We start from the raw sequence: 72,089 nt of genomic DNA on the forward strand, positions 1-72,089 counted from the left end.
AATTTGCATTTCTCTAATTACTAGTGTCAATGAAAGAAATCAAAGAAGACCTTAGAAGATGGAAAGATCTACCTTGCTCTTGGATAGGCAGAATTAATGTTATCAAAATGACCATACTTCCAAAAGCACTATACAGATTTAATGCAATTTCGATCAAAATTCCAATGACATTCCTCATAGAAATAGAAAAAACAATCATGAAATTTATCTGGAAAAATTTTGCCAATCCTATTCAGCATAGTTTGAATCTTTTATCCAGAGTAATTAGGCAAGTAAAAGAAACAAAAGACATCCAAATTGGAATAGAAGAAATAAAATGTTTTCTCCAATGTCACCAACATGTTTAGAAAATTCTATGTACTTCACATCAAAATTTAGAGCAAATAAATAAATTCTGAAAAGTTTAAGGATTTAAAAACACAAAAACTAGTTGCAATTTGACACATTGACAATGAACAATTAGAAAATGAAATCAAAAAAGGTCTTTATTTATATATCATTAAAAGTAATAAGAGGCTAAAAATAAACTTAGCCATGAAGGCTAAAGTCTTGTATACTGAAATGTTACTGAAAGTTATTAAAAATTCTTCAAATAATCTATTTTATACTTTATAAAGCACTAGAGAATAGCATTCCAAAGGTTTTCAATACAAAGAAGTGATCATGTTTTTAGGAGATGGATCTGCTAATTACCCTCATTGATTATTACACACACACAACAACAACGTGTTGTGTGTGTGTGTAATAATATATAATGCATATGTATCAAATTACCACACTTTATCCCATAATTATGTACAATTATTAGATGTCAACAAAGATTTTTCTTTGAAAATAATACATCACTAAATTGATAAACATCTCATATCCATTGATTACAAGACTGCAGTACTACTCAAAGCCATCTACAGATTAAATGCAATTTATTATCACAATTGTTTTTCCAGAAATAGGAATGTGCCTCCCCAAATTCATATTAAATCTCAAGAAATTGAAAATAACAAAAACAATCTTGAAAAAGAATAATGATGTATATCTCACACTTCCCAATTTCAAAATTTACTACAATGCTGGAGTAAATAATTCAATGTGTTACTGGTATATAACAAATGAAATATAATCACTAGTTCATAAATACCCTCTCATATAGAACCAAATAATTTTTAGCAAATAAGCCAAGATAATTTGATAGGAAAAGGACAGTTTATTCAAACTGTTGAGAAATCTGTGTAATTATGTCAAAAAATAAAGTTGAATACTTATATCTATACAAAAAGTATCTCTAAATGAGTCAAAGACCTAAATGTGTGATCTAAAACAATATAGTGATTAGCAGAAAACATGAGAAAAGCTTCATTACATTAGGTTTGGCAATGATTTTTTGGATGTTCCATTAGAACATCCAAATTAAATGAATCAGGCTGTCAGTGACGCTCAAAAAAATCACTTCAGCACCCTAGATTTATAGTGTCAATTTATGATTGGTGAAAGATCCTATTAGTTTTCTTCCTCTTTTTTTTGCCCTTTCTCTTTGATCGTTGCTTTTTTAAAACAAATCACTAAAATGTGGTTTAAAAGCATTTGATTATAGCAGCCCTTGAATTACCTACACTATTGCCTTGTGAGTATAGGAAAGGCAGTGCCAATAGCAAACGGTGTTTTATAAAAAAATAACTAATTTCCACACTAAATTAACATGCTTTTTAGTCTTCAAAGGTAGAGAGATAAAGAACTCTTTGATATAAAAAGATGTATTTATATGAACATTTAAAAAGTGGTGCTGCATTTGAGCTGTTGTGTATCAAAATTATTTATTCAGCCATCAAATTTCATAAACAATGTTTTTTTCCAAAATTTGGACTTTAAATTCCAGCTCTACAAACCAGAATTTCCTGCCTATCTCCTTTCTTTCTCTCTCCTCTTTCTGTAAACATATCCCTAGTTTCCCAGCAGGTTCAAACACAGATGGTAGCCTTATTGTGACAGAAGCAAAAATGCTACATTAATGTTTAACAGGATTAAAAATCCTCTTGGCAGCAGTGGCATATGTTACCAGTTAATTGTTGCACTGGAAGCCTCCCTGCTGTTTTAAAACATGGGCTCATTTTACATGATTTCTGCAAAGCAGTATGAAATGTCAAATTTGTTGTGGTAAGTTTTAAATTTAGTTTGACAAAAATTAGGCATAAAGAAGACAATGCTTCCACACTACCTCTTTGTGGGCTTAAATAAAAGTGGGTTGCTTTATCATTTCTGGTGAGAAGGAGCCTGTGTTTTCTCTGTATCCCAGCAGGCTTATGTGAAAATTATGGAGTTCTTTAGAGATGATTTATCATTTTAGTAATTGCTGTACATGATTTTACATGATTGATACCTTGACTACAGTAGCCTGATGTATAATGGCAGTATTTAAGAATACAAAACTTCACCTTTATTAAGAAATGGTGAGAAAACTGTCTTTAATACCTTTTCAGGAATAACTATTCAAAATATTGACTGAGGACATTCTATCATCCATATGGTCAGGTAATTAACATCACACTGAGTAACAGCATCTTTAAAGATATTGGTTCTTCTAATAACTTTTCATAATGATTAGTGGTTTACAGATGAAATACTGTCAACTTAGTGAGATAGTTCACATGAACAAAGCATAGGGAATGTTTGGAAATCTTTAAAAAATTGCCTTTAATCAATTTCACTTCACTTATCTTTATTGTTATATGTCTCATTTTTCACCAGTTTTCTATAGCAAATTTCCAGTTCCCATGTTCTTTACCTGAGATACCAGCTATCCTTTTACTAATTAATTAGCTTAAGAAAGCAAACAACATTTTATTAATGTATAAGATTTTTGTTCTGACCAAGATAGAGTAAAAGGATAATCTACCTACAAGCACTACATCACCAAACAAAATTACACCATGAAAGTACCATATTATAGACTAGAAAAGTTTTCCGGTCCTCCACAGAAGGAGGAAGAATCTAGCCAAGAAGGGCAGTCATTCAGAAATGAGAATAGAGAGCTGGGAGTCTGCCTGTGTCAAAATTATTAGAGTTTACAAAGCAGAGTACTGAGAGGAGCAAGATACACTGAGAGAGAAATGCAAATATTCTCAGAGATTCTCTTTCAGATATTCAGTTGAATAATAACCGGTGCATATATTTTTCACAATGGAGCCAAAAGTACATAATGAGGAAAAGACAATAACTTCCATGAATAGTGTTGGCAAAACAAGATATCTACATACAGAAGAATGAAACTAGATACTTTTATCTCAAAATTTATAATAATCAATTTAAATTGGATTAAATATTTAAACATAAGACCCAAAACTATGAAACTACTTGAAGATGGGAAAAATGCTTCAGGATATTGACCTGGACAAAGATGTTTTGGACATGACCACAATTACATAGGCAACAAAAGTAAATATTGACCAATGAGATTACATCATAAAAAAGGTTTTGTGAAAGATATCAGGCAAAAGAGATTATATACATATATTATATATTATACATGTATTATATATTATACATATATAATATATATTATATAATATAACATATGATATATAATATGCGCTATACAATATATTGTATGTTATATTATATGTCATATATCATACATATCATATGTCATATATATCATGTATATAAAATTTGGAGAGGGAGGTTGCCATAAAATTACTTCAATGTTCCTACACACTAAAATAAGCTTTGATCTATATTTCATAACCTATGTAAATATAACTGAAAATTAATCATAGATCTAAGTGTAAAATCTAAAATTATAAAACTTGGAAAACTGGTTTTCATCAAAAGCAATAACATTTGTATTTTGAATGATACTCTCATGAGAATGAAAATAAAAATGTAGACTAGGAAGAACTTTTATTTTTTCAAGTCACTTGTACTAAAGGAATTTAAATACATATACCATAAAATTGTTTATACATTCATGTTTGATTGGATAACCATATTGGATGTTTGTATGCCAATTATACTTCAGTAAGACTTCTAGAAAATGAACATGCTAAAAATATATATCAACACTTACACAAGAATAAAGAAACATATATCTATTCAATGATGATACATGGATAATGATGCCTTTGTTTTATAATAGCCCCAAGCTGAAAACAACCCATATATCCGATCCATACTAAATTTTCTATATTTATACAAAGAGATGCTACTAAGCCATAAAAATGAAGAGCTATTGTGGTGGATAAAAGTTGGATGAATTTCAAAATAATTATATTTGTAAAAGAAGACTAAAAAACACATACTGTATTTTTATACGAAATTTTAGAAAATATCATCTAATCTAAATAGTGACCAAAGCCACATTAGTTTAGCATACTACACTGATGTGTACATTTCATTGTTTAAAATAGAATGATTCACAATCTTAGAACCAGTATTGATGTAAATAAACAGATGTATAGAGAAAATGTGGTATATATAAACAATGGTGTTTTACTCAGTCATAAAGAAGAATGAAATTGGTCATTGGCTGGCAATTGGATGGAACTGAATAACATCAAGTTAAATTCCAAATAAAGAATTTGTTCCTACCTGCTATGGTTTCAATGTTAGGTTCCCCTCAAAATCTCATAGGTCAGACAATGCAAGAAAGTTTAGAGGTGGAATGATTGGTTTATGAGAACATTCACCTAATCAGTGCATTAATCCCCTGATAAGGATTATGGGTGGTAATAATTTGGTGGTAACAGTAGGCAGGTAAACTGTGGCTAGAAGAGGTGGGTAGATGCGGGGCATGTCCTTGAGGTTTATATTTTGCCAATGGTGAGGGGAGCTCTCTCTTTGCTTTCTGGTGTCATGTCCTAAGCCACTTTCTTCTGGCATGCCCCTCTTCCATGTTGTACTTCCATGATGTACTGCCTCACTTTGGTCACATTGGCCACTCCTGTTATGTCTTGGGCCCGAAACTGTCTACATGTTGTCCAGGTCTTGAGACTTTCTATGAGACTGAATTTAAAGGTGATGGACCTCTTAATCTGACAAAAATTTCTGGGTGGCATAGTATTCAGGTGGTGCCACAGGTATTACTGGTGACTTTTAGCCAAATTTATTATAATGTTAATTAGGAGCAAAGAGCAAAACAAAGATTTGAAAAATGTGCAGTATGGGCAGAAAACTGTTAAGTATATTGAGGCTAAGGGATATATGGTTAGACATTATGGCCACTAAAGAAATGCTAAATACTTTACCAAGAAACAATAGTAAAGATGTATTGAGGGCATCTCTGGAACTGGCAAGACCTCATCCATCTCAAGAAAAGATAAGTGGGGCATCCTGCCTGCACAAGGGGTCTAGGAAGTTGTTTTATCATGTTAAGCTGCCCAGGCACTCCAGTGGCTGCTATAGCCATTCTCCCTCAAGGCTTGGCTACTGATGGAGAAGGCAGCAGACGTTGGCATCAACCATGTGATGCTGGTTCTGCAGGTATACAAGTTGTTTGAATTAGAGGGTTGTGGAGGCTTCCACTGAGATTTCAAAGGAAGGCCTGGGATGCCAGGCAAATTGCAGCAGCGTTGGAATCACTGGCAGCTGCCCCTGAGAGGGTGTTGCATCGAAAAGTGAAAAAGCTTAAGCTACAGTTGAGATCCTTGACCTTTGAGATTAAGAAATGCCAGTACTGTGGGGCTGGGGATGTGGATCAAGCGGTAGCGCGCTCGTCTGGCATGTGTGCGGCCCGGGCTCGATCCTCAGCACCACATACCAACAAAGATGTTGTGTCCGCTGAGAACTAAAAAATAAATATTAAGAATTCTCTCTCTCTCTCTCTCTCTCCCCTCTCTCACTCTCTCTTTAAAAAAAAAAAAAGAAAGAAAAAGAAATGCCAGTACTGTGGAGTATCTGCCAAGGAAAACTGCAAAAATTGACCATAGACCAACCAGGAAAAAAGTCATTTGTGCTTCAACCAGCAGAGCCATAGTGGTGGAGCTACATAAACCCTTTGGAGAGACTATCACAATGCCAGGTGTTCCAGATAGCTGACGTGGATCTATAGGACTTGTTTGCCTAATTGGATTTATGTTTTGTTTTGGTCCCTTCCCTTCTTTCTATACCCCTATTTCTCTGATTTGGAATATAAATGTTCAATATGTGCCTTTATATATTGGATACATGTAATTTCCTTTTGATATTTATAGGTATTCATGCTAAGAATTTGCCTTGAGACTCCAAGAAGACTTTGGACTTAGATTGTTGGCAATGCTAAAAGTGTTAGGACTATGGAGAATCTTGAAAATGTACTAAATGCATCTTGTTTTGTGAGACAGGCATGAGCTTTGGAAGGTTTTGGTTTCAATTTTAGGTTGTTCCCCAAAATCTCATGGGTGAGACAATGCAAGACAGTTTAGAGGTGAATGATTGGGTTATGAGAGCCTTAACCTAATTAGTGCATTAATTTACTGATAAGAATTAACTGTCATAATTGTAGACATAGAGTGTAGCTAGAGGAACTAGGTCCTTGGGGGCATGGCTTTGGGATATATATTTTGTCCCTAGAGAGTAGAGCTGACTCTCTCACTCTGCTTCCTGGTGTCATGTCTACATCTGCTTTCCTATGCCACACACTTTCAATACAATATTCTGCCTCACCTTGGGTCCAGAACATTGGAGTTAGCTGTCTAAGAATTAATATCTCTGAAAATGTGAGCCTCCAAATAAACTTTTCTTTCTCTAATTGTTCTTGTCAGGTGTTTTAGTCAGAGCAGCAAAAAAAAAATCATCTAAAATATTATCTAAATGAAATACCTATAATGGCTAGAGTTGAGTTCATGAGAATAGAGTGTGTTAAAAGGAATTTTCACAAGATTTATTATGTATATCAATGGAATTTATTAGAGTATTTATAATGAATTACTTTCAGCTAGTGATTATTGAGTGGTTACTATGAAGTAGTTTATAGATTTCATGCCCATTTAATCCTTACAATATCTTGATTTAATCGCTATTACCATTGTATATATTAGGAAATGAATATTAGGCAGCTTAAAATGTCCAATATCACACAGCTATAGATTCATGGCTCTCATATTCAAACTGAGTTTTATTTTGCTTTGTTTTTGATTGTTATTCCCAAGTCAGGCTGTTAATTACCACACTACACTGCTTTTCTATATAATAACCCATTAACATGGAAGAAATTTAGTTGTGTGTATGTGTGTACATACAATATATATCATATAGAATATGTTATATGATATTTATATATAATATTTTATTATTTGTTATTGATGACATTTTCATATTTATTAAATTTTTGCCAATTTTTACTAAAATAGCAAGTCATTTCAGATATTAATTTTGGTTAAATATTTTATATGGTGCTACCAATATTTGTTCTTTTACTGTCATCTAGTGCTATGTTTACTGGTACTTGCCTGCATATGACAGTATCACTTGTAAATATTTTCCTTAAATATTGCTTATTATCAAAAATTAGTTAAAAGGCATGAATTTAAAATATTTTTATTTTAGGAATAAACACAATGATATGTTGCAAAGTCACTAGAATATTGTTAGTACAGGTTATTGTAGAACACACTGAGATATTAAGAAATATCTGTTTATAATTTTGATGTCTTATTCTTTTATTTTTATTGCATTTACTTGATACATGTATGCATTATGAAATGATACAACATTCAAATTAATTAATATATTCATCACTTCATATAGTGATTTTTTTTCTCAGGGAGGTAAGAATACTTGAGACATTTCGTTCATTCTGTATGGAAAACTTACACATTATTTCCATATATTTTTTTAAACGAGTGTATAATACTGATTTAATATAACTGCTATAAAACTTATAAGAAGGGTTTTATCTAATTACTAAATCTAAAACCATTGATAGGGCAGAGCACTTTCAGGAAATGTTTTACAATGCCAACTTGCCATCTGTCATTTATGTGATTTTTGAAAAATCATGTACCATTTAGGAACTCAATTTGCTTAGCTGCAAAGTGGTGAGATTCAATTAATGTTTTAAAGATACTTACATTTATATATTATAAAAATAGTATTATATTTGTCTGAATTTTTAATGAACTATTTTATTACTTTAGTAGCAAGGCAGAAAAAAATCATGTCTATAAAATATTGTGAGTCAAAATGGATAATATTGTTCACACTCTCTAATATTTCAAAGATTATATCCTGTGCAGAATAATACATGTAATATCTCTCTAAAAATTGTTTTCCTATGAGGATAAAAGTTCTGATGTCCTTTATGACTTCATAACCATTGATTTATTCCCAATTCATGACTGCAATTAACCCATGTGAAAGAAGTATTTCATATACTTTACTGAAAAATGAATGAATGAATGTGCTTCAACCCATACTGACCAAGAGTGTTCTGATAACAAATATTGCTCAGGAAAGAGGAAATATCTTACTATAAACAAATTAATCATGACCATAATTTAAAAAATATAGAATATGAATTACTTTGAGTTGATAAAGTAAGGAAGGAAAAGACAAAAATAAACATAAGAGAATGGGTGACAAAATGATATTAGCACCTCTATATTTTACAATCCTTAAATTTTTAGAGTTTTCATCACCATTGTACCTTGTTGCTGTCACTCCTGGGAGTACCCAGATCATTTCATTCTAAAGAATACCAATTTAGCAACTAGCAAATGTTGAGAGCCACAGCCAAAGGGGCCCCAGCAAACTTTCAGACTTCAAAGATTGGCTGCCAGGGGACCACAGTGAAATATTAGTCCTGGAGCCCAAGAAAAACAAGATGATGAAAAGGAATGGACTTTTCCAAATATGCAAAATTATTTCATACAGATGCTTTGCTATGATTTGACAGGTTTACACCGATAAACCAAACAGCAAAGATAAACATTTAACATTATTTATAGCTTCAGTGATAGAGAACACAGGTTTTAAAATAGGCAGCAATAAGTTCTATGATAGCTCCTGAGACAAGTTATCCTGTGCCCTGTATCCACCCCATGCCAATGAAAAAATGGAAACAGAATAAAAAGTGATTTACTGTATGGGAATCAGAAAGTACATGAAAAGTGACAAAACTATACGTTATTAAACTTAAACGACAAAACATATTTTGAGGCTTTATTTAAAAATCTCTCACTGTTCATTATCAAAGTACAAGATTGTTTGCATACCAAGAGACAGACTGTAAACATAGGAAATTTTCATTAAGGAAAGATGGGTTTACTGTAATTTGATCTTTTACAAAAAATTACTGCAAGTTATTGATAACAGAATTTCTCTTTTACTTTCTTAAGTCTAATTCTCTTGAAAATTCAACCAATGTTTCCATTCTGTTGATCTAAAGTTCAATCATGGTCACCTGTTCATTTGTTAATCAGAAATACAAACTGAGTAGCACATATTTCCATTGTCTCCTCAGGCCAAAGGTTTCAGCTTCATTATATTTTACAAGGAAACAGAAGACCTGCAGTGGCCCTGTTAAGTCTTTCACGTTGAAGCTGAGGTTTAATGACGGCAGTGGAGGAAAGCAGTGGTGATGCAAAGCAAGACCAGCCCAATTGCCTTATTTGACATGGAATCTCTTTCTTGCTTGGCTTGCAGCAGCAAAGCGTTTCTGGTCAGGTTGCCTCCACAGAGAGGGGGATTCGGGGGTCTGTTTGTGTGTTTCCACAGGGAGAACAGCAGTCCATTTGGATTCCAGAGAGATTAACCAAGGTCCTGACCCAGTTATTGCCTGGAGTCAGGGGTCTGTTTATGTGTTTCCACAGGGAGAACACAGCCGATTTGGATTCCAGAGAGATTAACTAAAGATATTTCTACAGACCAAAAAGAAGATGATTTGGCTCAAATCCATAACAACTGATATCCAAAACTCCAGTTTGGCTATTCTTACATCTGGCTGAACCAGGATGCTTTTTTCAATATCTATTTTATTATTGCCCTTTGCCATATCATGAAGTTCTATTTTGTTTTTTGAGCTCATACAGACCTAGGTTAATGTTTTGCTGATCAGTTCTATTTTTTTGACTATAGAGTTTTTAAACATTGCAATGGAGATTTCACCTGTAAAAAGTTATAAGGCCTTTACTATTATGTTATGTGTTGTATGTATTATATTATGTGTGCACACTTGTGTTTTGTGTTATATGTTTAAATGTACATATGTCCATATATCATATATGATGAGCGCTCATGAAAAAATGGATCCAAATTTTTTTTCACATGATTTAAATGGTATAATTTAAATTGGGTAAACAGCTGTTGAGGATTGTTTTAATATATGAACAAAAAAGGAGGTTAACAGATCTGTTTGTTTACTTTCACCTTTCCTTTTCATTATATTTAATAATTCTCTTCAAGATAATGTAAATTGTTAAGAAAATTGTTTTCTTTTAGTGCCTTCTGGAATGTTACATAATTTTTTCTTTAGCCATTATTGCCAGAATTCCTATCTTCATCCCTGTGCCGGTGAAGACAAAGATAAAACCAATCTACAGCTTCTGCAATAGCCATCACTGAACTGCTTGTAGAACTTGCCTAGACTATGTATCACTTATATGCATTGTGAACTATCTGTTGATGCAGCAACTTGTGGTAGTGTTGGGGTATTTTTGCTGATGATGTCATTGGTGGTACAATTTTTCCAAAAGGAGCAGTCAATTCACTTGGTGTATCTTCCTCCCTTCTGCTTGTAATGATCGTTCAGCTAAAATTTGGGGGCCAACAGAGGTGAGGCAAAGAACCTCACCCCCCCCCCCCGCTGGTACAAAGACCTATCCACAGGTGTGGCTGTATACTGGACCGGTAGTCAGTGACGGGTAAGATCCAATTGCAATGGTACCAATCTAAGACAGGAGGCTGATGCCTTGAGGTCAGCTCATCCAATAACGGGTAAAGACCATATGTAGTATTGGACAACCTAAGGCAGGCACGGTCCCTAAGCCACATGCTTGTTGTTTAAATAGAGAGGGGGAGATGTTGAGAGCCACAGCCGAAGGGGCCCCAGCAAACTTTCAGACTGCCAGCTGATGATTGGCTCACAGCGGCCTCAGAAACTTCTAGCTGATTGGCTCCTCTGTGGTGATGCTCATTGGGCTATTTCCCTGCCCTTTCAGACTACGGAGCTGCTCATTGGGGAACTTTTTTTGGCTCCGCCCACGCAGGAGGATTGTGGGAGGTGGAGAGGCTTGTGGTTTTGGGAGAGGCTTGTGGGAAGCCAGTGGTGGCAGTTGGGCTCTGAAGGTTTTCCTGAGGAGCTGTTTTGTTTGGCATGTGTGGTTCTAAAAATAAAGTTCGTTTCTTTTAACAAGTGGCTCCTGAATTGTGCCCAGCCAGACTGCGGCAAGCAAATGTTGCAAATTATATATTCATTGTCACATTATTTTAGATTAGGCATAAATTACATTCTCTAACTGGAGCACCATTGCAAATTTAATGCACATAAATAAAAGGTAACAGTGTATATAGCAGCAACTGATGAGAGTGGATTTGAAATTTTGAAAAATACCCACAAATATCAAACCAATAGATACTTATAGACAAACAATTATACAAAAAAGTATCATCTAAATCTCAACTAATATAAGCAATAACAGGTTTCAGTGACGTGGGTTTTTCTCCCTACTTCCTTGCATGTTTGTTCTGAGAAGAAAATAATATTGTGTATGTGCATGTGCAATTGATTGAATTGTAACCTCAGAAAGCTCATGTTCAAGCTTTAACACCATATTGGGAGATAAGGCTTTTTGAAAATAATTAATGATAAATGAATTCATAAAAGTAAATTTCAAATCTGATAGTAGTGGGCAAATAAGAATTTCCACACACATGCATCAAGTAAATGCCATGTGTGGACACATTGAGAAAGCAACCACCAGAACTACAGGAAAAGAGCCCTTACCTTACCCTGATATCCTGGCAGCCTTACTCATAATTCTAGCTTTCATAATGTTGAAAAAATAAATTTTTTATATTTAAACAACAAAATCTATAATACTGCAGACACACATGCATTGTTAAAACTTGGGCAAGCAGATATTGGGAATGTTAGTCATTATTAGTACAATAATTCACAGAAGAGTAGAGCAAAGGAAAAAGTGTGCAAACAGGTTCACACAAATGTCAATTCATTTAATAAAATAGTAGCATTCCACAGTAGTAGAAACAGGATGAACTTTTCACTAGTGGTGCTGGGTCAATTGGATATTGGATATTTAAGAAAATGAAGAGTAACCTTACTTCAAATCATATACAAGAATAATTATAGAGAAAGAGGAATGTAAAAAGAAATTCTCATGAAAATAGAAGATAGATCAGTAGATTAGAAAGAGGAGGCCAAAGGGGAGGGAGGAGGAGAGGGAAAGGGGAAAAACTGGGGTATGAATTTGATGAAATTACGATTATGTCCATGTATGAATATAACACAATGAATCCCGAATTTATTTATATAACTATAATGCACCATTAAAATCAGTGAATGAATGAATTAATTAATACTAATTGAATGGAGGAAGGGGATGATGTCAAGGGAGTAGGATAGGGTAATAAGAAGTACTGGAGATGGAAATGCAGTAAACTATGCTACATGCATTTGTGAACATGATAAAATAAATTCCATTATTATTTATAAATGAAATGCACTAATAAATATTAAAAATGAAAGAGAAAACTTTTATCAGACCAAATTATATTGATTTTTTGACTAGTGTAGCAATCTTATAGGAAATGTTAAATGAATTTCTTTAGAGAAAAGGAAAAGAATTTCGGCAGAACTTGTATGTAGAAAAATAATGGTCTATACCCAAAGGACTTAAAAACAGCATACTACAGGAACACAGCCACATCAATGTTTATAGCAGCACAATTCACAATAGCTAAACTGTAGAACCAATCTAGATGCCCTTCAATAGAAGAATGGATAAAAAAATGTGGCATATATACACAGTGAAATATTACTCAGCCATAAAAAAGAATAAAATCATGGCATTTGCAGGTAAGTGGATGGAGTTAGAGAAGATAATGCTAAGTGAAGTTAGCCAATTCCCCAAAACCAAATGCCAAATGTTTTCTTTGAAATAAGGAGGCTGATTCATAGTGGGATAGGGAGAGGGAGCATGGGAGGAATAGATGAATTCTAAATAGGGCAGAGGGGTTGGAGGGGAAGGGAGGGGGCATAGGGTAATTAATGATGGTGGAATGTGATGATCATTACTATCCAAAGTACATGTATGAATACATGAATTGGCGTGAATATACTATGTATACAACCAGAGGTATGAAAAATTATACTCTATATATGTAATAAGAATTGTAATGCATTATGGTGTCATACATAAATTTAAAAAAATACATAGAAAGGAAAATTATGGAAAGCACTGAAGAAGGAATAAGTAAAGGCAAAATAAAAATGATCTTTTTATTGTTAAAAATAAACTATTTCAGATGAATTATAACTCCAAACATGAAAGGTGTATTAGTGAAACCTTCAGTAGAATTTTTATGAAAAATATCTTTGTGCCATAAAATGAGAAAATTTTTCTTACAGAGATCACAAAAGTTATCACACCAGGAAAATGAACCATTGATATGAAAAAGATAGAAAATAGCAAGTATTGGCAAGTATGCATTGCAACTCTTATGCTCTGCAAATAGAAGTTTAAATTGGCACAAAAACTTTGTCAGAATTGATGTTCAATATTTACAGTCTATATAGTTCAGATGTTCTATGTCGACATACATGCCTATTAGAAAGGCATTTGTATGTGCACCAAAAGACGTGAAAATTTTGTTTATTACAGTATTATTACCTATATTTTTTTATTTCAACCATTTTAATTATTTTGTAGTGACATCTAATTTTGATTTTAATTTGCATCTTTGTAATAACCATTTATAATGAATACTTTTTCTTATTGTCCATTTGGCTACATTTTGAAATGATTCTTAATATCATTTGATTATTTTTTATTTTGGTCTTTTTATTTTTAATTTATATGGATTCTTTGTATATTATGGATAAGCCTTTTGGCTATTGAATAGTTTACAACTGTCACTTCTCCTCTTTAGTATGGCTTTTCAATTTTTTTTTTGTATTTTGTTGAACAGAAATTTTTATGTTAACGTTGTCTAAATTAGTCAATTTTTCTTTTATAGTTACCATTATTTTATCATTTAAAAATATTTTTCTACTTCAAAAATGATGCTCTTCCCCTATGTTATCTTCTAGAATTTACATTTTTAGAAAATTAATTAGACTGCAGTTACTCTATTGGTAAAATTGGGATAATGGTAGCCACCACTAAAACTTTCACCAGTAGTTAGTAAAATAATGCACACAAAGTGTGCATTACCTGGCAATTATTCAGCAGACAAAGCTTGTTATCATTTCTGTTTCATCAGTATTCACTCTCTTTACAGATTGAAAGGGAAATGGGAAGAAGTAAAAAGAAGCAGAAATGATGGTGGGAGTCAAATTTAAAACACTGGTATAATTCTCATAATCAAATTAGTCATGATTCATACTACTTCTGGATCCATGCAGACTCCACTTCTTCCACTTATGAATGGAAATCATTGATGTAACCTGCAGTGACATGTTTTTTGAAATCCAGCAACTCTAACTCTCTCTCTCTCTCTCTCTCTCTCTCTCTCTCTCTCTCTATATATATATATATATATATATATATATATATATACTCATATTTACTTTAAATTTTCCACCATCAAAAAACATCAAATTTTGCAAATCAATAGCAGAGTATCCTGAGTTTGGAAATTTCTTTCTCCTATGTCCATTATATGAAATTCTTTTTAAAAGCTTTGACCTCCCTTTATAATAATAATAAAATTTAAGTTTCTATCCTGCATCTAGTTTCATTCTGCTGAAAGGTTGGAGATGATTGAAGTCAGTTCCTGTTGGGTATGTGTAAACAACAGAAGCCTTTGATTTCTGATATATTTTTCCATTACCTTTACACTTAAGGAGGCTTCTTTCTTCCTTTCATCTTTTAGAATTTCCGTTGCTTTAACTTTTCTACGTATGTACAGTATGCCTGGGATTGCTTCTTTGTGTATTGTTTGAAAGATAGTTCAATATTAATATTTTAAATCACCTTATTATGATATGATTGACACAGAAAGCTGTAAATATTGATTATATACAATTTGATGTTTCTGAAAGAAAGTATACATTCTTAAAAATAACACTAATCACCACAATTAATTTTCCATAACATCTAAAGTATCCCATTGTTCACTTAAAATTTATGATGTCTTTTCCTATTGTGATAAGAGCACACAACATAAGATACACCTACATAGCAAATTTGTAAACAACAATATTATTTTAATATTGTATATTTAATAATATATGTTTTACAGTAGATATCCAAAATTTATCTTGCATGAATGAAACTATGTACCCTTTCACTAACTCCCTCCCCATTTCCCTTCTCCCTTCAGCCCCTGATAACCTCCATTCTATGCCCTTCTTTTATGAATTTGACTTTTATATATCCCACATGTAAGTGTTTGACATTCTGTGTCTGGCTTATTTCATTTAGCAAAATGTTCTCCAGATACTTCCATATTTCCACAAATGGCAGAATTTCCATTTTAAGGTGGGTCATATTCCATTTTAAATATATGCCATATTTCCATTATCCATTCATCTTTCAAGGACATTTAGGTATTTACAGTAGCCTTATTATTTTATGTAATGTTGCAATTACCAAGGAAATACAAATATTTGTTGGAGATCCAAATTTCAATGTCTTTGTATATGTATGTATGTGTGTGTGTGTGTGTGTGTGTGTGTGTGTTTGTGAATCAAATGGTAATTCCATTTTTAATATTTTGAGGAACCTCCATTGTTTTCCATTATGGCTTCAATGATTTATATTTCCACCTGTGATGTAGATAAGTTCTGTTTATTGCATATCCTCTCTAACATTTTTTTAAATATAGTCATTGATCCACAGGTCTGTAGTGCCTTCTTCCCCATAAATCAAGTGCCCATCTATGTGTTGTGTATTTTTATATTATCCTGTTTAAATGAACTCTTCAACTATCCTCCCTTCAATCCCACCCTCCATAATTACTCTAGCTATACAAGCAGCCTCACTATTATATTTAACCTTGTTATTTCTGGTTCTTAGTATATCCATATAGATATTAAAATAATTTTGTTAATTTTCACAAACCTAATAGGATATTGGGTGGGACTGCATGGAAATGATTGACCAGTTTAGCAGAACTAAAATCATTAATATATTTACTGTTCTAACTTATAAATATTTTATAACCTTCTAATTGTTTCATTTTTCAATGTTACTTGAATACAAAGTGCAATAAACTTTTGTATATTTACATTGTATATTAGCAAGGTAAGGCATCTTGTTTAATTAATTTAATAATTTTCTGCAGAGTGTTTTCAATCTTTTTATGATTGCATATTAATTGTTCAGAACAGTGAGTTCATTATATATCTTTATATACATATAAATATAACATGATCAATTTCACTGCCTAATACTTCCCCCAACCTCTCATCCTCCCTTCCTTGATCCCTTTTCTCTATACTAATGGTCTCTCTTCTACTTTTCTGATGTCCCATGTTTCTTCAGTTTTTTCCCTCTTTAGATTACAAATGAGAGAAAATGTATGATAACTATCTTTCTGCATTTGACTTACTTTACTCAAGATCATTATATCTACTTCCATCCATTTTCCTGTAAGTGAAATGATTTTGTTCTTTATGTCTGAACAAAACTGCATCGTGTATATATGTATATAATGTTTATATTTATCTGTTGACAGATATCCACACTATTTCTGGAATTTGGATATTGTGAATTGTGCTGGTTGCACATGGTTATCCATGTATCTCTAAAGTATATTAAAGTATAAGTACTTTAATTTTGGAAAAGTATCAAGAAGTGGTATGACATGATAATATCATAGTTATATTATTACATTTTTGAGAGACATCTACATCTATTTCCATAGTACGTGTACTAATTTACATTCCCAACAATGGTGTGTGAGATTTCCTTTTTCCTACGTCTTCTTCAGCAGTTATTGTTATGTGTATTCTTACAATTGCCACTCTAAACAGAGTGAGATGGAATCTCTGTGTAGCTTTGATTTGCATTCCCTTGATGGCTAAGATGTTGGATATTTTCTATATTATTCTTGCCCATTTGTACTTCTATTCATTTTACTTGCCCATTTATTGAATGGGATGTTTGTAGGGTTGTTTTAAGTTTTTATTGGATTCTTCATATGTTTTGGATCCTGTCTCAAAAGAGTAGTTGGCAATTATTCTCCCATTATGTAAGTTGTCTCTTCTTTCTTTTATTACCTGTTGTGCAGAAGTTTTTTTTTTTTTTTCCCCCATGGGATTCTATCACATTTATTTGGTATCTTTTATTTCCTGAATTTCAGGGGTCCTGTTTAGGAATTATCTGCTTTCACCTATATGTTGAAGTGTTTCTCTTAACTTTTCTTTAACACTTTTAAAATTTCTAGTGCTATACAGAGGTCTTTGATAAAATTTTACTTGACTTTTGTATCAAGTGAGAGAAAGGGTTTTAGTTTCATTCTTCTACATATGAATATCCAATTTTCCCAGCAAAATTTGTTAAAGAGTCTCTCTTTCTCCAATGTGTGTTTTTGACACTCTGTCAAAAATCAAGTGATTTTATTTGTGTGAGTTTGTCTCTGTGTCTTCTAATTCATTGGTCTCTATGTCTGTTTTAATGCCACTATCTTGTGGTTTTTATTATTGTGGTTCTATATTAAAATTTAATATCAGACATTGAGATGTATCTAGCACTGCTCTTTGGCTCAGGATTAATTTGGCTATTCTGGGATTTTTTTTCTTCCTTTTTAATTTTAAGATTGACTTTTCTATTTTTGTAAATAATGCCATTGGTATTTTGGTAGGAATTACATTGAATCTGTACATAACTTGAAGTAATGTGGCCATTTGAACACTATTAATTCTGCATACCAATGAACATGCCAGGTCTTTTCATCTTGTATATTCTTCAATTTCTTTCTTCAGAATTTCATAATTTTCATTTTAGAGGTATTTCATGCCCTTGGATAGGTTCATTCCTAGATATCTTAAGCTATTATTAATGTAATAGTTTTCCAAATTTCTTGATCAGTGCATTAATTATTAATGTATAGAAATGTTACAGGTATTAGATGTTTTATAGTGGAATTCTAATTATACAATCATATCATCTGCAAATAGGGATAATTTGACTTCTTACTTTCACATTTATATCATTTTATTTATATTTCTTGCCTTATCACTCTACCTATACTTTCAAGTACTATATTGTATATGAATGGTGAAGGTGGACATCCCTATCTTGTTCCTGGTTTTAGATGAAATATTTTCAGATTCTCCATTTAACATATAGTTGGCTTTGGTTTAGTCATATATAGCCTGTGTTATATTGAAATAAGTTTCTTCAAAGTTTCTATTATTAAGTTTTATTGAATTTTATAGAAAACATTTTCTGAATCTATTGAGGTAATCATGTGATTTTTGTTCTTAGTTCTATTTATGTGATTTATTATGTTTATTGATTTGAATATGTTGAACCAGCACTGTATTTATGGAATGAAACAAACTTTATCACTATGAATCTATGGATCTATAATCTTATGAACATACTGTTGAGTTGGGTTGGATTTGCTAATATTTCATTGAAGATTTTTGTAGCTATATTAATCAAAGTTATTAGTTTGTAGTTTTCTTTACTTGAAATGTCCTTATTTCATTTGGATCAAAGTGTTACTGGCTATGTCAAATGAGTTTGAAAGTATTCCATCACTTTAAATTTTATGGAATAATTTAAACATTATTGGAATTAGATCTTTAATGATCTGGTTGAATTCAGCTGTAAATCTATCAGCTCTTTGGATTTTCTTTATTGAGAGACTTTCATTTATTTGTTTGCTTTTCAGGTACTTCATTTAAAAAATATTTATGTTTTAGTTCTAGTTGGACACAATACCTTTATTTTACTTATTTATTTTCATGTAGTGCTGAGGATCGATCACATGTGCTAGGCTAAAGAAATGGCCACATTACTTCAGCATTTCTGGTGTTTTATATTGAACCCAGGAGCATTCTGCCTCTGAACTACATCTGCAGGCCTTTCTTATTGTATTTTGAGGCAGGATCTCACTAATTTCCAAGAAGGCCTTCAACTTGTGATTCTCCTGCCTCACCTTCCCATGTAGCTGGGATTACAGGTGTGCATCACAGCTCCTGAATTTGGTAGACATTTTATCTGTAACAATATATTGAGTAGTGTTTGTTTTATGAAATTGAGTGCACTAACATTTGGAGCAATAAGTGTTTATAATTGTCAAAACTTCTTTTGGTGTTGTTGCTGTTCTCTTTATACATAATGACTTTTGTTGTTGGTGGTGTTGTTTGGGACTGGGAATTGAACCCAGGAGTACTTAACCACTGAGCCACATCCTTAGTCCATTTTTGTATATTATTAGAGACAGGGTCTCACTGAGTTGTGTAGGACCTCGTTAAGTTAGTGAGGTTGGCTTTTAACTTTCAATATTCCTGCATCAGCCTCCTTAACTGCTGGGAGTATGCCTTCGTGCCTGGCTATAATAACTTTCTTTGTCTCTTCTAAATTCATCTTGAAGTTGAATGTCTGATAGGAGAATGGGAACTTTTAAATTATTTTATACTTAATTTGCACAGAATATCATTTTCTATCTTTTCATTTTTAGTCTGTGAAATATGCCTCTGAGGTATGGGTCTTAGAGGTCTTATTTTTTAATCCATTCTTCCAGTCTGTGTATTTTAGTTGGGATATTGAGATCATTTAACTTCAATGTTATTGTAGAGAGTCATGTGTGGCTTTCTGTAATTTCATTTTATTTCAAATGTTTGAATCATTCCTCATATCCATTTTTGTATCTGATCTATTGAATTTCTATTACTCTCCTTTCTCGCTTATTGTCAGTATAGTTTTAATTTTATTTCTCTAATTACTAGAGATATGTGAACATTTTTTATATAATTTTTGACAGTTCGTGTTTTAGTCAGCTTTTTTGCTGCTGTGACTAACAGATCTGACCAGAACAATTGTAGAGAAGGAAAAGTTTATTTATGGGCTCATGGTATCAGAAGTCTCCATCCAGAGAAGGCATGCTCCATTCCTCAGGGCTCAAGGTGAGGTAGAAAATCAATGGCAGAAAAGTATAGTGGAGGGGAAGCAGCTTACATGCTGATCAGAAAGAGAGGTCCTTCCTTGCCAGACACAAATATATACCCCAAAACAATGTCCCCCAATTCCTACCTCTTCCAGCCACATTCTGCCTTTATAGTAACCCATCAGTAAATGCCTATCAGGGAATTAATACACTGATTGGATTAAGACTCTTACAACCCAGTCACTTCTCCTCTGAACTCACATGATATTTTGGAGGACACCTCACATCTAAACCATAACAGTTTTTATTTCTTCTTTTCATAAGTGTCTATTTAGCTTCTTTTCTCATTTATTGATTGAATTATTTGACTTTTTGTTGTCAAGTTTTTTGAGTTCTTCATATATCCTGGAAATTAATTCCCTATCTGAGGTGCAGGTGGCAAAGATTTTTCCTCCCATTCTGTAGGCTGTCTCTTCAAGCTCTTGATTGGTTCCTTTGCTATGAGGAAGCTTTTTTTGTTTGAGGTCATCCCACTTACTGATTTTTAAATTTTACTTTCTGAACTTTAAAAGACTTTTTAAGGAAGTCTGTTCCTGATCTAACATGGTGGAGTCTTGGCCCTACATTTTCTTCCAGTAGGTGCAAGGTTTTGGTCTAATTTCTAGATCTTTGATCCACTTTGAGTTTAGTTTTATGCAGTGTGAGAAATAAGGTTTAAATTTAATGTTGCTACATACGGATTTCCAGTTTTGCTAGCACCATTTTTTCAAGAGGCTATCTTTTCTTAAATGTATGTTTTTGGCACCTTTGTCTAGTATCAGATAATTGTATTTATATTGGTTTTTCTTTCTGTCTTTTTTATATTATTGGTCTTCATGTCTGTTTTGTTCCAATTTCATGCTGTTTTTGTTACTATAGTTTTGCAGTATAATGTGAGGTCTGGTATTATGGTGCCACCTGCTTCATTTTTCTTGCTAGAGATTGCTATATCTCTTTTGGGCCTCTTATGTTTTCCAAATTAGTTTCATGGCTAATTTTTCTATTTCTATGAAGAACCTCATTGGAATTTTTTTTAAATTTTGGTGCTGGAGATTGAACCTAGGGCCTTGTGCAAGTGAGGCAAGCACTCTACCAACTGAGCTATATCCCCAGCCCCCACCACTGGGACTTTCATGTGAATTGCATTAAAGATATATAGCACTTTTGGTAATATGATCATTTTTATAAAATTTATTCAGCCTATCCAAGAACATGGAAAGTCTTTGCATCTTCTAGGGACTTGTTCAATTTCTTTTTTAAAAATCATTATGCAGTTTTCATTGTAGAGGTATTTCTCCTCTTTTGTTAGATTGATTACCAAATAGTTTATTTTATTTTTTGAGGATATTGAGAATGGGCTAGTTTTTCTAATTTCTTTTTTCAGTTGATTCATCATTGGAGTATAGGAATACAGTTGATTATGGGTATAAATTTTGTATTTTTCTATTTTTTTCAATTCATTTGTGAGTTCTAGATGTTTTCTGTGGGCTTTTTTGGGTTTTCTAAATATAGGATCATGTTGTCTGCAAACAGAGATAGTTTAAGGTCTTCTAATTCATATTCCTTTAATTTCATTCTTTTGCCGAATTTCTCTGTCTAGAGTTTCATGGACTGTGATGAACGGAAATGGCCAAAGTGGGAATCCTTGTCTTATTCCTATTTTCAGAGGGATTGCTTTCATTTTTTCTCTGTTTAGAATGATATTGGCCTTATGTTTGTCATATGTAGCTTTTGAAATATCGTGGCATACTCTTTCTATTCCTAGATTTTCTAGTGTTTTAAACATAAATGGATGCTGTAATGTTTTTTTTTTCTGTATCTATGGGATAATTGTGTTATTCTTGTCTTTAAGTCTAGTTATGTGGTGAATCACGTTTATTTATTTCTGTATGTTGAACCAAGCTTGCATCCTTGGGATGAAACTCACTTGATCATAATGCACTATCTTTTTAATGTGTTTTGTATGTGATTTGCAGTATTATATTAAGAATTTTTGTATCTGTGTTCATCAAGGATATTGTTTTGAAGTTCTGTTTTCTGATGTGTCATTGTCTAGTTTTGGTATCAAGGTGATAGATAGTAGCTTCAAAGAATGAGTTTGCAAGAGTTTTTTCATTTTCTATTTTCTCAAATAATATGAGGAGCATTGGTGTTAGTTATCACACAGGTCTGGCAGAACATGGTTGAGAATACATTCATTCCTGGGCTTTTCTTTGTACATAAGTCTTTGATGATATCTTCAATTTCATTACTTGAGATAGATTTAAATTTTCTGTATCTTCCTGGTTCAACTTTGGTTGGTTATATGTCTCTAGCTCATTTAGTCAGCTTTTGTGCTGCTGCAACTAAAAGACCCAACAAAAATAATTGTAGAGGATAAAAGTTTATTTAGAATTTCACAAATTCAGAGGTCTCAGTCCATAAAAGGACAGCTCTATTCTTTGTGGCTTGAGGCAAGGCCAAACATCATGGTGTGGCAGCTCACATGATGATCAGAAGCAGAGAGAATCTCCACTCATCAGATAAAAAATATATACCCTCAAACCATTCTCCTGATGCCCACCTCCTCCAGCCACACCTTACCCACCTTTGGATACCACTCAGTTAATACTCATCAGAGGATTAATTCAATGATTTGGTTAAGACTCACATAACCCAATCATTTCTTGCATGGCCTCACACATGAGCTTTTCAGGGATACCTCACATCCAAACCCTAGGAAATTGTCAGTATCTTCAACATTTTCTAGCTTATTGGAGTATAAATTTTCAATATAGTTTCTGATAAGCCTCTGTATTTTGGTATTGTCTGTGGCGATATTTCCTTTTTTAATCATGGATTTTAATAACTTGAGTTTGTTTCTATCTTTGTTTTGATTGACTTGGCTAAGGGTTTATCAATCTTGTTTATTCTTTCAAAGAACCACCTTTTTGTTTCATTGATTTTTATTTTTTTAATCTCAATTTCATTGATTTTGGCTCTGATTTTATTTCCTGTGTTCTACCAATGTTGTTTTTATGTTGTGATTTACTCATCCACTTGGATGGCTGTCTCATCCACTGTTAAGTGAATCTTTTGAGTGAACTTCTTTCTCTTTTCTACATACTTCAGTCTTGGAGTATATGCTTACACTGAATCACACTCTAAAATTTTTCAGTACACAATGATTAGTCCCTACCACCAGTCTGATAACAAGTAATAATCACTACTAACTGTGACCACTTGAGAACAAGCCAAATATTAAATATAATCTTTTTGAAACCATCCTGTACAATTCCACAAGTATGCAAGTGGAAAGGGAAGGTAATACTGTATTATTAGTTGAAAAATTAGGTATTTAAAAATATAAAATTAATATTAAACTAAAGAGTGTAGGAAAGGAGAAAGGAAAGGAGAGATGAAAGAGTGAGGGGAAGGGAAGAGAATTAAAAGGAAAAATGTGAGAAAAGACAGAGGGAGAACAAAAGGAGAAAGTATAAATTGTATAAAAAGAATAAATCCAATTAATATATTAGACCATTAAAAACATGTACATTTTTATTAAAGTATGCAATGTCATATAATGGAGGGGAATCTATCAAATCAACACAGAAGAAAATACCAGTGAAATCCAAAACTATCAATAAAGAATATTAAATTAATCTTTGCTGAGGTATTTGAGATGGAGATATTTCTTACTAGTCCTTCCAAATTTAGATTCTGGGATATATTGTGAAAGAGTAGTAAAAGCCCAAGTCTCGGCAGCATAACACACTTTGAGTAATTCTGAGCTTAGAGTTAGCAAACACACCAACCATTTCTGTGCTGGCTTATGAAGCTGTATATTTATTTTCCCCTATGCCTCTCAGAGTTATTGTTCAAAAATTGTATGTAACTCAGAATTTGATACTTTTCCATACACCAGTTCCATAATGTGCCTGGGCTCCTAGGAGCTCTCTGGAGGGTGTGAGGAAATGGCTCTGGATTATGTGTTGCCCAGCATCCAGATTTCTTCCTGGCTCAGAAAGTGGCTGTGTGTGTTCAATGGGAAATGCTATGCTTGGCATTTAGTTCAGACCTCATTGTACATGTAGGGCTTGTCGTAGTGATCTTCCTAGCCCTTTGCTGCTGAGTTCCAGGTGGATCTGAAAGCTCCATAATGAATCCTGCATTAGATTTCCCCCTACTCAAACAGATTTAACTTCCAAGCTGAAGTGGGCCTGTGTTATATAAAAGCACTACTCCTGGACAGTTTCAGTGCTCTACCTCCTCCTTTCCACCCACTCTGTTCTATTCCTTTGCCAGTGGTGTTAGGGCTCAGTGAATTTTGGCTTACAATGATCCTACTACATTAGATAGAGGGCATGGCTTAAAGGCATTCCTTGTGAAAATATTTGCTGGTATCTCTACTTGAGACAAAGCTGTAGGAATTTAATCCTTATCAGTGCTGCCAATTTAAGTGATATTTTTACAAAATGGCCGGCTGTTACAGTCCTCCAACAACAAATTGAGAAAAATGAAGCACTTCTTATGCATCAGGTCACTTTGAAGCTTCTTCCCCAGCTTAATTCAGCCTTTATTTCTCTTCTGTCACTGTTTCTGATGCAAGTTAATCAGCTTTTCCTTTCTCTTTCCCCTTCCCCCTCCCTCTTTATTCCTCCTTCCCTCTCTTTCTCCCTCTCCCCCCTTCTCAACTCTCCCCCTCCCCAGACCAGCCCTGACATTTTTCATACAGTTTCAGTGTTGATTAACATTTATGATTTATGTATTAAGTATACCTCAAAATTTCATGTATGAGACAAGAAAATTTAGGGAGTGAAATGATTGGGCTATGTGAGCCTTAACCTAATCATTGCATTAATCCACTTGAATAGATTAATTGGTTAGTAACTGTAGACAGGTAGATTGTGGTTAGAGGATGTGGATCATTGGAAGCATTCTTTTGGGGTTTACATTTTGACCCTGGTGACTGAAATCTCTTTCTGCCTCCTGATTGTTATGTCCTGAGCTGCTTTTCTCTATCACACATTTCTGGTCATAATGTTCTACTTTACCTCGAAGTAAGGAAGTTGGCTGGCTTTGAAACCCTGAGCTTGAAATACACTTTTACACCTCTTAAATAGCTCTTATAATTGCTTTTTGTCACAGCAATAGAAAAGCTGACTAAAATATTAAATTTTTCTTTCTCTTCTAGTAACCAGAATTTCTGAGCATAAGTCTTCAATAGTCTTACATCATCCTTCAGTTCATTCTCTCCATCATCCACACCTCACTGAGTAGCTATTCTTTTGCTGTTTTGATTTCAAACTGTAGAAGAGTTGGCATCTGCAACTTCCTTCTACTCTGTCATGTTGATCTACCTGTTTTGGATTTTTCCATATTTAACCATGTCATCTGTGAATACTAACTGACTTATTTCTCTCATTTAAATGATTATTTTTCATTTACCTTTTCTCACTCCATTTCATAGGTTGGCGTATTACATCCAATGTTGAATGGAAGAATTTACAAAGGGCATCTTGTGCTTCATACCAATTCAAGAGGAAAACTTTCAGTATTTCACCATTAGAAAGGTTTAGGATTTCTGGAGAACTCTTTTACATATTAATGAATTGCCAATTTCCAGTTGCTAAGCATTTTTTTTGTGAATGATTATTTAATTTTATAACATGATTTTTCTACATTTATTAAGATTCTCATAAGTTTTCCTTTAATAATAATGTAATGAGTTTCATTGATTTTCCAATGCTGAATCAACCTTTCATTTGTGGTGTGAAGTGAACATTATCATGATGTATTGTCCCTTTTATATATAATTTAATTTATTTTGTTAACATATTTTGAATTTCCATATCTATGTTCAATAAGAGTGATTTGTAGGGAATTTTCCTTTCTTGTAATGTCTTTATCAGGTTTTGGTATCATACATTAAGTAGTAAATTCTTCACTTTATTTTTATGCTCTGGAAATGTTTAGGTTAAGATTGGTGTTATTTCTACTTAGGTATTTAGTATAATTTACTGGTTAAGTCATCCAAACCTGGTGTTAATTTTGTAGGAAACTATAAATTTGATTTCTTTAATGAATATGAAATGATGTGGACATTACTTTTTTATGTGTCAGCCAGACTTATGGTACTTCTCTAAATATATTCTTCCTGTTCAAATATTTGAATTTATTAGCCAAATTATTCATATTATCTTCCCATTATATTTTATTCTCTGTATAACCAATCACATCTCTAATGTTTTCAATTTGTGTTTTCTTATTTATAAATCTTACCAGGTAACTCACAATTTCAAAGTAATAACTTATTTTTTCAGCTGCTCAATGTATATTTCAAAGTTTAGCAATTTCTGATTTTTTAAAAATTGTCTACTAGATTTTTGTCTCAATTTACTGTTCTCTTTTCCTAATATTTAGGTAGATATGTAGATTTTTAAATTCCATTTTTTATTCTTTCCTAACATATGAATTTGAGAGTATAAACTTATCTCTAAGAATGACTTCAGCTATATCACCGAAATTTTGATATTTTAATTTTTATTAGTTTCAAAATATTGTATAAATTATATTATTATTACTTCCTTTAAGTTATGGTAAGTGATATTTTATTCAGTTCTTTAATTGCTCTGACCAAAATATCTAACAGGAACAACTTAGAGAAAAAAAGTTTATTTTGGCTCATGGTAACAGAGGTCTCTGGCCACAGAAGGCTTACTGAATTGCTCTGAGCCCAAGATGATACAAAAGAACATCATAAAGGGAAGGGCCTACTAAAGGAAGGCTGCTCCCCTTCTGGTAGCAAGGAAGCTGAGGTGGGGTAAGGGGAAGGGACTGCGAGGAATAACAACCCTTTGCAGGTCACAGACCCCAGTAACCCTCTTCTTCATGCCTACCTGCTCACATTTACCACCCACTTGGTCCATTCAAACTAGGAAGAACAATCCAATCATTTTGCCTCTGAATATTTCTTCATCAATGCAGGAGTTTGGGGGGATGACTCATTTCCAAACACATTGTTTTAGTCAGTGTTTTTATTGCTTGTGACTAAATGACCTGAACAGACAATTATACTGGAGGAAGAGTTTGAGTGCTCAAGGTTTCAGAGATCCAAATCCATAGAAGGCTGGCTTCATTTCTCCAGGCTGGAGGTGAGGTTGAACATGGCAGAAGAGTGTGGCAGAGGGAAGCAGCTCATATCACAGTGACCAGGATGCAGAGAGACTTCACTAACCAGATACAAATATATACCCAAAGCCACACCCCAATTCCCACCTCCGCCAGCCACTCCCTACCACTTCAGTTACCACTCCATTAATCCCTATCAGGATTAAATCACTGATTGGGTTAAGATTCTTACAACCCGGTCATTTCTCCTCAGAATCGTTTTGCATTGCTTCACTTGTGAGCTTTTTGGGACACTTCACATCCAAACCATGACACACATACACACACATGTACATGCACACACACACGTCCTGGACAAACCTTATTGCTAATTTTGCCCTACAGTCATAAGGTCTATTTTTTTTAATGTATTTTCTTTTCCCTTCTCCAAATTCCTTTGTGAACAGAGACTTGGATTGGTTTTTGAAAGCAGTGACATATTTTGTGGAGAGTCATAGTATGGTTCTAAACTCAAAATAAATTAGTAATGAGAAGTGAATTAGTAATTACTTACCAGAATATGTATTTTTCCTATCACACTCCTACCACCATTGCCCTGCATGAAAGAAAGAAGAAAGAAAGAAAGAAAGAAAGAAAGAAAGAAAGAAAGAAAGAAAGAAAGAAAGAAAGAGGAAGAAAGAAAGAAAAACTGCAAAGAGGCATATTGGCATATGGCTTCAGAATAAATTTGAGATGTCCATTTCTAAGGTAATAGAATGTCTGTTCCTAATTTGATTGTGACACATGAGAAACAATAGGAAAATTACACAGGATGGAAGTAACCTAAAAACTATCAATACTCAATCTCCTTTTATGACACTTGGGGACTTTCAAGCCTACTAACATTCAAGTGTACACCTAAAAGCATAGCCAGCTCTGAGAAAAATTCATACAATATATTGCCAATTGTATTGAAAATATACATACATGTACATAAATTAATTTATGTGCATTTATAATGATGCAAATGCTTATATGAGTAACTAGAATATCATTCCCCTAATTTTTTGTGCTAGTTACTGCTGAAAGGAAATGTAGGATTTTTTAGAAAATGATAGAGAACTTTCATAGTTTATTCCCTCTACTACTTTCCTGCTTAAATATCTTGCAACTATAATGAATTCATTAGGTCTACATGTTATTTTTGTAAAATGTCTTGGGAACATAACATGAGAACTTTTAAAAATTTACTGGGCAAATAGTTTTTTTTTAGCTGTTGAACTATCATCATATTTTAGTTAGTTTAAAGAAAAAATGTGCTATATTTATTACCAGAGATTGAGGCTAATCAATATTAAGTACAAATTAATCATTTAATATACTTAATATGTTACAGTAAGTATTTCCTTCCAAAATGTTTTGGAGAATTTTTATGTTACCAATAGTCATAAATCTTGGCTTGTTAAAGGCTCTTTTGAACTCTACTTGGAAAAAAAAAACAACTTAGGATAACTTAAACAAAAAAAGTGAAATATATTGGTCTACTGTAATCAAAATGCAAGTCAGTCATTGATATATCATCTTAGAGATAATTGGAATTAGAGCCATGAAGGGTTTTAGGAATATCTGTTGCCTTTTAGGAAGAAAGCATAATCTCAGGCAGCATCTGAGAAAACCTCACAACTTTGCAACCAGAAGGAAAGCATAATTACAAAAGTCTGTGTATAAATTTTGTCAATTTTATTTGGCCTATATATCCAGTGCTGTGGGAGGAGAGGTGATTACTACCAGGAGACAGATTGATGCTAGACTTGAAAAAATTACGTACACTTATAGAATATTCCAGTTTGAATCAGAGCAGCAATCAACAGAATTCTAACCCTAGTTTGAGAGAATAAAGAGGAGCTATTATAGAGATAATGGTATAATTCACAGAAATTAAAATATGTGCTAAAACCACAGGCTTAAATGTTGGACTGACTCAAACTAGGGAATATAGAGTGCTTTCACTTTCTTCATCTTTGTCTCTGATTCTGTTTATGCATTGTTCTGCTTTTTTAAAGTGTTTCTCCCTACAGGAAAGCAGGCATGGCTACTGCCAAGTCTAGGCTTTTTTTTTTTTTTTTTTTTTTTTAAATCTTGGTGTACAGAGAGAAGAGAAAAAGGTTATTTCTTCCTAGATTCAATGTGAGAACATTTCAGCAATTTACCTTTAATATTATGGCTTCTGTAATATCCCTACCTTTTGAATTAACAACTATGACTGAGGGTCTAAGAAGTTCATAGATTAGGTTCATATTGAGTATCATGACTATACTTTCAAGGTATTTCTCAAGATTACTGGATGTACACTGCAAATATATCAAGATATTTTGTCTTAAAATGTACAATAAATTAGTTTAAATGTCATGAATATAAAAACAGTGTTATGGTGGTTTGAAATTAATTGCAAGTTCTGCCAAAAATGTCTTTAGCTATATTTATATTACAGATTACTGCCTCAATGATGGAAATATTTTAAGGCAAAAATAAAAATAATATTTTATACCTTTTCATTATTTTATATTGTTACTTTAAAGTAGAAAGCTATTAGTTTGCTCCATTGGCACCTATTTTTCTTTATAATGCTTAAATTGTTTTATTCTTAATTATTTAATGATGTCCATTTTCCAAAGCACTTTCCACAAGACTATATATTTGGGTTTTTTAAAATATTTGGTCGTATAATTCAATAAATGGTAAAATGTTCCCCTGTTGATCTAAAAATGTTTTATAGCACAATTTCAGATTTTGTCTATTTTGTCAAGTAAGAGCTATCTGTAATTTGTTAAAAGGATATACTAACTCATCTTTGCCCAACCAAGTTTCACATGATCACCACTAAGTGGCAGTGTAGCATCACTGATTCATAATATTGACACCTCTTATTCCACTTCATGTTTAGTATCTTTTAAGAATTGCAAAGTGCTTTATTAATTCTATTTTTCAAATAGGTAGGAAAACAGTATTGCTGTTCTTAATTTATGCATTTAACTTTTGATTTTAGCTATGGAAACAGTCCTAAAAATTTCAGTAATCATGCAATTAAAGTAATACATCAATTTTTATAGAAAAAGAAATTAGTCAGTCTGGTTTGCCAACTCTTCTTCTCAACATGAGCATGAAAATGAGATAATTAATTTTAATCTGTTTTTTCTTGTTGCCTTAGAGTCACAGCCAAAGTTATTGCTCTAGTTAGTAGAACCCATATGTCTGGTAGCCAGAGGAAAGCTTTGGTTTGATATTTTATCAATCATATAACATTATTCTGGAAAAGCTTAGTGGTACATTTCACTCTTTGGGGTTTCCATACTAATTATTGCAAAATCTGCTATCTGACACACTCAGAGTGCCAGAAGATACCCTACAGATTGCCCTATAGTCCAAATCCCTCATTTCACAGATGAGGAGATTGATTCTCAAATGATTCAAATACATGACAATGTTCACATATCCCATTGTAACAAAATCAAGTCTAGGAACGAGATGCTTTCATTCTAAGTTTACATGTTGTATTTTTTTATAATTTAGATCTTTTTGAATCAGGCAATGATTATATGATCCCAAATAATTCTACTAACAAAATGTAGTCAACTGCCTGAATTTTCACAAATTGCTATGCATTTGCCATATAAACTAAACCTTCAAATTACTTTTTCCACTATTGGAATAATCATTGGTATGTAGGTATAGGAAGAAAAATCTAATTGTCTGTTGAATTTGAGTATAATATAATCTTAAGTGGTTATCATAATGGTGGAGGTTAGCATTAAGCTTCAAAAAGTTATATTTGTAAAGTGTTTAATTATTCCAATTAGTATAGACTAAACTACAAATAAAAGGTGAATTTGAATATAGTTGGCCTAAAACAGTATTCTTATTACAATAAGAACAATTTGTCCTCTTCGATACACAGTGGTTGGATACTCCCACGCATGTGAGGTAAGTTGCATTCTGTCACACTGCTGCTACTCTCAGTTTGTCACAATTTAATCTCAGAAAGCAATTTATCAGTTCATATTTCAGTTTTAACTTCTTAAACTCAGATAAACAGCACTAGGTTTTCTAAAACTAACAAAATCATAATGAAATATAGATGACCCCACATTGCCTGAATATTTAGATGTTAAGGACATCAATTTACTTTCTAAACCCTTAAAGAAAAACTACAAAAAATAAATATTTGATGTTTATTCATTGAATGATAGAAGTCCCAGCAAAGTGATCAGGGATAGGCTTGTTTTTATGAATCACTGCAGATAAGCAATAGTGAAATACCAAGGAGAAAAAAAAAGCGTCATTAAAAAGCCCCAGTTTTATGTTTACTAAATACTAATTATCACTATAGTGAATTCATTCTCTCAAAATTTATTATATCTTTATTTATAATGATGAAGTTTTATATGTCTCACTCAAAGGCTTGCATTTTTAAAAATTTCATCAACTTATATAGCTTTCTGTACTCCACCACTGTTCATTTAGCTTGTATTCAACTTCTATACAATTTAGATTCTCCTGCCCTTACTTGGGCCAACACTGTTAATATATAAAAGCTAAATGGTTTCCAAAAAAATGATTGCAAACAGATTATGACCAAGAAGATCCATAAAGCAGCAATGATTTTTAGATTACTAACAGTGTATTATACGGTGAACATGATTTATTTTTTTAATATGCTCTGCATTTGATTCTCTAAGAATTATGTTGTGATCAATTGTAGTTTTATGTTCACATGAAACTAATAGTATATTATATGTCCCAAATGAATGAAGTGGTTAGAAGATGAAAAACCAAAACAAAAAAAATGTCATTTTAGGTTAGATGGTCAAGATGATGTTGAAATTTTCTTTTTATCAAATTTATCATGTGTCCATCATTAGAAACATAAATAACAGAGAGATGTCATCAGGCTTATATTAAGTATGAACTATTTTGTGCCTTTTTGTTTATTTAACAAATAGTTATCTGTGTAATGGGGAAAAATATTTTTATCTCTACCCACTCTCCAAGTGCTAAGTAGATTCTTTTTCTTTCTCATTCTACCTATGCTATCTAATATAGTAGTAGCCACTAAACACAAATAGTTATTTAAGTTTATTTTTATTAATTAAAAACATAAAATTTAATAATAAATTTTATATTGTTTGATTTCTATTTTTTGATTTCTCGGCCATTCTTTCCACATTTCAAGTGCTTAATAACCATATGTGACAAGTAACATCTAAATGGGACAATTTAGATTATAAAACACTTCCATTTTTATAAAAATTTCTATTAGTCAATACTGAAAATCTACAAGCTTAGCCTACTCAATCTCATTTAAATCATAGCTTGCCAGCACTGATCAATATTCTCAAACTTCCAATTCTATGTTACAATTTCCTTACATATTAAATGACAATAGTACTAATATAAATCACTTAGGATTGTTGAGAATATGATTGAAAATTATATACATAAATATTTCTATAAGCTCTACATGCATTATAAGTTCTTTTTAAATTTTTTTAACATTTATTTTTTAGGTGTAGATGGATACAACACAATGCCTTTATTTTTATGTGGTGCTGAGGATCGAACCCGTGCTAGGCGAGCGTTGTACTGCTGAGCCATAATCCCAGCCCGCATTATAAGTTCTTAATTTCATTTTTTATATTTATTTTTTAATTATAGATGGACACAATACCTTTATTTAATTTATTTTTATGTGGATCAAAGCCAGGACCTCACACTTGCTAGGAGATTGCTGTACTGCTGAGCCACAACCCTAGCCCTTAAATGTTTCTAATAAATAAGAAATGCATTCATCATGATTAATAATAACATTCTCTCAATATTATTATTAATAAATGTTTAAAAACTTATTGAACACTGAACATTACATTTGAGTTTCACACATAAACCTCAAACTCAATATAGCTAACGCCAAATAATATAGAACACTCTCTTTTACTTAATCTTTTTAATATCTTGTTTTATGTTTTCTAAAATAGTATCACTTAAAAATTCTCAAATGAAATGCCACTTCACTTTTGAAATCATTTCTGTTCCTTATGACATCTAGTGAGTAGTATATAACTAAACAATCTCATTCTTTTTTTGTGTGTGTGGTTCTGGGAGTCAAAACAAGTGCCTCATGCATGCTAGGCAGGCACTCTACCACTGAACCATATCCCCGACCTACAGTTGCTTTCTTTATGTTATGTGGGAAGTTTTATTTTAGTTATTTCTATAATTAGAATAAAAGATAGTTCACTATAAGAGCCATTTCTTGCTGTATTCCTAGGTGATAATACAGATCCTGGTGTAGAGAAAGTATTAGCCAGAGTTGGTTTGAATAAGCCACTATTTCATATGCAAGAGGAGATTTGAAATATGGCTAAAATGGGAGTAGAATTTAGAGTCGTGAAGGAGGGAGAAATGGCATTAGTGAAACTACAAAGTTGTGCAAGGAGGATTGTGGGGGAAGAATTGACCTGGTAAATTTGGGGAATTTAATTTGGGATAGATTATTTAATAAGTATAGAAATGTTTACTGAATTTGAAAGATAACTTTACATTGTCCTATAAGCAATGGAGAGTAAATGCTGAAATAGGATGGGAAAATGACCTCATCAAACCAATATATCAGATTAATTTAGATCCACCCCATGGGACAGACTGCCTGGTGAGAAGAACCACTATAGGTGTTAAAATCAATTAGGTGACTATTGAAGTAATCTAAGGATGAGGTCAATGAGGATTGTGATTGTGATGAGAATCAGTGATTATGTTAAGAAAGGTGAGATGAGGGGAGAGGCTGATGAACAGAAAAAATAGTTCAATAAAATGAAAATTGAGATGCCCAAAAGTAGCTGCAAAATAAAGGAATATGTTTGATTTTATATATATTTGATTGGTTGTATTATCTATGAATGAAATACCTTATGTGTTGTACATATGCTGTATTGAAAATTTTAAAAAATGGTTTAGAGATGTGAATTTAGTAATAATTTGCTTCTGTTAAAAATGAATTTTGAAATGATAAAAATATTGCAGAGCTTTCATGGTAAGACAACATAAAATGAGCCTAGTTTTGAATCTTGTAAAATTCCATATTTAGGAATAAGAATATGGGAATAAGACTATGAGCTAATGGAAACTGAGAAGGAACATGAGAAAGATGAGGCACTTTGTATTTTGTGTCCTATAGATATTTCATTCTCTTGATTCTATAATTCTAATATAATTGGTGAAAATCTTTTGTGTTGACTTAATTTTTTAACAATATGCCACTCTCTAAAAAATAAATTACCTTTCATTTAATGGACTAATCATGTATGTTTGCTATGTATGCATTTTTCTTACCATTTCCTTATACCATTATCCATACTACTATTTTTGTTCTCTGTATAATTTTCATAGGATAAGCAACCATTATTTTTTAAACCAAAATAGTATAGCGGTTTTGTTTATTTATAATCAGAAAAATAAAACATCTGGACACAGTGGCATGTACCTGTAATCCCAGCAATTCAGGAAGCTGAGGCAGAAGTTATCTCAAGTTAAACGATAGCCTCATCAACTTAACAAGGCCCTCAGCAATATAGCAAAACCCTGTTTTAAAATAAAAATAATAATGAAAAGGGCTGGAGATGTGACTCAGTGAAAATGCTTCTGGGTTAAATCCCCTCCCCTCAAAAAAAAGATATCTGTCTGTATTTCAAAGAGTTTAACATAAAGTTTTCTTTTTCTATGTAATTCTGAGAAGTATAAAGACATATAGGCTCTAATGTATGCTCACTTTAGGTAAAATTTTGAAATTCAATTCCAGGAAACACTAGTTTATTTGGTTGTTATCCATATTCTCCAAGGAAAGATGTCCTTGGTCAAATAAATTTAGAAATGATAGGATAAACAAAGTTAAATGGGCTAATTACAGCACTTTACAGAGCCTTTAGTGTGCTACTGCATATTGAAAGTCTCAAAGAAAGGGATACTTTTTAAAGGTATCTTTTTATGAACCATGTCACTGAGTCAGTAGTGTATGAAGCACATTTTTTAAAACATTTTAAGGTTAATTTTTTTTTCTCCTCAGACTTCCATATATGTTTGTGATGTGAACGCAAAATAACTTTTACCTATTTTCTTTAGTTGTTTATTTCTCTAGTGATTTTCTTTTTATAGAAATTAGCATGATTTCATCATTACATATTGTATACAGGTATCAAATTATCATACTATCCACCATAATAATACACAAATATTATGTCTAAAATACCACAGGTTTCTATCCTTGTCTCATGTATCATTTTACAAAGCATACATCTAATTTATTTTACAAATAAAAATGTTGACATGAAATGAAGTTCTATGGTTTATATACTTTTGTCATTCTTCAGGCCTTGTGAATGTGTGAAGAAAATATTCATATTTATTTATTTTTATTCTTGATTGTGTGTAAAGTTCCAGAGTCATCACTAGGAATCCCCTTTAGCATTAAAAATAATTTTTGTCCCAGTGGGAAATAAATAAAATAGTTCTGTTTATAGACGTCTAACTTGCTCTGATTAGGGTTCAGAGGCTATACTCCAGACAGAACTTTATATTTTTGAAAGACACAGAAATTATATTACTTTAAAATTTGCAGAATTTGTAGTAGCAATGCTACAAAATGTTAAGTTTGATAGAAAGATATCACTGCATTATTTATCCATATTTCATTTTTAAAGAATTTGTGAATATATTTGTGAAAATAAAATTATATGAATAAATTATATATTTAATTTGATTTTGCAAGTGAAATAACATGAATTTCCTTTGGACATGTACAATACCCCTGAAGATAATTAATGGTGCCTTAATAATATTAAAATCAGGGCCAGTATCACTAACAGAATTATCATTATTACTATTTCCCCAGTGGGCTTTTTGTTAAATGATTGGATCAAGTGAAATAAATAACAGTAGTTACTCTGCATTAATATTTATGATGGGTTGTCTTGTGGACAGATGATTCACCTTGTATCTTATGGCCCAAAGAGATAAAACTAAGAACAGTGGGTGAATGATGCAAAGAAAATTTTGTTCAACATGGAAAACAGTTCTTTAATCCCCTGAACAACCTATGTATTGTTCATGGGCTAATAATTTACCCACCAATCAAAGTTCCCAGGTGAATGCTGAATGACACTTCACAGAAATACCTGAAAGTAATTTTTGTAAAAATATGGTTTAAAGCTACCTTTTTTTCCTCAACATTAGAGTTCAGGAGATTCTGTACAATTGCTACTGTATTAGCAGTGTTCACTTAAATATATTTTTAAAGTTTTGATCTGGCATGATGGCACATGCTTTTACCTCTAATTCTAGTAATTTAATAGGTTGAGGCAGGAGGATCACAACTTTGAAGATAGACTTGGCAACATAACAAAACCATGTCTCAAAATGAAAAATACAAGACCTGGGGTATATCTCAGTGTTAGAGTGCCCCAAGCTTCTATATATAATATCACAAAGAAGTCTTAAATATTCCAAGTTTTAATCAAAAGTTAACATGCATAGAATTTAAAACATTAAGTATACAAGTGTATGTTAGTGGTAGAGCACTTGTCTACTAGAAAATAGGCTCAGTATTTGTATTTGATCCCAGCACTGCCAAAAGAAGAGGAAGGAAGGAAGGAAGGAAGGAAGGAAGGAAGGAAGGAAGGAAGGAAGAAGGAGGAGGAGGAGGAGGATATGTGGGCTCTCTCTCGTCCAGTGAGGAGGTCCAAGGAACAGGATAGAGGAGAGTGTGGCTATGGAGTCACTAATCAAGACCTTCGGAGACCAAGAAAGAAGCAGGTCTGATTTTATTGGAGGTTACCATGTATTACTCAGGAAGAAGCTAAGCAGATTATAGGCAGCCACCAATGCAATTTCTGCTATCTGTCCCTGCAGTGACCAATTGAGGAGTCCACCATGGAGCAAGTGCAGGGATTGCAACATGTGGCCTCATGCACAGGGCTGTGCCTATAGGGTAAGTAGTTTGCCATTCACATGCCTAGCACGGGGGAGTGGTTTGCCACTCAGATGCCTTTAATGTATGCCATGTATGCAGTATTCCATGCACTTGTACCCACAGAAGTAGTAGTAGTAGTACTAGAAGAAGAAGAAGAAGAAGAAGAAGCTGAAGGAGGAAGAGGAAGAGGAAGAGGAGGAGGAGGAGAATGAGAAGAAGGAGGAGATGGAGAAGGACAAAAGAAGAAAAGAAGAAGACAATGAAGGAGGAGGAGAAGGAATAGGGTGAGGAAAGGAGGATAAAGGAAAGGAGGACAAAATATGTTGTATTACAAAGAAAATATCTTTCCTGCATTGTGTCTTCAAGGTACCCCAGCTATTCTATCTCACCAAAGACAATGAATTAATTTTTTGTATGTCCTTCATGGATATTCCATGATGCTATGGCTAGTTGCAGTTACATATGTCTCTAATCCCAGTGGATCAGGAAACTGAGACAGGATGATCACAATTTCAAGGCCAGCCTCAACAACTTAGTTAGGCCTTAAGCAACTTAGCAAGATCCTGCCCAAAAAAAAAAAAAAAAAAGCTGTGGATATTATAGTCCAGTGGTAAAACATCACTAAGTTAAATCCCCAGTACCAAACAAACAAACAAAAGAATGTTATATGGTATAGGTATAAATATTCATGTTGTCTTCATACAAATATGCACAATGTACATGTACAAATTTGAAAATACTAGATGTATTCTAGTAAATTATGTATACATATGTATGTAGAATACACATATACATTAAATAAGTATGCATATGTGTTTTTCTACAACTTCATTTTTCTCTCATTATTTAAATTTTTATGTTCATCTTGCCCATGAACAGGATTTTCAGATGGACTAGTCTTTTCTGGTAGGCACCATTTTAATTTGTTCCCCCACACTTACTCTTTTATACATAAGACTATACTGTGGTTCTACCCATATGGAAGAAACTGAAATTCACCTGAATTAATGTATTTTGTTATCCTATTAGTGAATTTCTCACAATTGATGATGTTCTTCATGTATGAAATGTAGGCACAACACTCCAACATGTTGGCACAGGAACCAATTTCCTTAACAAAACTCCTAAAGCTCATGAAAAAATATATCAATAAAGTGGGATGGCATCAAATTAAAAAGCTTATTCCCAGCAAATGAAAAAATTAAGAGCATGAACAGAGAACATACTGAATGGGAGAAAACATCTTTGCCACCTGTTCCCCTAGGCATCAATATCCAAAGAACCCAACAAACTTAATACCAAAAAAATAAAATAAATTAAAATAACCCAATCAATAAATAAGCAAACAAACTAAACACTTTTCAAAAGAAGAAATATAGTCAACAAATATATGAAAAAAATGTTCAACATCTCTTAGAACTGGAGAAACGGTAATCAAAACTACCTTGATATTTCATCTCACTCTAGTCAGAATGGCAATTATCAAGAACTCAAGTAACAATGAATGTTTGCAAGGATGTGGAGGGAAAAGATGCATTCATACATTGCTGGTGAGACTACAAATTAGTGTAGTCTGGATTGCAGTATGGTGTTTCCTCAAAAAACTAGGAATGGAACTACCCTATAACCAAGGTATTCATCTCCTCTGTATATATTCAAAGGATTTAAAATCAGCATACTTCAATGATACTGCCACATCAATGTTTATAGCAGTACAATTCATAATGGCCAAGCTATGAAACCAAGAAATGATGGATAAAGAGAATGTGATATATGTATATATACACACAATAAAATATTACTCAGCTATAAAGAAGAGTGGTTTTATGACTTTCACAGGTAAATGGATGAAACTGAAGAATATCATGCGAAGTGAAACAAGCCAGTCTCAAAAATATCAAAGGTCAAAGGTTTTCTCTGATTCATGAAAGCTAATCCAAAATAAGGGGAGATAAAAAACAATAAAGAAAAAAAATATAGAGAAAGGAAAATATAGGTGAGAATGTATTTCATTATAATAAAGGAAAAATCATTAGAGAAGATGAAAGGAATTGAGGTGGAAGCAGAAGGAACAGAAAAGGAAAGAACAGTTGAATGAAACTGACCAAATTCAGTTTTGCATGCAAGTATGTGGCATGGTGGGTCTCAGTACCAAGTGTATACACAGGACATGAATTAAAGAAAAAGGTAAATTGTAAATGTAAGAGGATCAGGAGAGTGGTGGGATGGAAATGAGGGTAGAGGGAGGAGTGCTGGGGACTGAATTGGAGTGGACTGAGTTCCATGCTTTTATGATCATACCAGTTTGTATCCTGGTGGTATACCATAACTAGAAAGATAAGAAATAATGATCAGACCGGAGGAGGAGCCAGCACGGGCTGCTCAGACGCAGACCAGAGGAGGCACAGAATGCAGAGGCTTTGCTTGCGGGTCACCAGACCAAGCTCTGGACAAACACAAGGTCTCCCCAGCACCCCCCGCCTCAACAAACACCATACAAGGGAAACAGATGGAACCCATCTTGGAAAAACCCATCAACCCTTAAAACCCATCAACTGGTGGACGTGGCTAGAAGCACGGTTCTGTGGCTGATCAGATTCCCAGTTTCCAACTCCCCCCTTGCTGTGATAACTCAAAATTTTTCCCACAAGCATTTGGGGGGTGTAGCTATCAAACAAAATAACAACTGTACAGGCACCTGGTTTCCATCTCAGAGACTAAGAGTAGGGAGGCTACAGGTGGAAGCTCAAGTCCTCTCACATTGGTTACCTCCACCACCCTGAATGCAGAGAATCAAGCTAGGAATAGACAATTCCACCTACTGGAAGAAAAGAAAACAGAATGCTGATAGACTTTTAAAAAATTTTTTATTTTATTTTATTTTTTGCTTTTTTCTCTCTCTCTTCTCACCCATTCATCCATCCTCCTTTACCCTTCCCCCTCTGGTCCTCACAACCTCAACATATGTGAAACCAACAACTTTGCATGAAATAGGACTTTAACAACTGAATCACCAAAATAATATAATATAGAGGAATTGCATATGCCCCACCTCCCCCCTTTTTTTCTTATTTTTTTGCCCTCTCTCTTTTTTCTCTTTCTTTCCTTGTTATTTTTGTCCTTATTACTCCCTCTATCTCACTTTCAACCCCCTAAATTTTACTATTTATATGTAGGGTAATTATCTAAATACAGTTAGGAGTTTGAATCTATACATTCTTCCGTAAATTACCCGTCTATTGGTTACAGTTCTCCAAAGTTGCTAAGTTAGATTAACCCCATACCCTCACTCCTTTCCCCCTAAACATAACATCCTACATCTGAAATTCAGTTTTCTATATGCCACCAGAAATGGTATGCCTTTTATGAAACTAATGACTATATTTTTAAATAATAATTGAAGCCAACCTTTGTAGACATAGAGTCTAACTATAAATGTATTAATAATGAAAACTTGTGCTTAGATGATGTGCTATTGATATTGGGAACTGTTAACATTGTCTTTCTCCACAAAAGAGAGATTTTGGAACTATACAAGAGCAATACAAATATATAGGGGGAAAATCATTAAAACAACAGTTTCACAAAGCTGGAAAGAAACATGAGCAGTATGAAAAGACAAGGAAAAAAAGGACCACAAACAATGCAGGTCAATTCAACATTAGAAGAGGTAATACCTGCAGCAGATGGACTGTCAGGTAAAGAGTTCAGGATATACATGCTTCAGATGATTTGGAGTCTCAAGGAAGATATTATACAGCAAATTCAGACAATGAAAGATCACTTTGACAATGAATTACATACACAAATCCAAGAAGCAAACGATCAACTCTATAGGGAGATAGAGGATATACAAAAAACCAACCAGAAATCCTGGAAATGAAGGAAATAATAAACCAAATTAAAAACTCAAATGGGAGTATTACCAACAGAGTAGAACACTTAGAAGATAGAACACCAGACAACGAAGACAAAGTATATTAACTTGAAAAGAACATAGACAGCTCAGTGAGACTGTTATGAAACCATGAGCAGAACATCCAAGAATTATGGAATAACATAAAGAGACCAAACTTAAGAGCTATTGGGATACAAGAAAGTATATAGGTCCAAACCGAAGGAATGAGCAATCTGTTCAATGAAATAATATTAGAAAACTTCCCAGACTTGAAGAATGAAACAGAAATCCAAATCCTAGAAGCTTACAGGACGCCAAATGTACAAAATCACAAGAGATCCACACCAAGACACATTATAATGAAGATGCCCAACATACAGAATAAGGAGAGAATTTTAAAAGCCACAAGAGAAAGGAAGCAGATTACATCAGTTTAATGGCTGATCTTTCAACACAGACTCTGAAAGCTAGAAGATACTGGATCAACATATTTCAAGCGCTGAAAGATAATGGGTTCCAACCAAGAATCTTGTATCCAGCAAAATTAAGCTTCAGGATTGAAGATGAAATAAAGACCTTCCACGATAAACAACAGTTAAAAGAATTTGCAGCTAAAAAACCAGCACTTCAAAACATACTTGGCCAAACATTACATGAAGAGAAAATGAAAAATAACAATGAAAACCAACAGTGGGAGGTAGTACAGTAAAGGAAAAACTAATCAAAGAGAAAAAACAAATCATGTTAAGTAACAAAAATAAACAAATATAGCTGGAAGTAAAAACCATATCTCAATAATAACCCTAAATGTTAATGGCTTAAACTCACCAATCAAAATACATAGGCTAGTAGACTGGATTTTAAAAAAAAAGATCCAACAATATGCTGCCTACAGGAGACTCATCTGATAGTAAAAGACATACACAGACTGAAGGAGAAAGGTTGGGAAAAATCATACCACTCACATGGACCTCGGAAGCAAGCAGGGGTATTCATACTAATATCAAATAAAATAGACTTCAAGCCAAAGTTAATCAAAAGGGATAAGGAAGAACACTACATACTGATCAAGGGAACCATACACCAACAAGACATAACAATCATTATTATATATGCCCCAAACAATGGTGTAGCTATGTTCATCAAACAAACTCTTTTCAATTTCAAGAGTCAAATAGACCACAACACAATAATAATGGGTGATTTTAACACACCTCTCTCACCACTGGACAGATCTTCCAAACAAAATTTGAATAAAGAAACTATAGAACTCAATAACACAATTAATACCTTAGGCTTAATTGACATATATAGAATATACCACCCTACATGAAGCAGATAAACTTTTTTCTCAGCATCACATGGATCCTTCTCAAAAATAGACCATATATTATGTCACAGGGCAAATCTTAGCAAATACAAAGGAGTAGAGATACTACCATGCAGTTTATCTGATCATAATGGAATGAAATTGGAAATCAATGATAAAATAAGGAAGAAAAATTCCTACATCACATAGAGAATGAACAATATGCTACTGAATGAACAATGGGTTACAGAAGACATAAAGGAGGAAATTAAAAAATTCTTAGAAGTAAATGAAAACTCAGACACAACATATCGAAATCTCTAGGACACTATGAAAGCAGTACTAAGAGGAAAATTCATTTCATGGAATTCACTCCTTAAAAGAAGAAAAGGACAACAAATAAATGACCTCATGCTACATCTCAAAGCCCCATAAAAAAGAACAAATCAGCAGCAAAAGCAGTAGAAGGCAAGAAATAATTAAAATCAGAGCTGAAATCAATGAAATCAAAACAAAAGAAACAATTGAAAAAATTGATAAAACAAAAGTTGGTTCTTCAAAAAAATAAATAAGATTGATAGACCCTTAGCCATGCTAACGAAGAGGAGAGAGAACCCAAATTACTAGCTTACAGGAATGAAAAAGGCAACATCACAACAGACACTTCAGAAATACAGAGGATAATTAGAAATTATTTTGAAACCTTATACTCTAATAAAATAGAAGATAGTGAAGGCATCAATTAATTCCTTAAGTCATATGATCTGCCCAGATTGAGATAGGAGCATATACACAACTTAAACAACCAATATCAAGTGAAGAAATAGAAGAAGCCATCAAAAGACTACCAACCAAGAAAAGCCCAGGACCGGATGGATATACAGCAGAGTTTTACAAGACCTTTAAAGAAGAACTAATACCAATACTCTTCAATCTATTTCAGGAAATAGAAAAAGAGGGAGTACTTCCAAATTCATTCTATGAGGCCAACATCACCCTGATTCCAAAACCAGATAAAGACACTCCAAAGAAAGAAAACTACAGACCAATATCTCTAATGAATACAGATGCAAAAATCCTCAAAATTCTGGCAAATAGGATACAAAAACATATCGAAAAGTTCGTGCACCATGACCAAGTGGGATTCATCCCCAGGATGCAAGGCTGGTTCAATATACGGAAATCAATAAATGTAATTCACCACATCAATAGACTTAAAGATAAGAACCATATGATCATCTTGATAGGTGCAGAAAAAGCATTCGACAAAATACAGCATCCCTTTATATTCAAAACACTAGAAAAACTAGGGATAACAGGAACTTACCTCAACATTGTAAAAGCTATGTATGCTAAGCCTAAGGCCAGCATCATTCTAAATGGAGAAAAATTGAAGTCATTCCCTCTAAAATATGGAACAAGACAGGGATGCCCTCTCTCACCACTTCTATTTAACATAGTTCTGGAAGCACTAGCCAGAGCAATTATTCAGACGAAAGAAATTAAAGGCATAAATATAGGAAAAGAAGAACTTAAATTAGCACTATTTGCTGATGACATGATTCTATACCTAGCAGACCCAAAAGGTTCTACCAAGAAACTTTTAGAACTAGTAAATAAATTCAGCAAAGTGGCAGGATATAAAATCAACACCCATAAATCAAAGGCATTCCTGTATATCAGCGACAAATCCTCTGAAACGGAAATGAGGACAACTATCTCATTCACAATGTCCTCAAAAAAATACCTGGGAATCAACCTAACAAAGAGGTGAAAGATCTATACTATGAAAACTACAGAACTCTAAAGAGAGAAATAGAAGAAGACCTTAGAAGATGGAAGGATATACCTTGCTCATGGATTGGCAGAATTAATATTAAAATGGCCATATTACCAAAAGCACTCTACAGGTTCAATGCAATTCCTATCAAAATCTCAATGGCATTCCTTGCAGAAATAGAAAAAGCAATCATGAAATTCATCTGGAAAAATAAGAGACCCAGAATAGCTAAAGTAATTCTAAGCAGGAAGAGTGAAACAGGTGGTATTGCGATACCAGATTTTAAACTATACTACAGAGCAATAGTAACAAAAACAGCATGGTACTGGCAATTAAAACAGGCAGGTAGACCAATGGTACAGAATAGAGGACACAGAGACCAATCAATAAAGTTACAACTACTTTATGTTAGACAAAGGTGCTAAAATCATGCAATGGAGAAAGGATAGCATCTTCATCAAATGGTGTTGGGAAAACTGGAAATCCATATGCAACAAAATGAAACTGAATCCCTTTCTCTCGCCATGCACAAAAGTTAACTCAAAATGGATCAAGGAGCTTGATATCAAATCAGAGACTCTGTGTCTAATAGAAGAAAAATTTGGCCCTAATCTCCATCACATGGGGGCAGGCCCAAAATTCCTTAATAAGACACCTATAGCACAAGAGTTAAAACCAAGAATCAACAACAAATGGGACAAATTCAAATTAAATAGTTTTTTCTCATCAAGAGAAATAATATATGAGGTGAATAGGGAGCCTACATCCTGGGAACAAATTTTTACCTCTCACACATCAGTTAGAGCTCTAATCTCTAGAGTATACAAAGAACTCAAAAAGTTAAACAACAAAAAAAATAAATTACCCAATCAACAAATGGACCAAGGACCTGAACAGACACTTGTCAGAAGAGGACATACAATCAATCAATAAATACATATAAAAATGCTCACCATCTCTAGCAATCAGAGAAATGCAAAGTAAAACTACTCTAAGATACCATCTCATTCCAGTAAGAATGGCAGCCATTATTAAGTCAAATAACAAGTGCTGGTGAGGATGCTGGGAAAAATGTACACTCATACATTTTTGGTGGGACTGTAAATTGGTGCAGCCAATTTGGAAAGCAGTATGGAGATTCCTTGGAAATCTGGGAATGGAACCATCATTTGACCAGCTATTCCCCTTCTCGGACTATACCCAAAAGACCTAAAAAGAGCATACTACAGGGACACAGCCATATCATTGTGTATAGCAGCACAATTCACAATAGCTACACTGTGGAACCAACCTAGATGCCCTTCAATAGATGAATGGATAAAAAATGTGGTATTTGTGCACAATGGAATATTACTCAGCACCAAAAAATAACAAGATCATGGCATTTGCAGGGAAATGGATGGCATTAGAGCAGATTATGCTAAGTGAAGTTAGCCAGTCCTTAAAAAACAAATGCTGAATGTCTTCTCTGATATAACGGGGGTGACTCAAAATGGGATAGGGAGGAAGAGCATGAGAAGAAGATTATCACTAAATACGGAAGAAAGGTGGGAGGGAAAAGGAGGGAGAAGGGAAATTGCTCAGAAGATGGAAGGAGACCCTCATCATTATACAGAAAACATGTATGATGTTGTGAGGAGAAAAAAAGAAAGAAGTGTGTCACATTAGATTGGATAGAGAGAGTGATAGGAGGGGAGTGGAGAGGAAGGGGGAATAGGAAGGGCAGCAGAATAAAATAGACATTATTATTGTTGTGGGTATGTATGTGACTGTATGACCAATGTGATTCTGCAATCTGTACAATCAGAAAAATGAGAAATTATATCCCATCTGATTCAAATGTATGAAATGTCAAGATCATTGTACTGTCATGTGTACCTAATAAAAAATTAAAGAATAAAAAATAAATAATGATCATTCACTAAAAGAATAAAAATTACTCAATTTAAGTCAATTATTCTCTGAATATAGATGCATGGGTGTGCTTTGCTTTTAATCCCCCAAACAGCCCATTTGTTAATGGCCGAGTCCTCTCTTTGGCACTATTAAGAGATGATAAAAACCTAAGATGTGGGGTCTAGTCTTCCAGTTATTGGAGGACTTGCCCTTGAAACAGACCCTGGCCCTTTCTTTTCTGTCTCTATTATTTCTCTGCCATGAGATGATTTTACTCCACTGTGAACTTTTATAATGTGCTGCTGCACAAATAGTCCCAAAGCAACAGAACCAACTTACAATGAACTGAAACTTCCAAAACAGTGATCCAAAATACACCATTTATTTTCTTAAGTAGATTATGTAAACTATTTGGTTACAGTAACAGAACGCTGCCTAACACAGTATGCATCAACAAAAGAGAAAACTACCTTTGTAATCACCATTTTAAGTTGACATAACACTTATTATTCAATAATTAAATTATCCTGCTGTTTTTTTGTTGTGAATTTAAATCTTCTAGAGATAGAGCATCTTTTTCTCTTTAATTTTTAATTGAAACAAGTACTGTATATTTTAGGGAGTATTATGCTTTTTTAAAAAATAATTTTTTAGTTGTTGATGAACTTTTATTTGTTTATTTATATGTGGTGCTGAGAATTGAACCCAGTGCCTCACACATGCTAGGCAAGTGATCTACCACTGAGCCACAACCCTAGCCCAGTATTATGCTATTTTGATATATGTATACATTATATAATGTTCAAATCCAGGTAAGTGTATCTATGTCTTCAAACTTTTATCATCTTTGTGTAGTGAAAACATTTACTTAGAAAGGCTATTATCAAAAATAACAAACATAATAAGTGCTAAAAATTATGTGGAGAAAAGGGACCTTTTGCACACTGTTGGTTAGACTAAAAATTAATATAGCCATTTTGGAAAACAGAACAGAGGTTCCTCAAAAAATTAAAATTACTGCTTTCCATATTGGCTGCACAAATTTGCAGTCCCAACAGCAATGTATGAGGGTGCCTTTTCTCCCACAACTTCACCAAAACTTGTTGTTGTTTGTGTTCTTAAGAGCTGCCATTCTGACTAGAGTGAGATGAAATCTTAGTTTTGATTTGAATTTCTCTAATTGCTAGAGCTGTCGAACTTTTTTCATATGTTTGTTGATTGATTGTATATCATCTTCAGTTCCTTGGCCCATTTATTGATTGGGCCTTTTTTTGGTGTTTAGCTTTTTGATTTCTTTATATACCCTAAAGATTAGTGCTCTATTTGATGTGTGAGTGGTACAAATATGCTCCCAAGTTGTAGGCTCTCTGTTCACCTCAATGATTTTTTTTCTTTTGCTGAGAAGAAGCTTTTTAGTTTGAATCCATCCCATTTAGTGGTTCTTGATTTTAATTCTTATACTACAGGAGTCTTATTAAGAAAATTGGGGCCTAATCTGACACAATAAAGATTTGAGCTTACTTTAAGCTGGGAATGGAACCACCATTTGACCCAGCTAACCCACTCCTCAGTCTATACACAAATGTCTTAAAATCAGCATACTACAGGGATGCAGCCACATCGATGTTTATAGCAGCACAATTCCCAATAGCTAAACTGTGGAACCAACCTAGATTCCCTTCAATAGACAAATGGATAAAGAAAATGTGGTATAGATACATAATGGAATATTACTCAGCAATAAAACACAATAAAATCATGACATTTGCAGGTAAATGGATAGAGTTGGAGAATATAATGCTAAGTGAACTTAGCCGATCCCAAAAAACCAAATGCCAAATGTTTTCTCTGATATAAGAAGGCTGAATCATAATGGGCTTAGGAGGGGGAGCATGGGAGGATTAAACAAACTCTAGATAAGGCAAAGGGGTGAGAGAAGAAAGGAGGATTCATGGGGGTAAAGATGTTGGAATGACATGGATATCATTAACCTAAATACATGTATGGATACACAAATGTTGTGAATATACTTTATATCAACCAGAGATATGAAAAATGGTGCTCCATATGTGTAATATGAATTGTAATGCATTCTGCTGTCATATATAACAAATTAGAATGAAAAATAAATAAAAAATAAAATTAGAATTGTCATATGATCCAGCCTTCCACTACTGGTGATATATGTAAAGAAATTGCAATCAGTATGGTTAAGAGACAGCTGCATCCCTATGTTTGTTGCAGCAGTATAAAAAACAGGTAAGAACTGGAAACAACCTAAGTGTCCATCACCTGATTAACAGATTAAAAACATATGATACATACATATAATAGAATACTATTCAGCTATAAATAATAATAAAATCCTGCCATTTATAACAACATGCATGGGACTAGAGATCATTGTGTTAAGGGAAATAGGCAGGGACCAAAAGAAAAATACCATATGATCTCATTATTTTTAATAAAATGTTTTATATTAGCTATCTTCTTTATATCATAAACCAGTTCATAGGACAAGATCTTAGATGCTTCCTGTGTTCATAATATATTAAGCATGATCAAGCATAGTATATTAAGATGATCATGTAATAGTCTTTGAAAACAAAGAAGTATTTCAATGTATTCAATGAGATAGAATAGTTTGAATTTATTCATACCATTTTAAAAATTCGGAATCATTATTTCAGCTACAGTAAAGCTGTGGCACTGAATTGATCTTCTTTTTTTATTTTAAGAGATGTGAAAAATTTACATCCAAATTAATCTTGGAGCTGGTGTTGCGGCTCAGTGGTGAAGCACTTGCCTGGCATGTGTGAGTCACTGGGTTTGATTCTCAGCACGTCATATAAATAAATGACTAAAATAAAGGTCCATCAAGGGGCTGAGGTTGTGGCTCAGCAGTAGAGCGCTCATCTAGCAGGTAAGAGGCCCTGGGTTCGATCCTCAGCATCACATAAAAATAAATAAATAAATTAAATAAAGGTATTGTGTCCAACTACAACTAAAATAAAAATTTAAAAATGTCTATAAACATTTAAAAGTATTTTTAAAAAATTAAATCTCAGGCAGCCATTAAAACAGTGATGTTGTGAAAGTTCTCAATGATTCTTGGTCATGTTCTATGGATTACACCCTAAATACCAAGATAACACTTTACATGAATGATCTGGGGATATTTCTAATTCCTAATAATTTTGATCGCCCTTAATAATTTGAACAGGTTTAGTGCCTAGAATTCTCAGACTGATCAATTAGTCCACTAATGACAATTCAGACTCAAGCAGTTACACATCGGTGCAAACAAAGTTCAGGTGGGTTTAACCAAGATAATTCAAACACATGCCAATGAATATTCTAAATATGAAAAATGTAATCTCCAAACACCCATGGGACCAGTAAGTCATTTTGTTTTTGTCTTCTACAGAATAAATTTTCAATTTTGAATATTACTTGGATAGGTCTATCATATGGTTCTTTCATTAATTGGACAGTACTATATGTTTGATATTAAAAAACAATGAGGGGCTGGGGATGTGGCTCAAGTGGTAGCGCGCTCGCCTGGCATGTGTGTGGCCTGGGTTCGATCCTCAGCACCACATACCAACAAAGATGTTGTGTCTGCCGAAAAAAAATAAAAAATAAATATTAAAATTCTCTCTCTCTCTCTCAAAAATAAAAATAAAAAACAATGAGGGTTTTCTGTGATATAAGTAAGATTCTTATAAAATTTTGATGGGCATTTTAGTAGAATTAAACATTTAAGTACCCATATTTGTTGCTTACACATTTCTTTTTGTTTCATGGCATTTACTTATATTTTTAATCTCCCCACAAATTAATATTTTTTATATAATAAGTCATTGAAAATCTGAACTGGCAGACACCACATATGGCTTGCCCAATTCAGATTTTGCACTCAAATTTATTAGCCTAATTTAAAACCAAGAACAAAGTATACAAATATTAGTCCAGTTACATATTTACATGAAGTCATAATTAATCAGTAAAAATTCTAAATGAAACTATTTAAGTAGTGATTTGAGTTTTGAATTTTCAATTTTATACAGATTGAAGTTTTTGTTTTTCCAAAATGCTTGGAACCAAGTATATTTCAGATTTTGAATTTTTCCTGATTCTGAAATATTTGCATATACATACGTAATGAGACAGCTTGTAGATGGGACTGATGTCTGAACACAAAGTTCATTTATGTTGCATATACATCTAATACTGATAGCATGAAAATAACTTTATACAATATATTTCAATAATTCTGTACATGAAGTAAACTTGTACAATGAAGCTTCATAAATTAAATGTGTCTCTATTTCAGCCACCCATAGGTAAAATTTGTGGTTCTTTGGCCTCACAATTATTTCCAACTCTGAATTTTTTTAACAGTAATCAATCATTTTTTATACTTACTCACACCTTAATACTTAACAGTAAAAAATATCACATACCATAAATGCAATGAAAAATAATGTGTTCATGGTGACTAAGCAGCAGAGTAGCAGCAGCAGAACATCTGTTTTTCCTATTAAATAACAGCAATGAAAACAGCCATAGGCTTTCATTCCTCACCTATGATGATGAGGTTTGAATAGGTTACCATATATTATATTGTATTTTTTTAGGTGAAAATAATATTGAAAGCAGTTGATTAACCAGAAAGTGAATATTTTAAGAAAGAGAAGGCTCCCCACTACAAGAAATTTTAAATGTTTTATCTGGAGTTATCTATCTTATTATCAATTTTTTGTCTGAGAATTGTTTGGTTTTATGCACTGTCATTATTGCTTGTTCTATTGTGAATTCACACTGCCCTAATCATTCAATAAGTTATGACACATTTTCAACATGTCACCCATAGGTACTTTTACAACAGTGTTAATAATGTCATTTTCATTGCCATGTTATTGCAGTCGTCTGAGAATGGTTCTGATTCAGAACCATTTGGGGTATTTTGGCATCAGTCATTGTAATCACAACAGGAGCCCTATTGAAAATGTTAATTTTGGGCTGGGGCTGGGGTTTAGAGGTAGAGTGCTTGCCTAGCATGCATGAGGCCGTGAGTTCAATCCCCAGCACCACATAAAAATAAGTAAAATAAAGGCATTGTGTCCAACTACAACTTAAAAATAAATATTTTTTTTAAAAAAAGAAAATGTTAATTTTTTTCAATATCCACTTCTTCAATTATCTGCTAGTTCATGTGGTATGTGTTCACTTCTGTTCTGACAGATCCACTCTTTCAATACAGTAATATGATATTCAGTTTTAGATTTATACAGCATTTTTTCTATTTTTCATTAACTTTGAGTCATCAAATTCAAGAAAGGACTTTAACAAAATTACCTATTTCTCAAGGCCATGTGTGGTAGTCTTTCCAACACCATATTCTTCTATAAGATATCTTGCACACTGCTGCCAAGTATCTCCAACAGCTTGACTTTGTGGGCTAATGATAAATTCAAGTACTTCCTCTTTTTCTTATGTTACTCTTAGAGCTATTTGGAGGCCTTTTTGACATTTTCAACAATATTTTTATATCACAACATTGAATAAGCAAAAAAAAAAACAGTGAGTAATACATATAAGTCTCACCGCCATAGTGGAGCATCTTGAGAAACTTGCCTTTTACACATACATCCTACCCTGCCATTGTATTGCCTTTCATGGTTATGTTTGCTTGGGGGAATCTGGGAATGCGAAGAAAAGACATATGATGCACAAATCATGCATGAAGTATCTTTTCACCTTGGAAATGTTAAGGAGTTGTGTGTAATGTCATGTAAGGTCAGGTGTAAAATTTTACACTTGTGAAATTACTTTTGGATTAAAATGTTGTGGATTTTGAAGCAATTTTTACTTCATAGTATTAGTTTAAGAATTCACAACCTGTATTGGACACATGACTCACAGTAGCATGGATGACTATTATGCATTGGCAATATGCCTTAGGTATGGAACATTTTTAATGAATTTCTGCTAATTAACAATGTATTTGTTTTATTTAATGTGATGGAATAGAAGTACCCTTCATAACACTGCAAGTGAGAAAAAGAAATAAGGGCAAACTGGGAGAGAGAAAGAGAGAGAGATAGAGAGAGAGAGAGAGAGAGAGAGAGAGAGAGAGAGAGAGAGAGAGAGAGAGATTGAGATTGAGATTATATTCCAATGGGAGAAAAACTCTGATAATCAATAAAGAGGTTACTGGAAACCAAAACAATATGGAGCAGCAGAAAAGAAACTCAAAGAAAAATATTTTGGCAGGTGCTATCTTCAAACAAAGATGAGATGGCATGTCCAGTACCTATGTGTTCATGCATGACTACATTCAACATGATGCAGCCATTACTGTAGTATGCATGTGCAACTACAGTAATCATGTGCACTTTCATTCCCTAGGCAAAGAGAAGGTGATGTGGAGGGCTCTGGGTACATGCACAACCCTGCTGGTACTTGGGTGAATGAGCAACACTGCTGACCCACCCCCAACCCCAACCCTGCGCACTTGCACAGCTCTGCCAAAGCTTCCTTATGAAGTTATAGTACAGAAAAAAAAAAACTGAAAATGTATTTTTCCGTATAGGGTAGACAAATGGGGTAGTATGTAGCTGGAAGAGAGAAGGAAAGGGGGCTTGCATTGGGCTATATAAGGTGAAGCCCTGCTGCCCAGGGATGTAGCCTTTTGGATGTGAGTCTAATACCACTTCTATCTCTCTGTATACAAATCCCACAACATGTGTGGTAGTCTTTCCAACACAATATTCTTCTATAAGATGTCTCACCCAGCTTTAGCTATGGCTCCACAGCTGGGTAAGAAAAAACCAACACTACAAGCAAAAATTTGTTTTCTTCTCAGCAGTGTTTGGGATGAAGCCTGGCACTACAGGCATTTCAGGTGGATACTTTGCTACTCACTTAAAGTCCCAGCTCCATTTGAGAGAAATCATACCTTACTCAAGGCACAGCCCAGTCCTGATTGAATATTGGTGGGTACATCAATTTAAAGCATAGAGGAGAAAAAATCTCCAGCATCTAGTAAACATGACTGGAGAGGGTGCTGAATTCCCATTCCTGGACCCTCATGCCCTTATGAATAGTAGAGACAAATAATAAAACTACTAAGGAAACTATGAGGGATTTCATAATAGATTACTGCAATACCCTCTCAGAATGTGTTCATTTCCAACAAGACTGGAGGAATGACCACAGAATGATACCACATATACTATGTTGTCTAATAAAATTACATGAGCTCTCAGAGGAACCCAACTTTTGCAAGACCTGCAGACAAATCAGAATACCCAGGATTTGACAAAGAGGCTTTTCTGGATGCTCCATGGTGTGAAACCAAGAAAGCAGATAGGGAGCTTCTCGGCAAGGTGTGAGAACAAAAAAGAAAGGGAAATTTACTGAAATTAAATACTGAACATTCAAAGAAGATCAGGGACTCAAGAGCTTGGATATAATAAAATAAAGGGAAAATCCATAGCACCACAGGTGCTGCTGCAGCCAGAGAGATGCCAGCCAAACTGGTCCCTTTGTGAGCAAAGTGGAGGGATAAGGGCATTCAAGAAACCCACATTTTTGGGGAAGCCTGAGACATGTCTGGGTATAGAATGAATGGAGATCAAAGACACTGCACAACTAAACTGAAAGGCATACTGCACAATATTCTTGTGTGGGAAAGATGTTGCATCTCTCCCACATGTGTGCCCAGGAAAGAGGAAGCAACCGTTTTGCAGCTTGGGACCAGGGGCAGCAGCTTGGGGAGGTCATTCCAGACAAATGCAAATTTGGCCCCAAAATGCAAGCTTGGTCAACACACACACAGCATAACATAGACCAAGGACCAGGAGAAAATCAAACAAGAGAGATTTATACAGAGACTACTGTTCATGGAAACCCACCCAACTCCCCCCCTCCCCTTTCAAATTGGCTGCTTACAGGACCAATTGGGAGAGATGCTCCTGTCTGGGAATTCAAAAGGTTGGGGTGGGAGAGATTGAGTTTGGAGACTATTTAGTCAGCTTTTTCACTGCTGTGACTAAACAGCTTGACCAGAATAATGTAGGTGAGAAAAAGTTTATTTGAGGGCTCATGGTTTCAGAGGTCATAGTACATAGACATTCAGCTCTATTCCTTGAGGCTCAAAGTAATGCAGAACAACATGGTAGAAGAGTGTTTTGGAGGGAAGCAGTGCACATGATCAGGAAGCAGAGAGATCTCCAATTGTGAACTACAAATATATACCCTAAAGCCATGCCCCAGGGACCCAACTCCTCTAGCCACACACTACCTCCTTTCATTTACCAATCAGCAAATCCCACCAGGGGATTTATTCAATGACTGAGCTAAAGCTCTCACAACCCAATCATCTTGCTTCTGAAATCTCTCACATTGTCTCATATAGTGAATTTTTGGGGGATACCTCACATCAAAACCATAACAGAGGATGAACCCAAGACCAGGAAACGTGGGGTCCACAGGTAATTTAGTGGACTAAGAATTGGCTCCTCCATCACCATGAGTGGAACTCAGGGGACATTGTGGAGGTGTATTCTTTCAGTGAGGCCTAGCAATTACTCATCCCTGGAGGAACACTGGATTAAAATCTCTAGAGTAATTAGCATTTAGCCAACAGTTTGAAGTCCACCTAAACCTAAACTATACCTCCAGGAGTTCTGTCTATGAAAAATTCTATCACTCCAGCAACCCCACCTTAAGGGTGGAGCAAGCATTTCACTCCTGATAACCCTGCCTAACACAGCTGAGAAGGGAAGCTAAGAATCATCTGAATTCCAATGGAAACAAATTCTTTAACTTTTCATTGGGATTTTTTTCTTTTCTGTTTAATTGTGACCTTAATGGTTCATGGATATATATATATATATATATATATATATATATATATATATATTCATTATTTTCTGATTTCTAGCATTCTTAAGGCACTTATTTTTCATAGATCAATATTTTGAGGACTAGGATGTTTGATTAGGATGTGTCAGTTTTGTTTTATATTTTTTTTAAAGAGAGAGTGAGAGAGGAGAGAGAGAATTTTTAATATTTATTTTTCAGTTTTCGGCAGACACAACATCTTTGTTGGTATGTGGTGCTGAGGATCGAACCCGGGCCACACGCATGCCAGGCAAGCGCGCCACCGCTAGAGCCACATCCCCAGCCCTGTTTTATATTTTTAAAATTTCATTTTTCACATATTTTTTGCTCTCATCTGTTTCCTTGATTCTCTTTCTCTCTTGTCCTCTATGAACAGCCAATCACTACTGTTTCACTCTTCCTTTAAGTTTACTTCTATCTTCTCTCTTCCTCCCTCATAATCATCGCATCCTACAGAACTTGTGTTCTCTCCTTGTCCTTTCAAAATTGTAAAACCTATTACAAACTGACTGTTTTTATTGTAGGCAATAAATGATCATATGATTTTTGTTTATTGTAACAATTAACATTATAGACTCCATAGCAGGAATTGTTTGTTTTAATGCTGTATACTGTTTGCATTGGTCATTTTAATTTGTCTCCCCCTAAATGGTGAGGTACTGGAAAACTTCAGGGACACTTTAAGTAAACAGGGTAGAAATTCTCCTGCCTCAGATACATATTATTACATTGGTAGATACACAAACAACATGAATGAGCAAGTGAACAATTTTCCCCAAACAAACCAAGATACTTAAAAACATATTCTATCAACACTAAGGTGGAAGAAATGTCAAAAAAGAAGATTAGAATGTACAGAGTTAAACTTATCTGGAAGGTAAAGAATGATGTAATAAGGGAAATCATAGAGAAAATCCAGGAAGTGAAAGTACATTTCTATAAAGAGATAAAATTCTGAAAAAAATCAAGTAGAAATCCTTGAAATAAAAAAATACAAAAACTCAATGGAAAGCATCACCAACAGACTAGACAACTTGGAAGACAATAAACACAAAATATATAATCATGGAAATAAAGTTGACCATGGGAGACAAGATGTTAAGAGACTATGAATAGAACTTCCAAGAAATACAGGATTCCATTAAAAGACAAAATTTAATTAATTACTTAATTAATTTTGTGGTGCTGGGAATTGAACCCAGAGCCTTGTGCAAGGCAACCACTCTACCAACTGAGCTATATCACCACCAGAGCTTAGCATCTGGTGCTGGATCACCCTTTTTGACCAGCAGACTACCACAGGAGGTCAAGCCCAGTGGCCTAGATCCACCCACACTAGCCTGTGCAGGATCCACGCTCACAGCAGGCCTAGTCCACCCCTTCCCAGGTGGGGTAGACACCCGACAGAGTCGAGCTCCTAGAAAAGGACCACCCCTTCCAACTAACAGACTACCACAGGAAGTCAAGCCCAGCATCCCAGATCCACCCACTCTAACTTGTAAAGGACCCAGATCCAGGATGCACTAGCATTCATTGAGGGACACCATCAGGGTCTGGAAGCCCAAAATCAAGGTGAGGTACAGAAATCTGCACAGGTATTACAAGAATATAGGGAAGAAACTGTAATATCTCAGATCCACACTGCAAGAAAGGAAGACACATAGACAACATGAAAAAACAAGGGAGAAAAGTGCCCCAAACTAAACCAGAGTAGTATAATAAAAGAACCCATGGATGGAGAAGTTAATTAAATGTCAGAGAAGGAGTTCAGAAAGTTCATAATTAAAATGATCTGTGAAATAAATAATGACCTAAATGAGCAAATACAGGCAAAAATTGATCACTCCAACAATGAGATAGGAGAGCAAATAAAGGTAACAAAAGATTAATTCAAGAGACAGATAGACTCTGAAAAAAAATCAGAAATCCTTGAAATGAAGGATACAATAAATCAATTAAAAAACTCAATAGAGAACATAAACAACAGATTAGATCACATGGAAGAAAGAACATCAGATAATGAAGACAAAGTATACAATCTGGAAAATAAAGTTGATCACACAGTGAAGGAAATTAGAAACCATGAACTAAACATTCAAGAATTATTGGAAAGTATCAAAAGACCAAATCTAAGAGTTATTGGGATAGAGGAAGGCACAGAGTTTCAAATCAAAGGAATGCATAATCTGTTCAATGAGATAATATTAGAAAAATTCCCAAGAATGAATTGGAAAACCAAATACAAGAGGCTTACTAGACATCAAATGCACAAAATTACACCAGATCTACACCAAGGCAAATAGTAAGGAAAATGCCTACCATACAGAATAAGGATAGAATCTTAAAAGCTGCAAGAGAGAGCAATCATATCACATATAGGGGGATATCAATTTGTATTTCAGAAGAACTTTCAAGCTACACCATCAAAGCCAGGAGATCATGGAACAACATACTCCAAGCCCTGAAAGAAAATGGATGCCAACCAAGAACCTTATATCCAGCAAAACTAAGATTTATATTTGATGATGAAATAAAAACCTTCCATAATAAGCAAAAGTTAAAATAATTTACAACTAGAAAGCCTGCACTACAGAATATCCTCAGCAAAATATACCAAGAAAAGAAAAATAATGATGAAAATCAGCAGAGGGAGGGATTACACTAAAGGAAAATCTAATCAAAGGAGAAACCAAGTCACGTTAAATACCAAAAATAAACAAAAATGCCTAGGAATACAAATCATGTCTCAATAATAACCCTGAATGTGAATGACCTAAATTCACCAATCAAAAGACATTGACTAGCAGATTGGATTTAAAAAAGACACAAAATTCTGCCTGCAAGAGACTCATCTCATAGAAAAAGACACCTACAGACTGAAGGTTAAGGGTTGGGAAAAATCATACCACTCACATGGACAGGGAAAGCAAGTAGTCATTTTCATACTCATATCAAATAAAGTAGACTTCAAACTAAATTCAATAAAAAAGGATAAAAAATGACACTACATACTGCTCAAGGGAAACATACACCAAAAAGACTTAACAATTATAAATATATTTGCCCCATACAATGAAGCACCTATGTTTATCAACCAAACTCATCTCTAGTTCAAGAGTCCAATAGACCACAACACAATAATTTTGGGTGACTTTAACACTCCTCTTTCATCACTAGATAGGTCTTCCAAACAAAATCTGAACAAAGAAACTATAAAACTCAATAATACAATTAATAACTTAGACTTAACAGTCATATAGATAATATTCAATCCTTCAATGAGAGAATACACTTTGTTCTCAGCAGCACATGAATCTTTCTCTAAAATAGACCATATACTATGCCACAAAGAAACTCTTAGCAAATACAAAAGAGTAGACACTATCCTGCTTTTGATCAAATCATAATAGAAACAAATTAAAAATCAATGATAAAATAAGAAATAAAATCCACTCCAACACCTGGAGATTAAATAATATGCTACTGAAAGAACAATGAGCTACAGCAGACATCAAGGAGGAGATTAAAACAAATTTAGATGTAAGTGAGAACACAGATACAACATATTGAAATGTCTGGATCATTATGAAAGCAGTTCTAAGAGGAAAGTTCATTGCATGGAGTTCATTTCTTAAAAGAAGAAAAAGTCAACAAATAAATAACTTAACACTATATCTCAAAGCCATAGGAAAAAAGAACAAATCAACATCAAAAGCAGCAGAAGACAGGAAATAATTAAAATCAGAGCTGAAATCAATGAAATTGAAACAAAAGAAACAATTGAAAAAACTGACAGACAAAAAGTTGTTTCTTTGAAAAAATTTTTAAAAAAATTGATAGTCCCTTAGCCATGCTAATGAAGAGAAGGAGAGAGAAACTCAAATCACTAACATACATAATGAAAAAGGGAGTAGCACAACAGACACTACAGAAATACAGAAGATAATTAGAAATGATTTTGAAAACTTTTACTCCAATAAAATAGAAAATATCAAAGGCCTCAACAAATTCCTAGAGTCATATAGTTTGCCCAAATTGAATCAGGATGATATACACAATTTAAACTGATCAATTTCAATTGACATAATAGCATACACCATTAAATATCAATCAACCAAGAAAAGCCCAGGACCAGACAGATACACTGCCGAGTTCTATAAAACCTTTAAAGAAGAACCAATAACAATACTCTCCAATTCATTTCAGTAAATAGAAAAAGAGGCAGCACTTCCAAACTCATTCTATGAGGCCAATATCACTCTGATTTCAAAACCAGGCAAAGACACATAATAAAACCCCCTTCAGGCCAATATCTCTAATGAACATAGATGCAAAAATTCAATTCTGGCAAATTGAATACAAAAACATATTAAAAAGACCATGCAACATGATCAAGTGGGATTCATCCCAGGGATGCAAGGTTGGTGGGATATATGAAAATTAATAAATGTAATTAATCACATCAATAGACTTAAAGATAAGAATCATATGATCATCTCAATAGAAACAGAAAAAGCGGGCTGGGGATGTGGCTCAAGCGGTAGCGCGCTCGCCTGGCATGTGTGCGGCCCAGGTTCGATCCTCAGCACCACATACAAACAACGATGTTGTGTCCGCCGAGAAATGGAAAATAAATATTAAAAATTCTCTCTCTCTCTCTCTCTCTCTCTAAAAAAAAAATACCTAGTCTTAAAAAAAAAGAAACAGAAAAAGCCTTTGACAAAATAGTGTACCCCTTTATGTTTGAAAGACTAGGGATAACAGGAACATATCTTAACATCATAAAGGCAGCTATCTACAGTTAGCCCCAAGCCAACATCATTCTAAATGGAGAAAAATTGAAGGCATTTCCTCTAAAAACTGGAATAAGAGAGGGATGCCCTCTTTCACCACTTATATTTAACATAGTTCTTGAAACACTGGCCAGAGAAATTAGACAGATCAAAGAAATTGAAGGTATACACATAGGAAAAGAAGAACTCAAATTGGTATTTGCTGATGATATTATTCTATACCTAGAAGAGCCTAAAAGTTTCATGAGAAAACTTCTAGAACTAGGAAATGAATTCAGCAAAGTAGCAGGATATAAAATCAACACCCATAAATCAAAGGAATTTCTGTATATTCGTGACAAATCCTCAGACAGGGAAACGAGTAAAACTAAAAAAACAAGTAATAGCCTCAAAAAAAGAGAAATAAAAAAATACTTGGGAATCAACTTAATGAAAGAAGTTAAAGATCTATATAATGAAATTACAGAACCCTATAGAAAAAGTAAAAGTAGATCTTAGAAGATGGACACATCTACTTTGCTCTTAGAGAGGCAGAATTAATATTATCAAAATGACCATACTTCCAAAAGCCCTATACAGATTTAATGCAATTTCAATCAAAATTCCAATGACATTCCTCAAAAAAAAAAGAAAAAGCAATCATGAAATTCATCTGGAAAAATAAGAGACCCAGAATATCTAAAGCAATCCTTAGCAAGAAGAATGAAGCAGGTGGCATTACTATAACAGACCTTAAACTATACTAAAGAGCAATAGTAACAAAACCAGCATGGTATTGGCACCAAAACAGGCCGGAAGACCAATGGTACAGAATAGAGAATACAGAGACTATCCCACAAAATTACAATTATCTTATATTAGACAAAGGTGCCAAGAACATGCATTGGAGAAAGGATAACCTCTTCAACAAATTGTGCTGGGAAAACTGGAAATCCATATGCAACAAAATGAAATGAAACCCCTATCTCTCACCATGCACAAAACTCAACTCCAAATGGATCAAGGACTTAGAAACAAAACCAGAGACCCTTAATCTAATAGAAGAAAAAGTAGGCCCTAATCTTCATCTTATGTGATGCCCCAACTTTCTTAATAAGACTCCTGTGGCACAATAATTAAAATCAAGAATCAATAAATGGGATGGACTCAAACCAAAAAGTTTCTTCTCACCAAAAGAAACAATCTGTGAGGTGAATAGAGAGCCTAAATCTTGGGAGCAAATATTTACCCCTCACATATCAGATAGAGCACTAATCTCTAGGGTATATAAAGAACACAAAAAGCTAAACATAAAAAAAAACAACAACAAATAACCCAATCAATAAATGTGCCAAGGACCTGAACAGACACTTCTCAGAAGTTGATATACAATCAATTGACAAATACATTAAAAAAATGTTCATTATCACTAGCAATTAGAGAAATGCAAATCAAAACCACTCAAGATTTAATCTCACTCCAGTCTGAATGGCAGCTGTTATGAAGACAAACAACAATAAGTGTTGTCAAGCATGTGGGGAAAAAAGGCACACTCATACACTGCTGGTGGGACTGCAAAGTGGTGCAGTCATTATGGAAAACAGTATGGAGATTTCTTGGAAAACTGGAAATGGAACCACTATTTGACCCAGCTATCCCTCTGCTTGGTGTATACCCAAAGGACTTAAAAACAGCATACTACAGGGACACAGCCACATAAATGTTTATAGCAGCACAATTCACAATAGATAAGCTGTGGAACCAATCTAGATGCCCTTCAATAGAAGAATGGATAAAAAAATGTGGCATATATACACAGTGAAATATTACTCAGCCATAAAAAAGAATAAAGTCATGGCATTTGCAGGTAAGTAGATGGAGTTAGAGAAGATAATGCTAAGTGAAGTTAGCCAACCCCCCCCCAAAAAAAAAACAAATGCTGAGTGTTTTCTTTGATAAAAGAAGGCTGATTCATAGTGGAATAGGGAGAGGGTATATGGGAGGAATAGATGAACTCTAGATAGGACAGAGGGTTTGAAGGGAAAGGGAGGGGCATGGGTTTATAAATGATGGCTAAATGTGATGATCATCATTATCCAAAGTACAGGTATGAAGACACATGTTGGTGTGAATACACTTTGTATACAATCAGAGATATGAAAAATTTTGTTCTATATATGTAGTAAGAATTTCAATTCATTCTGCTGTCATATATAATAAAAAATTTTAAAAAAATTAAAAAATGAATACATTTTAATTAGTGAGAGAGTTGGTTTCAAAATTGCAATGGTAGCTTTTGATAGAACCAGACAAACAGTAGCAGGTGTTGCTGTTGGATTAGGATAAAGAGCTTTGTATGAATCTACAAGTATGCCCTGGAAAAAAAAATCTTTTGGAAAGCTGCTTATAGAGCACCAAGGAGTATTATTTTTGCTAGCACAATGGCAATGAAAGTTGAACTAGCTAGATTAAGTTACCAGAGAGCAGCTTTGGAGCTTGATTCTGGTTGCCGAAATACCTATTATGCCTCTATTGCAAAGGCATTTGCTGGAGACACTGCAAATTAATTATCCCATGATGCTGTGCAGGTTTTTGGAGGCTATGAATTTAATACAGAATATCCTGTAGAAAATAGCTCATGAACATGTTAGCAGGTATAAAAATTAAAAGAGACTGCTACAGAAACATGGTTAATCATTGAATAATTAGAATACAATCAACTGTTTATGTTTCAGAAAATATAAAGTGCTTTAAAATCTGTCCAGTGAAAATAAATATAAGTATTCTTATATAAATCTATACCATTGATTCTAATGCTAGTTTGCATTTTTGTTTAACAATGTCATGATTTTCCTTTTTTTCAGATAGGTTTGGTTTCATTAAAATTATGTGTTGTCAACTGTGTTTGGTGGTGCACATCTATAATCCAAGCTACTTAGTAGGCTGAGGCAAGAGAATCACAATTTTAAGGTCAGCCTGAGCTAATTAGTATTTTAAATTTAAGGTTTAATTTTTTTAAAAAAGTACTGTGGGTCTTTTGTATCACTGTACTTGAATTATATTAGCCTATAAAAATTAAATTTGTCATTTTGATGCCTTAAAGAAGCAGAAATATCTTGGAATTTTATTATTTTTCTGTGATATAAAATTGGCCTTATGAATTCAAATATGCAAAAATTTACATTGAGAAAATATGATAGGATCTGGATAACACCAAATAACTTACCAGCAACTTTGTAAATTTAATGGTATTATTGTATTAAAAGTGTTTACAATTTGAAATGTACTTGCTTTCATTTCTGCACAATAATAGCCAAAATTTTGATACTCATATTTACTCATTATACAACTATGAGAAATTTATTGAAAATCTTTTTAATGCTCACTTCATGTTTTACTTGCCTTATTTAAATCAATAAAACTTTTCCTACATTGTTTTTATATGACTATTAAACTCTAGGTAACCTTTTTTTATCATGTACAATATTATTCATGCACATGCATTTTGAAGGGGGAACTTAAATAAAATTATCTGTTTAGTTCTTAAAAAAAAGAAAAGACCAAATTTAAGATTCCTCAGGATAAATGAAGGATTAGAGATACAAACCAAAAGAATGCACAATCTTTTCAATTAAAAAAATATATGAAAATTTCACAAACCTAAATGCTGAAATGGAAAATAAAATACAGGAGGCCTACAGGAGCCAAATATACAAAATTACAACAGACCCTTACTAAGGCACATCATTATGAAAATGCCTAACATGCAGATTAAGGATGGAATCTTATGGTCTCCCAGAGAAAAATGGTAGGCCATATTTATAGGGAAACCAATCCAGAACTCAACTGATTTCTCAACCCAGACATTCAAAGCTAAGAGATCTTGAAATTAAATATACCAAGCACTAAAGAAAATGTATGCCATGCATGGATAGTATAGCCCACAAAAGTAAGCTTCAGAATTGTTAATGATTTAAAAACCTTCCATGGTAAATGAAAGTTAAAATGATTCACAATTAGAAAGGCTGCTCTGCAAAACATACTTAATAAGATGTATCATGAAGAAATGAAAAATAAAAGTGAAAATCATCAAAGAGAAGAAATACACTAGAAGAACAGTCAATCAAAGGATAAAATAATTCAAATTAAAACACAGAAATAAAGCAAAATGACAGGGAATAAAAAATATTTCTCAATTTCTCAATCATAACATAAATGCCTAAACTCATCCATAAAAAGACATAGACTGGCAGATTGGATTAAAAAACAAGACCCAACAATATGCTGTCTCCAAAATATTAACCTCATAGACAAATACATCCACAGACTAAAGGTAAAAGGATGAGAAAAAACATCATTCACATGGATTTTATAAATAAGCAGGGGTTGAATTCTCTTTTCAGATAAAGTAGACTTCAAAGTGAATCAGAATGCACAAAGAAGGACATTTCATATTCCTTAATAAATATTTATTGTTGAGAGCCACAGTTTAGTTGGAATAATGCCTGGCATTTTGCTAGAGGGAATGGTTGAAAGGTGACCCTGCTCTGGGAATAGGGCAGCTCCAGGATTAGGGCCATCCTGCTGCCTCGGGCACCCGCTACTTTGGAGTTCCTGTTGAGTTCTCGCAGGTTCCGGGTGAATTGGTGCACAGAGCTCGGTGGAGGGAGTGTATTCCCGGGAAGTGGGTGTAGAGTGAAATCAATGAAATTTAAACAAAAATTCAAAATATCAAAGGAACAAAAAGTTGATTCTTTGAAAACAATAAATAAGTTTGAGAACTTCAGAACCAACTTGATCTCTGAAACAGAAAACAAACATAATAAATTTTCTACAAACTTTCAGAGGAAGGCTAACTATAGACACTCAACAGTTACCCATGGTTTATACCAGGACTCAAGCCATTTGTGGGAATTTTATAACTCTTTGGAATATATTTTCTTTTCACACTTGGGGACTGGATTGTTTCAAATATTCAGATAAGTGGAAAAATTTCAGTCATTGAATCCTAAATCAGTCTCAGTTTTTCTTCAGTGAGAAGTTTTTGAAGATAATGTCTTATGTCTTAATAATAGTAGTGACCATATTTTGTACTTTTAGCAAACATAAAGTTCTTACCATGAATCATCTGTATTCTGAGAGCTATATGTTCATTGTCTTAGTCTATGTATCAACCTGATAGTGTAGGTATGACAGGTATAATGTTTCAAGTTTACAAATTCCCATTTCATATTCTCCATCTGAGCACATAGAATACAGTACCTCTTATCCCCAAGTTGACCTGGCCATGCATATAACTTTTTCTTATAAGTAATACATATGAGCAGAGTTGACAGTTACTTTCAGGTTGGATTAGTAATACTAAACAAACAAACAAACAAAACCCTTTATTTTTACTAAATTTTTCATTCACTCTTTTCCTTGGTCAGCCTGGATCATTAAATCATTAAAGAGAGATGTCCTGGACAGTCATTCATTGATTCATGCATGCAACAGTCTTTCCATAAGCTTTTGCTTTAAGACACTGATGTGAGAAGTTGAAGGTGTTACTGCAGCACTGTCTAACCTATCTCAATCATAAAACTAGGAAATATTATCACCCATATTTTATAGATGGAGAAGACACAAAGTTTTTAACTTGCCCAAATTCCTTCCAGTGTAAGTCTGATATGAGAGCCTGCCATCTTAGCTTCAACACAGTTCTTCCTTAAGAAAATAATTTGGTGTTAAAAGTTTCAAATCTTTTGTAGATAATGGAGTAGTAAAGCTAAATAACTTTCCTTGTTTTATTTAAATAAAGATTACCAGTCAATGAGGCATATGGGTGGTGTGTGTGTATGATTTCTAATAGTAATGGACAAATATAAATTTATCCTCCTAAAGTGTACTAGAATAATTTGGCTAGTTTTAGAGAAGTAAATAGTTTTTGCCAACACTAAAAACTTTAAAATGCTCAAGACTCTATTATTAAATTTTCTAATTTGGCCCTTCATTCTTCTGGTGCTTGGGATAGGTATTTGAAAAATGCAGACAAAAATCTAAGCCCTCATGTTACTCATCTTCTAGTCAAGGGAGAAAAGGATGGACAAGGAATTGGCAAAGCTGCCAGGTTATAATAGAGAAGGTACAGCTTAAAGGTAAATGAGTAGCCTCAGAAACCTTGAGTGCTACTCTGAGGAATCAGTGTGTAATTTAGCATCCAGGAGACTCCTGAACAGCAGTACAACACACTCAGAACTGTGGACTCATTCCAGTAAACAGTGAAATTCAGGAATATTAGAATGATCAGTAACGAAGAGTAACCAGAATTTTCATATATTTTCTGAGCCTTAGTTTTTCTTCCAATGCTTGGTAGTGGTGGTGGTGGTGACAACTGCCCTGATGGTGATATTGGCATAAAGATTCCAGATACACCTGCAGTAGCCCTCCTTAAGTGGCAGCACTAATTTTGACTCTAGTTTTACCTGACTACAAATACTGTGTAACTTTGCCACTCTTCATTACACTTACAGTGCTTATTTGCCACAATTCTTATAATATTCTTTCCTACTAAGCTATTACAATAGTCACCCCCTCAGCTACTACTCCCGGGAAGAAGGAAAGGAAAAGAATTAACATCAGATGTTCCTTGAGTGCTTTTTAGTGTGTAGTCCTATGTTCAAGGACTGACACATTTGATTTCATTTAAACTTCAGGCTCTCCCTGGGAGATATGTATTGTGACTTCTTGCCTACTGACAATAGGAATTGAAGCATTTTTTCAGACTCCAAATTTGAGGATTTTATACCAGTATCTACTATGGATACATAAGTATGAAACAGATCAGAAAATTAAACAGTTGTGTTATTACAAGTCAAATAAAACAAAAACAACAGCAAATGTTTAAAGCAACAAATTGAAGATGGGCTAGCATTAATCTAGGTCTTTGTCTTGCTAGGTGCTCAATAATTATGTAACGTTATTTGTACATGTAAGCATTTAATTGGAATCCCTGAGGGGAAAAAATAAGGACTTTTGTTCACAGCAGTGAAAAAAGATGACTAAAACACCAGGTTACTACATCTTACTTGGTACAAATGTTGACTCAAAATGGATTGAAGATCTTAAACCTGAAACTTTAAACTTTTGGAAGAAAATATAGGGAGAAACACTTCAAGATATTGGCACAGGCAAAAATTTCTGAACTAGAACACCAATAGCTTAAGAAAGAAAAGCAATAACTGACAAATGAGATTACACTTAATGAAAAAGCTTCTCCACATCAAAGGAAATCTTCTCTAAATGAAGATAAGAGTCAACATAAAGAATGGAAAAAAATATTTTCCAGCTAGTCATCTGATAGATGATTGATACCCAGAATAAAGAACACAAAACCTTTAACATCAAAATAACAAGCAATACAATAAAAATGGGCAAAATATCTGAACAGATACCTCTCAAAAGAAGAAGTATAAATGTTCAATAAATATATGAATGCTCAATATCTTTAACCATCCAAGAAACGAGAATAAAAACTTGAGATTCCACCTCACCCCAGTTTGAATGACCATTATCAAAACAAAAGCAAACCAAACAACTAAAAATAAATAATGCTGGTGAATATGATGGAATAAAGTATGGGTGGTAATAAAAACTAGTATAACCACGATAGAAGAGTATATGGGTTCCTTAAAAACTAAAAATAGAATTTTCATATGATCCAATTATACATTCTTGGCTATATACCCACATAGTTAGCATACAAAAGAGATACCTGAATTCCCATATTTATTTGGCATTATTCACAATACCTAAATTATGGAGTCAACCTAAGTGTCCTTTAGCAATTGAATGGATAAAGATAAAAAATGACACATGTATGTGTGTGTGTGTGTGTGTGTGTGTGTGTGTGCATGTAATAGAGTATTATTCAGCCATAAAGAAGAATGAAGTTCTCTTGTTTGTGGGAAAATGGATGAAATTGGTCATCCTTATGTTAAGTGAAAGAAGCCTTACACAGAAAGGCAAGTACTTCATGTTTTCTCTTGTATGTTAAAACAAACAAATACATGACCATAAGTTAGAAGAGGGACTGTTATGAAAGTAAAAAGGAATCAGGAGCGTGGTAAGGGATGGTAATTGGGAGGATGTATATGAATAAAACATGATATGAATGAAAATGTCACAGTTGAACCCATTAATTTGTACAAGTGTGTTAAAGTGTTAATAGTTATAATTTGAAAAGAACACACTTTTTTTCCAAAGAGGAGAATGGTGGTTACCAGAGTCTGGGAATGGGACGTTGTGAGAGTGTGTGTATGTGTGTGTGTGGTGTGTGGTGTGTGTGTGTGTGTGTATGTGTGTGTGTGAGTGATAGTATTGGTCAAATAATACAAGATTTTAGTTAAATGGGAGGAATAAATTCTGTAATTTATTGTACAATATTCTAAGCATAAGAGTTGATGGATATGTTAGTTTGATTTATTCATTGCACCATGTATATGTACATCAATACATCAGGTTTTACACCATAAATATATGGAAATTTAATAAGAAAATTATAATTAATTTTAAAATAATAAGTAAATAAACTTTTTCAAAAAATGATTATTCAAAAAACTGATTCAGGAATATGAAAAAATCATTGGGAGAATAAAAATAAAATAAGAGGAGTAACAAAAAAATGAAAAACTAAGAAAGTTTGAAAAAATGAGGAATCAGAGAAAATAACCCAATTCCCATATTTGATAGCTGAGTAAGTTTTTGGTTTTGGTTTTGTTTTACCAGTTTGATATTATGGCTGAGCTGAGAAAGTTTTTAAAACCTAGGGTCAGAGACAAACAGTAAGGTACTGGCCAAGTTAGAAGTAAAACATTTGTTAAGATAACCAAATTACTCTATGTAGATATTCAGAGTTGACCAAGTAGCATTCCATGAGTTTAGGATGTAGGCATAGAACACAGAGCCTTGGATGGAGGAAGTGACAAGTTATTGGGACCTGTCTGAGGCACTACATCACTCAGTTCTCCTTTGACATTCTTGAGATTCGGTTTATTTTTTTTCTCTTTTTCCTGCTTCTCTGTTTTTGATTTGAAGTGTTCATCCTCTCTGTGCCAGTAGGTGACTTTTTCACTATACAATGTAGTTGGAGACATTTACTACAATCTAGCTGAGACATTTACAATTGATCTACCTGAGCAGTATACACAGCCAATGTCATATCTAGCTAGAACTAACCCCAAAGGAACATTACAAAAGAATATATATTTACACTGGTAACATGACACATACTTTCATAATAATTTAGACCAATGATTTTTACCCTTAGAAAGAAAAGAAATTCTTACATGCTATAACACAGATTAACCCTGAGGACATTTTGCTAAGTGAAATAAGCCAGACACAAAATGACAAATATTGCATGATTGCACTTATGCCACTTAAATTCATTAAGTCAGAAAGCACAAGGTTGCCTATGAAGGACTAGGAGAGGAAAGTAACAGAGAGGTAGAATTTAATGGGTACAAATTTTCAGTTAGGGAAGATGTGAAATTTCCAGAGTCAAACCTGGTGATGCCGTCACAACAATGTATATATACTTTAATGCCACTGAACCATGTACTTACAGATGAATAAGATGGAAAATTTTATGCTATTAAAGTTTTTTCACAATAAAAACTCAATTAAAAATTGTCATTTCTTTTGTTACTTGACCTTTATTTCTCTGAATAAGATCTCCTTTATTTGATGCTTAAACTTATTTTGCCATTTATCCAGTCATTGGCTCATATATACTACTTTAGTCTATAATTATTGGTGGAAAATGTTCTGATTTCTTCTACAAAAAAAAAAATAAATTAGGGCTTAAATGGCTGGAGCATACATACATTTTTTTTAGCTGTTTTATCAAGGATGGTGAATGTGATAGACGTCATCAACCAAAGTTCATGTATGAAGACACGACTTGGTGTCAACATACTTTATATACAACCAGAGATATGAAAAATTGTGCTGTATACATGTAATAAGAATTGTAATGCATTCCACTGTCATTTATTTTTTTTAAAATCAATAAAAATAGAAACTGAAAAAAAATATGCTTTTGTGTGTGTGTGTGTGTGTGTGTGTGTGTGTGTGTTTCTTTCTTTTTTCACTAATAGAGACACCTTCCTTCACTGAATGCCCTGTCTTAGACAATCTTGGAGTGGCTGTGTACCATTGTTATCTCCATTCTTTCTTCAGTAAAAACAATTATTTTAAAGGCAACTATTTGAGAAGCTGCTAGGAGCCCCAGGAGCACCCAGCAACTTCTGTTTTATTTGGATAAATAAGATTGTTTTACCTGAGACTATCTTAACTATTTTGCTGCCAAATGCCCTATTGTTTACATATGAATTTGAAGTGCATATATGTTTGTTTCTACAAGTGTATTTATCTGTGCTTGTGTGCATTTGTCTGAAAAGACCACACAATATGGTGCACCATTTTTACAAATGGGTCCAAAAAGCCTTTACACTTGGCAAACATTTTTCAGCCTCATTTCAAATAATAGGATTTTTCAAACAACAATTGAAACAAATATCTTTATTAGCACCTCTTAAAAGTTCAAAAAATAGATGAAAATAAGTTGATACATTATTTGTAGATTATACTATCTGTCAAATGAAAACTGATGTGATTTTATAAAGTATATTTTCTTTGCATCTGAGAGATGATGAACTAAATTTTAAACCAACTGTAAATTAAGAGAAATGAAAGATGAGTAGAAAAATGGGTGAAGCTTTCTAATTATATTCTGGGGTCAGCTGTCCAATTATACAAATTTATTTGTTCTTTTTTAGTTTTTCTTTCAACAAATAATAATTGTATGTATTATATATGTGTATAGGAAAATGTGATATTTTAATATATGTTTATATTTTGAAATTATTAAATCAAGCTAACAACTTCTTTACATCACATTTTTATTGTTTATTGCAGTGTAAATATTTAAAATCTACAATTTTTATAATTTTGTAATATGCAATGTATTATTATTTTTATAGTCACTATTCTCTGATTACAATGACTATAAACCATATTCTTATTAAACCCTATTCTTCTTGTCCAATTAAAACTTTATATCTTTGACTAACCTCTCCTCATTCCCCATTTATACCCGCTGCCTACCTAAACTGTGGAAACTAACACACTATTTTCTACTTCTATGAGTTTGATTTTCTTACTTTCAACATATTAGTAAGATATCATGGTTTTTGGATTTTTCTGCCTGGCTTATTTCACTTAGCATAATGTCCTACAGGTTCATGCATGTTGTCTCAAATTTTCACTGTGAATCACAAGTGACATTACAGGGGTAAGTAAACATTTTTTTTTTTTATAGTTGTTCAGAGAGTAAATGCATTTGACTTTGTGGGCCATGCAGTCTTTTTCATAACAGAATTTTGCCACTGAAATGTAAAAATACCATAGACAATGTGTAAACACATGAATATATCTCAACAAAGCTGTTTACAACTACAGGCAATAGGTTGAATTTAGCCCACAGCTTATAATTTAAGAGGAAATATGGATTACTCAATAAGTTGCAAGTACATTTTTAACTTGGGGAAATGTTGCTCTAGTTTTAGATAATGCAAAAACTAATTTTTTAAAAAAATATTTTTTAGTTGTTGATGCACCTTTATTTTTCATTTATTTATATATGGTGCTGAGGATTGAACATGGTGCCTCACATATGCTAGGCAAATGCTCTGCCACTGAGCCACAAACCCAGCCCCCCAAAACTAATTTTAGTTCTGGGCTTTATCATTATCTCTTTGAAATGTTATCATATATGAATAAACCACAGTGAACATCACCACTCTGTATAATTGATATGTACTAATAATATTTTAAATATTAAAAATAAGAAGAGCAAAAAGTAATTTCAAAAAATATAAACCATTAGTGATGTTACTGGTACAATTACATATCCCATTCTATGTTAATGAAATTTAATTCAATGTGTAAAAATATGTACAACTTAATTTGATGAAAAAATTATATGTATCAACAAGTACACAGATTGCATGAGTTATGTTCAGAGAGGTAGATTTTACTCTTTCACTCTGAAAACCTCTATATTGAACTGAAAGTCTCATTTACATATGGAAGACTTACTTGTAGACAAATTATGAAGATAT

Source organism: Urocitellus parryii, chromosome X, assembly GCF_045843805.1.
Source record: "Urocitellus parryii isolate mUroPar1 chromosome X, mUroPar1.hap1, whole genome shotgun sequence".
In the NCBI taxonomy this organism is placed as follows: domain Eukaryota; kingdom Metazoa; phylum Chordata; class Mammalia; order Rodentia; family Sciuridae; genus Urocitellus; species Urocitellus parryii.